Below are 72,089 nucleotides of genomic sequence, written 5' to 3' on the forward strand. Positions count from 1 at the left end.
TCTTCCCCTTCCTTCTTTCCCACAGCCCTACAGAGGTCATTGCTGATCTTTTAGATCCCGGTGACTTTGATTTATTTATTTTAACTGAACTTCAGATTGTAGACCCTTAAAACGCCTACCCCATGAGTCCATCGCTCCCGACTTTAATCCTCCCCATCCCCCTCCCCGCCTTGTCACAACCACCGGGAATCGACACTAAAGTTTACACCGGTCATTCAGATTGTCACCTCGCCCTGAGATCGGTAGCAGGAGTGCCCGTTGCCCCACTTGGATTGAAATTTTAATATACAATAGGTCTAGTTTGGACGCGTTGAGTTCCCCAATATCAGATCCGAGGAATTGACTTGTGTCACACACGGGAATCAATTCATTGCCCCCCACCTCCCCCGCCCCCCCCCCCACCTCCCCCCCCCACCCCCCCCCCCCCCCCCACTTCCCCACCCCGTGACAGTCCAGTTAGTTGCATGTGCTTTTTAAACAAACCAACATCTTGGAATGAGGAATTAATATCAAGGATTTGGGAGGGACATGAAAGTATGGAACAAGTCTCCACCTGCACTGTTAGTGTGTCCAGAGACTCCTGCATAGTCAGTATTTGTTGCCCATTCCTAGTTGCCCCTTGAATTGAGTGGCCATCTCAGATGACAATTAAGAGTCAACCACATTGCTGTGGGTCTGGAGTCACATGTAGACCAGGTAAGGACGGCAGATTTCCTTCCCTATAGGAACTCAATATTAATACGTTACCTATTCCGCCCTTCGAATGGAGGGAAATGAGTGCGGATGGTGTTAAAATTACGGTTCGTTGCTAACGGCGCTAATTTGGCAGTCGTCCAGTAATCGCTAATATCTTAGCTGGGGTTTGTGAGTCCGGCTTCAATCTCGACCGGCGCCAGCATTAATGATCGTGCGCATGTTATATGGAAAGCAGCTTGTTGGAGTATCCAGATGATTCCGTGACACTGTGTGGAGGGCTGGACTCTCTCAATAAACTGGGGAAATGGATGTGGGGACTGGTCGGAGGATCGAAATTCTGGCGACATCGTATTCCCGTGACATGAAGCGCCTGATATTCACAGAATCATAGAATCATATAGTGCAGAAGAGGCCCTTCGTCCCATCGCGTCTGCACGACACGTGAGAAACACCCAATCGGCCATCTGATACCATTTCCCAGCACTTGGCCCATAGCCTTGAATGTTTTGACGTGCCAAGTGCCCCTGGTACTTTTTAAGGATATGGGGCAACCCGCATCTACCATCCTCTACCACCCTCCCAGGCAGCGCATTCCAGACCGTCACCACCCACTGGGTAAAAGAAAATCCTCACATCCTCCCTGAACTTCCTGTCACTCATCCTGAATCTATGTCCCCTCCTAACTGACCCTTCAACTAAGCGGAACAGCTGCTCCCTATCCATTCTATCCATGCCATCCATCATCTTGTACAGCTCGATCAAGTCGCCCCTCGGTCGTCTCTGCTTCAACGAAAATAACTCAAGCCCATCCAACCTCTCTTCATAACTTAAATGTTCAATTCCAGGCAGCATCCTGGTGAATCTCCTCTGCACCCCCTCCAGCGCAATCACTTCCGTCCTATAATGTGGCGACCCAGAACCGCACTCAGTACTCCAGCTGTGGCCTCAACTCCAACATGACTTCCATGCTTTTGTTTTCCCAACATTTTCCCAACGCGGTGTGTAATGGCGGTTCTGAAAGAAAGAACAACAGACAGTGACAGGAGAGAGTGGATCATTCCCAAATCAAACTTGCACACGGTTCTAGGAAAATAATTAGATGGTTAGGAGTTGATGGGAAAATGATCAAGGGAGAAAATGATAGACGTGACGAGCAGTAGAGAAACATCTAAACACATGGGCTGCACCTTGGTATCAAAGAAACCCATAACTTTCCGGCCCCTGGTGGCCACTGAAGGGAGTGGGTGGAAGTAGGGAAGTGAGGGGTTAAGAAGACAATTGGTAATGCACAAAAGTGACTTGAGCTCAGTTGGGTAACCTAAAAACAAAAATACTAGAATACTCTTGAGGGCATGTAGAAGATTCACATAGACTCGGAAGGTTAACTCTGGTCTTCTGTCCACAGATGCTGAGTTTATCCAAATTTGCTGTTTTGATTTCAGATTTCCAGCATCCGCAATACTTTGCTTTTATTGCTTTGCGTTTGTTAGAAGGGTGACTTCGTGGGATAGGGGCTGAGGTTTGGGAAGAAGAGACATGCACCGCTCTCTATAACTGAAAGAGATAAACAGGCACTCAGGAAGCAAAAGGCACAACAGACAATGGAAAGCATTCTGAGGTGGATCTGTGCTGGTTTGGACCTAACACGGTGGCTAGTTGAAGGAGAGTGAGAACAGAAAAGACTGTCGTCCAGCGACGCGGAAGAGTACAGCTGCATTTTAACCGTCTATTAGCCGTATGCAGGACAGGCAAACCATTCTCACCTGTTCCTTGTCTTTTCTGTCGACTAGGTTTGCGTGTCATACCTAAATCGTTGCTTTTTTAAGTAAACTGTTCTGAACCATTTGCGACATCGATCCCCATTTTGGGTAGTCTGTGATTCCCGGATCAAATGTTACAAATATGGGGCAATTGTGGAATTCTGCGGCACCGTAGAAGCCCACTCAACGCCTTGTGAATGTGTGAGTACAGGTTTTTTGAAAGTCCTGCCAATTTAGCCCCGCGCCACAGAGTTTTCGCCAACGCTTCTAATGCGTTCCTTTTCAAGGACATTATCAATTAACTTTCAACATTCTACATGCTTCCACCTTCCAGTAAATGCCTTCAGGATAATGACAAAAAATAATTTATCCTCATTTCCCCTCGAGTTATTTTACAGTATCTTTAAATCTACCTTCATAGGGAGAACAGATTTCCCATTAAAATCTCTTCGTTTTGACTTGCATCTTGCCCACGTTTCTCTGCTCTGGGAGAAGAATGTCAGCTTCTTAAGTCTCTTCAGGTATCTCGACTCTGATGTCATCTTGGCGAGCAGTTTTTCAACGTTCCCAATGCCCATGCCCCCCTCCCCCAAAGCTGTGGTTCGAAGCAGTGCCCCAACTCAGGTACATCCGATGATTTGTAATGCTTTAGCATGACTACCTTATTTCTGTATTCAATTCCCCGATTTACAAGCCCAAGTAAACACAAAGGCCGTCTTAATTATCTTATGAGTGTGCCCTGAAAAGTGCAAAGATTTATGGATATTGCCTCCATGTTCCTTTGTTTTTGCATCACACCCAAACGCAAAAATAGTACCCTTGGATTATACCAGCCTCACCCTGATGGTTCTGCCAAAGAGCCGCACTTCACACTTATTCGCATTAAATTCATATCTCTTTTTGCAATGATGTGGAGATGCCGGCGTTGGACTGGGGTAAACACAGTAAGAAGTCTCACAACACCAGGTTATAAATAAACAAATAAATAATGCAATAAACCTGTTGGACTTTAACCTGGAATAGTGAGACTTCTTACTCTTTTGGCAATGCCAGCATGCATTTCAACGTTTTAATCAACTTATAAAAACATAGAAATGTATAAAACTGTAGCAGGAATAGGCCATTCGACCCTTCCAGCCTGCTCCGCCATTCATTGTCATGGCTGATCATCCAACTCAATAGCCTGATTCGGCATTGCCCCCATATCCTCTAATCCCCGTCACCCCAATAACTCCTTCTTGAAAACATACAATGTCTTGGCCTCAAGAGCTTTCTGTGATAGCGAACTCCATAGGCTTACTGCTCCTGTGAAGAAATGTCACTTCGTCTCAGACATAAAAGGTCTACCCTATGTCCTTAACCAATGACCCCTGGTTCTGGACACCCCCACCACCGGGAACATCCTTCCTGCATCCTTCGACCATCAGGGTTTGGGTATGTGATTCCTTCCCCACACGCCCTCACCTCCCACTGTCCCAGTACCACAGGTTCTTTTTCCTATTCTCTCTGGAAAATTATATGCTTTACATTTATATCGCCTATCCTTATTTTTCAGTCTAAAATGTATCACTTCTCAATTGCCTGCATTACACCGCATCTGCACATTTCATCATACACCAGTATGTCCATCTGTTACTATCCTGCTCAGCATGTGTTGCCATGCTTTGAATCATCTGCAACTTTGGAAATGTCAATCCTTAGAAATGGGTCCCGATCATTTTTACACACCAGGAAAAGCAATGACACTAAAACCGAATGCTTGGGGAGGTCATTGCATACATCCCTCCAGCCAGACCGAAATTTCTCTGCCTCCTATCTCTGAGACGATTACATTCCAATGTTATCACCGTCCCTATAGCACCGATTTTCAGAATCGACCTGCTATGTTGTGCTTTATTACCTGCATTTGAACATTCATATATGCATGTAGCATATGTTGCATTACCTCGACTTTAACTTCACGAAGTAACACAAATGGTACATCGGATACAATTTGCCTTCAAGAAAGACATGATATCTTTTCCTCGGTAACTGTTGCTTCTTCGCGGGGCGTTATTTCAGTGTTGGCAATGTCTTTCGTAGTTTTCACACTATGACCGTTAAACTTGTTCGCTCCTGGTGGCGTCTGAAAACCTGTTATGAATTCTACTCTAAATTGCACTGGTAGTGATTTTGCATTCTTTCCCAGTTCTCTCGCAAAAATCCACTCAATTCCGGAGCATCTTATTTCAGAGTTGCCTAAATTCTCTCGATACAGCGTCAGTCCAGAATAAGTGGAACAAATTGGTTGATTCGAATGAGCTCATTCACGTTTTCTTCTAATATAAACGTGTTAAATAAAATATTGAGGCAGTAAAACATCTCAAAGTAGAAATTCTTATGGATGAATAGGAAAGATTGATCAATAACTTCTAAAGTTTCCGATTGTCATTTGATACGTTTTATTACAAAACAAGAACTAAACAAGTTAAATATTAATATTTCATCTACATCCACAGTTAAAGACAGCATGAAGGTTTGGATTGGCAATTTGTAACGAACTGCGGAAGGCCACTTTGAGATGGGTAACATTGAACCTAAATTTATCTGAAATGTCAACGTGTGGCAATGGACAAGCTGATCCTGAATTGGGATCGGAATAGGAGGTTATGTTCAGGACATCTTGAAGGTTAACAAAAGTAAAAAAAAGGAGTTACGTCACTTCAAGAAGTATTTCCTTTCGTCAACACTGTACAGTCTAGAAAAGAAAAGGATTCTGTTTTTAGATTAAATCAATGGACCTTCTGATTTGCATATATACACAGACAATCTTAGAATCATAGAATCTCTACAGTGCAGATAGAGGCCATTCGCCCCATCCAGTCTGCCTCAACCACAATTCCACCCAGGCCCTATTCCCGTAACCCCACATAGTAGTGAATGTATTCAAGAGGCGGCTAGATATAGCATTTGGGTGAATGGATCAAAGGTTCTGGGGAGAAAGCAGGATTGGGCTACTGAGTTAGATGATCAGCCATGATCGTGATAATGGTGGAGCAGGCTCGATGGGCAAAATGGCCTCCTCCTGCTCCTATCTTCTATGTTTCTATGCTTAAAATCTGTCTAACAGCCTTGGAATAGACTTGCATTGAAAGAAGTTCAAAGAATGTTTGCTAGCTTTATTCCTGGGAAGAAAGTGTAACCTTGTGAGGAAGGGTTGAGTAGGTTGGGTCTAGAAGGCTCATTGGAGAATGAGAGAGAAGAAGCCTGCTGTCTGGGGAAGATAACTCCAAAGATTATTACCATATGAAATAAGAAATTTAAATGTGAGAACCCGCATTTGTAATCTGTGTCCCCCTAGTTCTAGGCTCCCCCCTCGAGGGGTAACATTCTCCCAGCATCGATCCTGTCAAATCCCCTTGGGGTTTTATAATTTACAATAAGATCGCCTCTCATTCTTCTAAACTCCAATGAGCCTTCCAGACCCAACCTACTCAACCCTTCCTCACAAGGTAACACTTTCTTCCCAGAAATAAAGCTAGCAAACATTCTTTGAACTTCTTTCAATGCAAGTCTATTCCTCCTTAGGTACTGAGACCAATCTGAGCACAGTCCTTCAGGTGCGGTCTCACAAATTCCTTTTGTATTGTTGCAAAACGTCCTTACTTTTATACTCCATACCACTTGCAAGATATGGCAACAATCTATTTGTCCTGCTAATTTCTTGATGTAAACTTGCATGCTAACTTTTTATGATTCTTATGTGCTCGGACACCCAAATCCCTCAGTAGCATACTGTCTCACCACTTGGCTTCCCGCCAAACCAGAAAACCTCACAACTTCCCATAGATTCCATTGTCAAATTTGTGCCCACTTACCGAACCAATCTTTATCATTTTGCGCACTCATTGTATCATATTCAAAAGTTTCTTTGCTATGACTTAATTGTCCATAAATTTGGCTATAATACACCGAGTCCCTTCATTGAAGTCATTAATATAGATTGTAAATAGTTAGGCATTCATCCCTGCGGCACTTTTATCATAGAATCATACAGTGCAGAATGAGGCGATTCGACCTACCGAGTCTGCACCGACCACAATCCCACCCAGACCCTATCCCATAGCCCTAGCTAATCCCCCTGGCACCAAGGGGCAATTTAGCATGGCCAATCCACGGAACCCGCACATCCTTGGTTTGGAGGAGGAAACCAGAGCAACCGGAGGAAATCCACATGGAGAATGTGCAAACTCCACATAGACAGTGAGCCAATCTGGGAATCGAACCCGGATCGCTGGTGCTGTGAGGCAGCAGTGCTAACCACTGTGCCACCGTGCTGCCCCATATTACAGTTACAGTTTACTCATTACAGTTTGTCAAGCTGAAAGTGTCTTGACCCTTTGACTCCTGTGAGTTGGCCAATCCTCTATCCAAGATAACTTCCTTGTTTAGTTAGCGATATCTGCCAGCTATTACCAATTGTCGTCCTCATGAGCCCATTGAACATTTACCTTCTGCTCAATGTTTGCCACTGCGAAAATGAAATGATCACTGAACCATTAATGATTTAAATTACATGATTTTATTTACAACTATTTTCATCAATTTCCATGTTCCACAGCCTAAAACTCTATTGCATGGTAGCACAGTGGTTAGCACTGCTGCTTCATCAGCGCTAGGGACCCAGGTTTGAATCCCCGGCTTGGGTCACTGTCTGTGTGGAGTTTGCATATTCTCCCCGTGTCTGCGTGGGTTTCCTCCGGGTGCTCTGGTTTCCTCCCACATTCTGAAAGACGTGCTGGTTAGGTACATGGTGCCGGACTGTGGCGACTAGGGGAATTTCACAGCGACTTCATTGCAGTGTTAATGTAAGCCTTAGTTGTGACTAATAAATAAACCTTACTTTAAACTTTTAATTCAGTCAAAGATGTGAATATTGTATGTTTAAAGTTTCTTCACATTATGGCTTGAAAATCATTGGTAAATATCCCTGTGCATTATTTTTCCTATTTTAAATCGTGGGGGAATAACCATAATGGCAGGCTAGATGTCTGGATTACTGTATCAATTAATTGATTAATCTGATGGATTTATTTTCGATTAGGTTGGATTAGTTGTGTCCTAAACCAGAGTTTAGCACATGCTAGTCGTGATTGTTTTCTTCATAAACTGGATATGAATGTTCTCACTTTTGATGGGTACTCTGAAGATATGCACAATTATTGAGGATTTTCCAAGTTGGAAATGGAATAGATAAAGACCAACATACCAGGGTTGAGAGTGTCTATCACATATCTCCACACTCTGTACTGGGTGGGTCCTTGAAATTCTCCCAGAGTCAGGCTGCCTTCTGCTAATTTTGGCTGATAATCTTCTTCACCACTAATGTAAATATGAAACATTTAACAGTGGAAAATAAAATGAACAATTCAATTTGCAACTGTTAGGTCTTTTTTGCAAGCCTTCCATACCTGCGCGTCTCGTCCATGTTCGCCTGAAACAGACAAGAACACAAATGTTAACACACAGCAGGCAGCCGTGCACCGCACATAAACTAGACAGCGTGATGCCACTGAATGTCTCGGGTGAGTCACAGGAGAGTTGTGGTAGGGATTCTTGCAAACAAGCACAGGGGCAGCAAGAAACAGGAACAAGTGCTGGAGTAAACCAAAGATCGTGGGCGGCACTGTGGCACAGTGATGTGGAGATGCCGGTGTTGCACTGGGATGGACACACTAAGAAGTCGCACAACACCAGGTGAAATTCCAGCAGGTTTCTTTGGAATCATGAACTGAGTCACCTGATGAAGGAGCAGCACTCTGAAAGCTCGTGACTCCAAATAAACCAGTGGGACTTTAACCTGGTGTTGTGAGACTTCTTACTGTGGCACAGTGGTTAGCATTGCTGGTTCAAAACCCGGCTTGGATCACTGTCTGTGCGGAGTCTGCACGTTCTCCCCATGTCTCTGTGGCTTTCCTTCGGGTGCTCCAGTTTCCTCCCACAGTCTGAGAGACGTGCTGGTTAGGTGCATTGGCCGTGTCAAATTTGCCCTCAGTGTACCCGAACAGGAGCCAGAGTGTGGCGAGTAGGGAATTTTCACAGTAGCTTCATTACAGTGTTAAGGTAAGCCTACATGTGACACTAATAAATACACTTAAAACCCAAGAGAACTGAAGATGCCACAAGGAAGAGCTGTAAAGACATTAAAAACGCCTGGGATTGTACAAACATAGGGACAAGAGGACCATTCAGCCAGTGACCATTCGATCAAATTGAGCGCTAACTGCAAATGCAGAAAACCAAAGCATCGGGGAAGAAATTGTTCCAAAACTAGAGAACATCGTCAGGACCAAAATGGAGTCAGGAAAATGCATGAATATTCTGGATGTAGGAAAGTGGTTAGTGAAGAATCCAGGTATGTTGATGTGCTGTTAACCTGGAGATGGACCTATGGGCATAAATGACAAAGGATATTGGATGCGCAGGGAGGGCTAAATGATAAAAGGACTCTGAAAGCTCCCATGCAAGGGATAGTCTGGAAAATCAAGCCACTTTTCATAGAATCTTGACAGTGCCATTCAGCCCATCAAGTCTGCACCGACCACAATCCCATCCGCATGCCATCCCCATAGTCCCTCATATTTACCCTGCTAATCCCCCTCACCCGCACATCTTTGGACTGTGGGAGGAAACCGGAGCACCCGGAGGAAATCCACACAGACACAGGGAGAACGTGCAAACTCCACACAGACAGTGAACGGAAGCCGGAATCGAACCCAGGTCCCTGGTGCTGTGAGGCAGCAGTGTTAATCACTTTGCCACCCCATTTCTTTGTTGTATTTGCGCTCGCAGTGAAAAAGAAATGTTTGCAAGCTAAATCCCAAGACTTCAGTTCCCAAATGAACATAATCATGGGACTTGGATAAGTATATGTTTTCGGCCTTGTGACTTCGAAAAAAATGAGATAACCAAATAGTAACTGCAGACTGTTCGAGAACATTGAAGCATTTAAATTGGACAGGAGCGAGAAGGCGGTGAGGAAACGTGACCTCAAATTACATTGCTTCAATGTGGAAACACAGACAACAGGACGTTGATATACAAGGTGCACATAACATGAATAAAGGGAACCCAGGGTGGAGAGGGATAGGAACATCTACAGTACAGTATATATCTGATTGATAAATCAATTAGAGATAAGCAATCATAAAACACAAGACTACTATGCTACCAGTGAACCACAGAGTTATAAGAATACTGTAAACATTTCTGACTGTACTAAATGGTCACGAGAAACAGGGACATCTTTTCCCGCCTGTCCCAACATGCAGTTAATCCGTGGCTAATTTGAACCTGAGGGCTCTGCATCGTTTGATGCTGTCAACTAACTTAGATCTATTTATCTCAGCCTTGCAAGTCCATAGCATCCCTACAGTGCAAAAGGAGGCCATTCAGTCCATCGAGTCTGTACTCTCTGAAAGAATATCATAAATAGGCCTATTCCTTCACCCTATCCCCATAGCCCCGCGCAGTCACCATGGCTAATCTATCTAACCTACACATCCCTGAAAAGTAAGGGGCAATTTACATGGCTAATCCACCTAATTTACACATGCTTGGAGAATAAGAGGCAATTTAGCAGGCCAATCCACCTAAACCTATATTTAGACTGTTAGGTGTTAGATTAATCTTTGGATTGTTGGTGTTATGTTAATTCCTCCTTTCTTCGTGTCTTTTGTGGGAAAGCATACTGGATTTCCATGACCGTTTGTGTGAATACATTCTAAAAAAAATCAGGATAAGTGGATAGAAAATATGTTATGTGGTCCTACATTTCAAGCACATCCATGCAATCATAGAATCCCTACAGTGCAGAAGGAGGCCATTCGGCCCATAGAGTCTGCACTGACCACAATCCAACCCAGGCCTTATCCCCATAACCCAATCCCCATAACCCAACCTGAGCTAGTCCCCCTGGCATCAAGGGACAATTCAGCATGGTAATCCACCTAATCCGCACATCTTTGGACTGTGGGAAGAAACCGGAGCACCCGGAGGAAACCCACACAGACACGGGGAGAACATGCAATTCCACACAGGCCAAGCCGGGAATCAAATCCAGGTCCCTGGCACTGTGAGGCAGCAGGGCTAACCACTGTGCCACCATGTTCATTCTGTGAGTGCTATAAAGTTGAATGACTGTATCTATAAACGGTTATATTGGAAAAAGAAGGAGGCACTTTCACTGTAAGCAGAGATGAGAGGGGAGTGAGGAAGCAGGTTATGACTGGGAATTGAGTTCAACAATTGTATATCATAGCCTCTGTCCTCATTTTGTTCCATTTGTCTGTGCTTGCTGGCATCTTCCATCATTTCTCTCTTATTCCCTTTACTTTGTGTTGGACACACCAGTTGCTTCCTTAATGATCCCATTAGCACTGCCTTTGAACCCTAGGATCCCTAAAGTGCAGAAGGAGGCCATTGAGCCCATCGAGTCTGCACTGATTCTCAGAAGGAACATCTTACCCATCCCTGCCCTACCCCCTTCCCCTCCCCATCCCTGTAGCTCCATGCATTTTACCTGGCTAATATACCTGCCTACATATCTTTGGACACCATGGGGCAATTTAGAATTGCTAATGTATCTAACCTACACATATTTGGACTCCAATTTAGCATGGCTAACTCACTTAACTTACACAGCTTTGCACACTAAGGGGCAATTTAGCAAAGCCAATCCACTTAGCCTGCACATCTCTGGACTTAGGAGGAAACCGAGCACCTGGAGGAAACACATGCAGACACAGGAAGAACATACAAACACCACAAACACCACACAGGCAGTCACCCAAGGTCGGAATCGAATTCGGGTCCCTAGCGTTAGGAGGCAGTAGTGCCTTGCACTATGACACCTTTATCTCATTTTATCCCTCCTGCCCTCCCACCTCAGCACAGTCTTGCTCTTTTCCCCACCCTCCCTTTCCACGTGCTGAAAGTCTATCACACTTCAATGTCTTTTAGCATCCCCAGACCGGATGAAAGGTCTCAGAACTGAAATCTGAACTCGTGTCCTTTTCTGCCCAAAGATGCTGCCAGACCTGCTGAACACTGATATCGATATCTGCTTTGGTTTCACGTTTCCAGCATCTGCAGTGTTTTACATTTGCGTTCGGGTTCGGTCAATTTCTCCTGCATCATTTAAGTGGGTGGTAGTTCTGAGTCTCGTCTGCTATATGTCAGGCATGACAACTTCATGGCCCATTGCATTAGCGAAGCTAGTGGAAGAGTATCTTTGCTTGATAGTGGCGAGTGATTGATAAGGCCGGGAGCGGAATTAACAGGAAGCCTTGGTGCATGCTCTTTGAGATCATCTACGATTGCGAAATACGTAAGTTTATTTATTCGTCACAAGTAGGCATACATTCACATTGCAATGAAGTTACTGTGAAAAACCCCCAGTCGCCACACTCCGGCGCCTGTTTGGGCACAACTGAGGGAGAATTTAGCATGACCAGTGTACCTAACCTGCACATCTTTGAACTGTGGGAGGAAACCGGAGCACCCGGAGGAAATCCACGCAGACACGGGGAGAAACTCCACACAGACAGTGACCCAAGCCGGGAATCGAACCCGGGTCCCTGGCGCTGTGAGGCAGCAGTGTTAACCACGTGCAACAACGGATGCTATTTCACCCCCCCCCCCACTTCCTTCCTTATACAAACATAAATTCAACGAGAGAAGACTTCATATGACAGAGTTCGCCAATTTACCATGAGTAAAGTCACTCCGTCATCCATGTTCAGCTGCATCTCGATGTCCGATACCTTTTGCTGAGTGTCTTGCGAGTTGCCTTGGATTTCGCGGAGATTCGTTTCCATTCGGCCCAAAATGTCGTCCTTTTCCGCATTCAGGTCGTTGACCAGCTTCCGCTCCTTTTCGTCCAGCAGGGTGCGCAGTTTGGAAAATTCGTAGTCGAAGAGGGTCTGCAATTTATTCGACTGTTCCTGCAGGAGATAAGAGGAGAGGGGGTGAGTTGGGGAGGGGGTGGGGGAGTTGGGGAGGGGGGTGGGGGAGTTGGGGAGGGGGGTGGGGGAGTTGGGGAGGGGGGTGGGGGAGTTGGGGAGGGAGGGGGGAGTTGGGGAGGGGGGGAGTTGGGGAGGGGGGGAGTTGGGGAGGGGGGTGGGGGAGTTGGGGAGGGAGGGGGGAGTTGGGGAGGGGGGGAGTTGGGGAGGGGGGTGGGGGAGTTGGGGAGGGGGGTGGGGGAGTTGGGGAGGGGGGTGGGGGAGTTGGGGAGGGAGGGGGGAGTTGCGGAGGGGGGGGAGTTGGGGAGGGGGGAGTTGGGGAGGGGGGAGTTGGGGAGGGGGAGTTGGGGAGGGGGGAGTTGGGGGTAGAGTTGGGGGTGGAATTGGGGGGGGTAGAGTTAAGGGGGGAGTTGGGGCGAGTTGGGGCGAGTTGGGGGGGAGTTGGGGTGGGTGTTGAGGGGGGAGTTGGGGTGGGTGTTGAGGGGGGGAGTTGAATGGAGGAAATTGGGGGGAGTTGGGGTGGGTGTTGGGGGGGAAGTTGGGGGGGAGTTGAATGGGGGGAGTTGGGGGAAGTTGGGGGGGTGTTGGGGTGGGTGTTGAGGGGGGGAGTTGGGGGGGGAGTTGGGGTGGGTGTTGAGGGGGGGGAGTTGGGGGGGAGTTGAATGGGGGGAGTTGGGGGGAAGTTGGGGGGGAGTTGGGGGGGGGGGGAGTTGGGGGGAGGGGAGACAGAGAGGAAAACGGCTTGTTAAAGGGAGGGACAGAAACTATCCCGGGTCACAAGGGACATGTTGAATCAACGCTTCTGCGAATGCACAGGAATAATTGAGACAACTGGATCTGGGGATGGGTCACACACTCCACCCCGACTGGTGATACAACTCCGCTCTGAGAAATTACCTTGATTTCAGAGATGCTTTCTTGTTGCTTCAGTTCGAAATCTTGGTAAGAGGTTTTCCTTTGCTTCAGAGAAAATACCATCGTGTTGATTTTTTCCTGAAATGGAAATTCAAAGTTGGGGATAAAGTTCGTTCAAGACACCGCGGTCTTTAAGAATCCGCCACGCAGTCTTGTTGCTCGCTTACCCTGTACATGTCTACAGCCTCGTTCAGCAGCATGAAGTTATGAGCCGTGTGGCTTTTCCCGTCCCGCCGGTCCAGGCAATTGACGCAGATCAATTTCCGCTCGGTCTCACAAAACAGCTTCACCTCCTCGTCCTGGTGTTCCTCGCAAAAGGGGCGAGCGCTTTTCTTCCCCTTCTTATCCTCCTGAACGTTGGTGACTTGCACGGCGAGGTCTCCCCCAGGCTCCTTAAGCCTTCTTCGGCCCGTGGCCAGCTTGCATTTCGGACAGATGACCTGCCCGTCACTTTCGCGGTACGGCGCCGCGCACTCCCGGCAGAAGGCGTGCCCGCAATCCAGCGGCACCGCGTCGGTAACGATCTTACCGCAGATGTGGCAATCCAAATCGCCTTTCCGACTCGGACTCGCGTACTGGGAAGTCATGATCCAAACTGTGTTGTCTCTCAGTGGCCGCTCTGCTATCAACAGTAAAGAACTGCGAAGGAAGGGATTGGGGCTTTGTTATCAGTGCGGGTGTATGTCTTCTGCGCATGTGGGACCTCAGGTCGCTGGCTGCCTTTCAGCAAACTGGCTCCTTCTGTTCTATCTTCTGTTCTTCCCATATATGGACTGCCAGTAAACGATTCCTGCCACAACTCCAAGGCGGCCAGTGACATCCCTGGTAAGTGCCCGCTGTAATGGATCTTAAACACAAAGACGTTGAATATCTGCTTAGGGGACGATCCATCTTCATTCAATAGTATCCCTCCCTAGCTCGTACCCCCTCCAGAATGGGCGAGTGGGAAAATCTGACTGTCAGAAAGAATATTTGGCCCATTTCAGAGATAAAATAAACACAGTTCAGAGAGCTTGGGAAAGGAGGGCCCGGTCTGAGCGGGAGATTTGGTGGGAATTTGGGAAAATCCAGAAAAACGGTCTTTTGTATTATTATTCATTTGTGAGTCCTGGGCATCGCTGGCTGGCCAGCATTTATTACCCATCCGTAGTTGCCCTTCAGAGGTGGCGGTGAGCTGCCTTCTTGAATCGCAGCAGTTCCCGTGCAGTGGTTTGACCCACAATGCTGTTAGGGAGGGAATTCCAGGATTTTGACCCAGTGTCTGGGAGGGAAAGGCAATATGGTCAGGATGGTAAGTGGTTGGAAGTGAACTTACAGGTGATGGTGTTCCCATGTATCTGCTGCCCTTGTCTTTCTAGATGGAAGTGGTCGTGGATTTAGGAGGTGCTGTCTTAAAGAGCTTTGGTGAATTGATGCAGTACATCTTGTGGATATCCTTTAGGCGTGCGTCTTACACCTTGTAGCCGTCTGCGCTGCCTTTCCCAATTCTGAAAAACGTCTGATGGAATTTGGGGAAGGGATAGGAGGGAGTCCCTGGGTTATTCACCAATCTTCCCCAAAGTGGGCCTCAGGGATGTATAACAAGTCCCTCTATTGCCACCCCTGTTTCTCTGCTTCTTCTTGTAGCTTCCCCATATGCCCACAGACCCCTCGAAAGGCAGCGTAAAAATCAGTTTCCAGGCCTGTTGCTCCATCGCCAAGGTTTCTGCCCATACCTCCCACCAGTCATGCTGGGAGACCGGGCAGAAATTAAGAAACAATTAGTTCACTGGGATGTTTAATCGAGATTGTAACAGCGGTGTGGTAAGTGGATGGTTTCAGCTAGTTTTTCATTATTCGTTGTTACTTATTGTGGGCGTCGCTGGGTGGGCCAACATTTATTGCACATCTCTCATTACCCTTGAGAAGGTGATGGACAGCCACCTTGTTGAAACAACAGTCCATGTGGTGTAGGTAAACTCACAGTGCTCTTAAGAAGGGAATGTTAAGATTTTTCACCTCGTGGCAGCGAAGGAACGACGATATATTTCCAAGTCGGGATGGTGCGTGGTTTGGAGGGAAACTTTCAAGTGGTGGTGTTCCCATGCGTCTGCCGTCCTTGTCCTTCCAGGAGGTAGAGGCCACCCGTTTGGAAGATGCCATCGAAGGAGCCTTGGTGAGTTGCTGCAGTGCACCTTGTACATGATGCACACTGCTGCCACTGTGCGTAGGTGGGTGGATGGGATACCAATCAAGCAGTCTCTATTTCCTGGATAATGTGGAGGCAAGTGGAGTGTACTCCATCACACTCTTGACTAGTAACTTGCAGATGGCTTTGGAGAGTCAGGAGGTGGCTTACTCTCTGCAAAATTCCCAAGCTCTGACCTGCTCTTGTAACCACAGTGTTTTTTGGCTGGTCCAGTTCAGTTTCTGGTCAATAGAAACTCCCAGGTAATGCCATTAAATGTCACGGGGAAAATGTTAGATACTCTTTTGTTGGAGATGCTCATTGTCTGCCACTTGTGTGGTATTTGTGCGAGTGTTACTTGACACGAATCAGGTCAAGCCAGAATATTGTCCAGGCTGCATATGAACACGGCTGGGATATGTTTGTGAAATATTTGCATGAATACATGCAGTAAATAAATTATACTGAAAATCCGCCATGATATAATAGAACAATCTCCAATTCTGTCCCTACAAGAAAGACACTGCTTCCTTCTATCATTTGACACATCTGCTTACATTATGTTCGCTCATTATTCAGGACTAGTTTAGAGGTTATCTGGAGAAATGTTATTGTCATTTGACTCTTTAATAAATGAAGCATTCCCAAGCTGGAGCTATCATTGAACCACCAGTTCATAGAATCCCGACAGTAGAGAAGGAGGCCATCCGGCCCATTGAATCTGTATCGACCACAATCCCATCCAGGCCCCATTCCTGTAACCCCACACATTTACCCTGCTAATCCCCTGACACTAGGGTCAATTTAGCCTGGCCAATCAACCTAACCCGCACATCTTTGGACTATGGGAGAAAACTGGAGCACCCAGAGGAAACCCACGCAGACACGGGGACAACGTGCAAGCTCCACACATACAGTCACCCGAGGCCAGAATTGAACCTGGGACCCTGGCGCTGTAAGGCAGCAGTGCTAACCTCTGTGCCACCATGCCACCCTCATTGGGAGACACATTCAGTGTCATTTGAACTGTCCTAGGGACCTTCACTCTGTAATGCTTACCTTCTGTCCACCTGTTTTTGTTCGAAAAAAATCAAGCATCATTTCAGATGGATGTTATTGACAGAACAGTTATTGTTGAATGAAAATAAATGCTATTTGATTGAAAATGAATGCTATTTATTATTTCGACCACGTTTTCAATATAATTGCAGGAGTGTATCTCTTTCAGTGAATCAATGCCTTTTCCCTGTCAGCTGAAATTTGCGGAGGTGGAATGAGAGCGGGGTTAGCGGGTGGCTCAGGGGACGGGGGACGGGGGGGGGAGGGGCGGAGGGAGGTGGGAGGACGGTGGGGGGGGGGGGGAGGGTGTGGGAGGCGATAGTTTCCATTGTGCGGTGGGTGGGTTCATGCACTCGCTACATCGGAATGTACTCCCTACCCGCACCACCCACACCACCCCCACCCCCCAAAAGCGCTTCAAACCCTCCCCCACTTCCGACATCCACAACATCCCGTGTCCCAAACCCACCCTTCCCCCGCCGCCCCACCTCCCCTCCGCCATCCCCCATCCCCACCGACACACGCACACAGACACACACACACACACACACACATTGCCTTCACAAATTTTGGAAGTCAAACATTAACTTGCCATCAGTTTCAAAGCGTCCTTGTGGATTTCTAAGTAACAATCTCTGCAACAGAGTTTCAATGTCACACACACGTTCTGTTATAACAAACACTCAGTTACTTCGAGGCAGTGCTGACCTTGCTGACTGCATCAGCCGGGTCGAAACGCGTTTCCGGAGATTGCTCTCTTTTGAAGCAACAATGTAACATGTCTCTGCTGCAGCGACCAAGAATCATGCAAGGGATGAATGAGACCATTCAACCCATCGAAACTATGACGGCTCTTCCAAAGGGTAATCCAATTAGTCCGGATCCCCACCTACCACCCGCACTCCCAACGCTCTTTTCCCATAGGTTCATCTTTTTCCCCCTACAAATATTGTATCAAGTCTCTTTTGAAAGTTATTATTGAATCTGCCACCACCGTCCGTTTAAGTAGTGTTTTCCAGATGATATCAAAAGGCAGTGTCAAATGTATTTTCCTCGACTTTTTTAATTTGTTTATTGAATGTGAGCGTCCCTGGCAACAGCAGCATTTATTGCCCATCCCGAGTTGCCCTTGAGAAGGTGGTGGTGAGTTCTGCAGTCCTTGAGGTGTAGGTACACCCACAGTGCTCTTAGGGAGGGTTTTTCAGGATTTTGATCCCGCGACAATGAAGGAACGGCCAATATATTTCCAAGTCAGGATGGTGAGTGACTTGGAAGGGGAGTTCCAATTGGTAACCTCTGTCCTTTTGCTTATTCCTGAGTCCTCCGGTTACCTGCCCGCATTTATTGTACCAGAAACCTTCATAATTTTCTATCATACGTCCTCTATTAAAAGTCCTAAATACGCATTCCCCAGCTTGTCTTGTTACAGAACTGGCGTCTTGGAGCATCCTTTCAAACTGTCATGTTAATCATAAAGTATTGGAAAGACTCCAGTTATGAAGTTAAAAATCTTCTTTTCCTGGCTTCATTCCCTGTGCAGCGATTGGTAGTTGGTTCAATCGCTAAAATAGCAAAGCATGCAAACTACCTTGAAAAACACGTTGAAAAAAAACCCCACTGGTTGACTAATGTCCTTTGGAGATGAAACTCTTACCTGGTCTGGCGTACATATGACTCTGAATCCACAGTAATGTGGTTGACTCTTAGCTGCCCTCTGAAATGGCCTAGCAAGCCATTCAATTCAAGGGCAATGGGGGACGCAAAACTGCCGTGAAACCAGATTCCCAGTACAGATTAAAAATAAATCTGATTGAACTAGTTTGATGTTGCTGGACCATTCTTAAGACAGTAATGAGAAAATATTAGCCAATACAGTCTCAGATGCTTGGTCTGGTCCATGGGACTCGGGACCAAGTCCATTCTTTTCCATCCCCATGGCCTCCAGGGTACGAATTTCCACCCACAGTAATGATGGCGATACAAGTTTCCAGGGTTTCCAATTCTTGGATCATTGGGACCTCTTCTGGGGCAGGTGGGACCTGTACAAGAGAGACGGGTTACACCTAAACTACAAGGGGACCAATATACTTGCAGGGAGATTTGCTAGTGTTATTGGGGAGCGTTTAAACTAGATTTGCAGCGGGGTGGGAACCAGAGTGCCAGAGCAGATAGTGGAGCAGGGGTAAAAAGACAGGTTAGTTCAAGCAACATCACAAATGGAAGGGTAGAGTGTGGTGGAAATAATTTTTTGAGGTGTGTCTATTTCAATGCCAGGAGTATTGTGGGGAAGGCAGATGAGCTGAAGGCGTGGATAGACACGTGGAAATATGACATTATAGCCATTAGTGAAACTTGGCTACAGGAGGGGCAGGACTGGCAGCTCAATGTTCCAGGGTTCCAATGTTTCAGGCGGGATAGAGGCAGAGGGATAAAAGGTGGGGGGGTGGCATTGTTGGTCAGGGAAAATGTTACAGCGGTACTCAGGCAGGATAGATTAGGGAGCTTGTCTACAGAGGCCCTATGGGTGGAGCTGAGAAACAGGAAAGGTATGACCACATTAATGGGCTTGTATTATAGACCACCCAATAGTCAGCGAGAACTTGAGGAGCAAATCAGCGGAGAGATAGCTGACAACTGCAAGAAACACAAAGTTGTGATAGTAGGGGATTTTAATTTTCCACATATAGATTGGGACTCGCATACTGTTAAAGGTTTAGACGGGGTAGAGTTTGCAAAATGTGTTCAGGAAAATTTTCTACATCAGTATATAGAGGTACCAACTAGAGAGGATGCGATATTGGATCTCCTATTGGGAAATGAGTTAGGGCAGGTGATGGATGTGAGTGTGAGGGAACACTTTGGATCCAGTGATCATAATGCCATTAGTTTCAACCTGATCGTGGATAAGGATAGATCTGGTCCTCGGGTTGAAGTTCTGAACTGGAAAAAGGCCAAATTTGATGAAATGAGAAGGGACCTGGGAAGTGTAGATTGGCACAGGCTGTTCTCTGGTAAGGATGTAAATGGAAAGTGGGAGGCCTTCAAAGGAGAAATTTTGAGAGTGCAGAGTTTGTATGTTCCTGTCAGGATTAAAGGCAAAGTAAATAGGAATAAGGAACCTTGGTTCTCGAGGGAGATTGTAACACTGATTAAGAGGAAGAGAGAGTTGTATGAAATGTACAGGCAGCAAGGAACAGATCAGATGCTCGAGGAGTATAAAAAGTGCAAGAAGCTACTTAAGAGGGAAATCAGGAGGGCTAAAAGAAGACATGAGGTTGCTTTGGCAGACAGAGTGAAGGAAAATCCAAAGAGCTTCTATAGGTATGTTAGGAGCAAAAGGATAGTGAGGGATAAAATTGGCCCTCTTGAAGACCAGAGTGGTACACTGTGTATGGAACCAAAAGAGATGGGGGAGATACTAAATGGTTTTTTTGCATCTGTATTTACTGAGGAAACGGGCATGGAGTCTACGGAAATAGGGCAAACTGGTAGGGAGGCCATGGAACCTTTACAGATTAAAGGGGAGGAGGTGCTCGCTGTCTTGAGGCAAATCAGAGTGGATAAATCCCCAGGACCGGACAGGGTATTCCCACGGACCTTGAGGGAAGCTAGTGTTGAACTTGCAGGGGCCCTGGCAGACATATTTAAAATGTCAGTATTCACGGGGGAGGTGCCGGATGATTGGAGGGTGGCTCATGTTGTTCCGTTGTTTAAAAAAGGTTCCAAAAGAAATCCGGGAAATTATCGGCCAGTAAGTTTGATGTCGGTGGTGGGCAAGTTATTGGAAGGTATGATAAGGGATAGGATCTACAAATATTTGGATAGACAGGGACTTATTAGGGAGAGTCAACATGGCTTTGTGCGTGGTAGGTCATGTTTGACCAATCTATTAGAGTTTTTCGAGGAGGTTAGCAGGAAAGTGGATGAAGGGAAGGCGGTGGATGTTGTCTACTTGGATTTCAGCAAGGCCTTTGACAAGGTCCCTCATGGGAGGTTAGTTAGGAAGGTTCAGTCGCTGGGTATACATGGGGAGGTAGTAAATTGGATAAGACACTGGCTCAATGGAAGAAGCCAGAGAGTGGTTGTGGAGGATTGCTTCTCTGAGTGGAGGCCTGTGACTAGTGGTGTGCCGCAGGGATCGGTGTTGGGTCCATTGTTGTTTGTCATCTATATCAATGATCTGGATGATAATGTGGTCAATTGGATCAGCAAGTTTGCTGATGATACAAAGATTGGAGGTGTAGTGGACAGTGAGGAAGGTTTTCAAAGCTTGCAGAGGGATTTGGACCAACTAGAAAAATGGGCTGAAAAATGGCAAATGGAATTTAACGCAGACAAGTGTGAGATATTGCACTTTGGAAGGACAAACCAAAGAAGAAGGTACAGGGTAAATGGTAGGACTCTGAAGAGTGCAGTTGAACAGAGGGATCTGGGAATACAGGTACAGAGTTCCCTAAAAGTGACGTCACAGGTGGATAGGGTCGTAAAGAGTGCCTTTGGTACATTGGCCTTTATAAATCAGAGTATCGAGTATAAAAGTTGGAGTGTTATGGTAAGGTTGTATAAGGCATTGGTGAGGCCGAATTTGGAGTATTGTGTACAGTTTTCGTCACCTAGTTACAGGAAGGATGTAAATAAGATTGAAAGAGTGCAGAGAAGGTTCACAAGGATGTTGCTGGGACTTGAGAAGCTGAGTTACAGAGAGAGATTGAATAGGTTGCGACTTTATTCCCTGGAGCGTAGAAGATTGAGGGGAGATTTGATAGAGGTGTATAAGATTTTGATGGGTATAGATAGAGTGAATGCGAGCAGGCTTTTTCCGCTGAGGCTAGGGGAGAAAAAAACCAGAGGGCATGGGTTAAGGGTGAAATGAGAAAAGTTTAAAGGGAATATTAGGGGGGGCTTCTTCACGCAGAGAGTGGTGGGAGTGTGGAATGAGCTGCCGGATAAAGTGGTAAATAAAGTGGTAAATAAACATTTAAGAAAAACTTGGACGGGTTCATGGATGAGAGGGGTGTGGAGGGATATGGTCCAAGTGCAGGTCAGTGGGACTAGGCATAAAATGGTTCGGCACAGACAAGAAGGGCCAAAAGGCCTGTTTCTGAGCTGTAATTTTCTATGGTTCTATAAGAGTGGAAACCGTCTAAAACGCTGGGCTATTTCTCACCCGTTGTTTCCGCTGTCAGCCAACGGAGTGGGGGCGAAACCCGGGTCTTGGCAATTCTCATTGATCGCCGAGCGGGATGGGGTGTGAGTGGACGATCCGATATTTAGCTCCATTGCGGTTAATGGAATTGAAATACTGGCGTGGCGCAGAGCAGGAAGTCGGTGGGGTACCGCCCGTTTTGCTGCACTGGCCGAGACCCAGTTGACATTCTTTGTTCGCCCCCCAAACGGGCGTCTGTGATGGCGGGTAAGGGATAGACAAATCTGCCCTTTAAGTTTGTCTCGGTCATCCATCCACTCCCTCATTATCTCCTCCCCTCTCAACAATGCAATCTCCTCGCAAGAACAAAAAACGTTTATGTTAAAGGACCAATAAGGAAAGCTTGAGAGAATCCCTTTCCTGACCCCTCGGGTGATAGCAGTCAGTCCTGGAGAGGACGCTTTCGATGCTTAGTTGCAGCATCTGCCTACCGACCCAGGCAGTGGAAGGCTGCAAACGGGGGAGGGGGGCGGGCGGGGGGGGGGGGGGGGGGGGGGGGAGGGGGGGAAGAAATTGAAGTGAGATAACCTGTCTCGCTGTCATTGCAATAAAGTCCTTGACGCTGCCTAGAATGTACTCGGAGCAAGGACAGCAGGTCAGGAATTGGCATTTTCTTTAGCACATGTCTTAAATTGCCACGGTGAAGTGGGCATGTTGGTGAGAACTCACCAGGAGACTAAATCCGAATGTCATGTCCCAGACAGCTGCAGTGGAATTAATACGTGGGAGTTTCCTTCCCGTCCGCATGATTTGGGCGGACCAGTAGCGGAAAATCGCAAGCAACGGCAGAGCCGAAATATTCGCCTGGAGGAAGTTTACACCTCCAGTCAGCAAAATGCAATACGTTTATCTTTTCATTTTAGGAAATGTTGTAACATTACATATTGTTTCAGTAGAAAGACCTTTGAAGGTTACTCATTGTATATCTGTGTCAAATGAAATTCTTTAAATGTGCTAATTTCCCTGAAATAATGGGATAGCAAATATGCAATGAGGTCTTGTGGCTCAGTGGGCAGCGCTCCTGTCCCTGAACTAATAAACTCTCGCTTCGAATCTCACTTGAGGACTTATTACGCCTTCCAATGCGCTCATGGCAGGCAGTGGGAGCAGGGGTGCTTTGCTTGCTGTGGAGTGGCGACTCTCAAACTATGGCGGACAAGCCGCGGCTACGTCTGAGCAAATCAAGCGCACTTTGGTCTAAATAACGCAGGGGATTCGCACTAACGTCTAGGAAAGTGCAAGAAATAGCTGGCAAGTCACCCAACTTTTGCCACCGACCTTTTTGAACTAACTTTAATGATAATTTTAGACTGAGATTTGGAATTATTGTCACATGTACCGAGATACGTTTGCGTGCTATCCATACAACACATACAATACATAAGCACATAGAGCAGAATGCAGAATGTAGCGGCACAGCTACCGACAAGGTTCAGTATCTGAGAGATCCGTTCAAAAGTCTGATAACAGCAGGAAAGAAGCTGTTTATGCGTCTATTGGGTGCTTTCAAACTTTTGTAACTCCTGCCCGATGGAAGAGGAAGGAAGTGAGTATAACCGGGGTGGGAGGGGTCTTTGATTATGGGGGAATTTCACAGTAACTTCATTGCAGTGTTAACGTGTGACTAATAAATAAACTTTAACTTTATGTTGGCTGCTTTCCCGTGGCAGCGGGAAGTGTAGACGGAGTTCATGGTTGGGAGGCTGGTTTGCGTGATGGACTGCGCTGCGTTCACAACTCTCTGTAATCTTAGCTTGCTGCCTCACTGATTTAGCTGGTTTACCCATTCATTAAGGGGGAAGACCTGCAATTTTTATAGAGGTCTGAATTGGATTGTCTTTGTTTACCTTCCAGCACCTTTCTGAACGCAATTAATAGCAGGGGGATTCCACCCCCTAGCGCCCGGTGCTGGGGAATGGAAAGAAGATAAGTCTCCAGTTGCTTAAAGAACAGGAACTGTTTCCATCACCCCCGCTCCCCTCAACCCCCTCCCCACAACCCCCTCCCCCCACACCCCCCTCCCACCCATCCCTCCACCCCCCCACCCCCACGCCCCACCCACCCCCCCACCCCCCCCCCGCCCCCCACTCCCCTCCCAACCCCCCACATCCCCCTTCCCCCACACCCCCTCCCATCCACCCCAATCCCCCCACCCCCACACCTCCCCACCCCCACATCCCCCCACCCCCACACCCCCCCTTCCCCCACACCCCTCTCTCACCCACCCCATCCCCCTACCCCCCACGCCCCAATTCCCCCCCCCCCTCCCCCACACGCTAGAGAAATCGCGAGATAAGCTCCAGCTCTTCGCCGGCAACCTCGCTGAAAGCTGCAAACTCATTGGGCAGACATCTTATCCAATGCCACCGTCGGGGAGAGCAGCCGGGGCGGCACCGAGCGCATAAGAAAAAGTGAATGTGAAGTTTGGGGCAGGAAGGAGCGAAGACCCGCCATGGCTTCCGGATCTTCAAGTCTAAGCTTGGGCGATGAGCTGAATTGTCCCATTTGTCTCGACATCTTCATTGATCCGGTTATGCCGGAATGCGGCCACGACTTCTGCCGTCAGTGTATCTTGCAGTGCTGGGAGAAAGAGAAGAAAGCTTTCTGCCCGGAGTGCGGGGAGGTGTTCCGAGAAAAGAATCTAAAAGCCAACCGGGCTCTGGGAGTCCTGTCGAACAAAATTCGCAGCTTGAACATCAGACAGACTGTGGAAACTAACAAAGTCTTCAACCCATACTGCGAGGAACATCAGGAGGAACTGAAGCTGTTTTGTGAAACCGACAAGAAATTGATCTGCGTGATGTGTCTCGATAGGAGAGACGGTCGGAGCCACAAATCCCACAACTTTATGCTGATTAACGAGGCGGTGGAAATTTACAAGGTAAAAGAGCGGCTGTTAAGCGGCACTTCGAATTTTAATTCGTCCTTTATTTCTAAATTAACGAATACCCTTTTCCCCCCTCCCTGCTGTTGTGACCATAGGACAAAATGAGGGGGAACCTGCAGGCTCTGAATCAGAAAAAAACGTCCATACAAAACGTGTTACTCAAACAACAGCAAAGCATCTCAGAAATCCAGGTAACTTGCCGCCCTGTGAGACTGCTCGGGTCCGCTTCTCTTGCGTTCCCTTCCCCCCAAGATTGCACGGTCCGCTGCCTTCTTTCTTGTTGCTGTTTTGCCACAGGAGCAGTCGAACATTTTGCAAAAGCACATCTCCGCGGAATTTACCAAACTGCGCACGGTGCTGGAGGAGAAGGAGCGGGCCTTAGCCAAGGAGCTGGGAGACCAGGAGGGGGACATTCTGAAGAAGATGGAGTCCAATCTCAGGGACATTCAGGAGCACCTGAACGACACCGAGGAGAAGTTAGTGAGCGTCCAGTCGCAGTTGAATCAGCAAGATGCCTTCTCCTTGCTCAAGGTAAGTTTTGATGGGAACTGTATGTCACACGCCACAGGAGCACAATAGAGGAAGTCGGGCAGGTATTGAAACGAAGCAACGTGAATATTTTTATGTATTGCTGTCGTTTTAAGTCATTATTTCTCTAATTCCTCCTCTGTTAGCTCACTGATGGCACACCGTGTTTGGAAATATGCAATAAATTAGTCCGACTCTACATTAGGGAGTTATTCGAACTAGACCGTGTCCCAGGACTCTTTCTGCTCCCTATCCTGCTTCGGGTGTATAGGAAATTCTGAGCGAGGGCGGTGGGTTTTATTCATCTCCTCGTCTCCAAATCCCCTTTTCCAAATCTGCAGACATCAAAGGCAGATTGTCCAGCGTCCGGCTTGAAGGTGCAAATTGTTAAAGGCTCCTTTGCTCGTCCCCAGCCCGTTGAGAAAGTCCTTTAGAAATTCCCCAACAATCACCAATCTCCCCTTTCCCACTGAGGCTATCCTCCACGTCCCCGCACCGCCCCCCCCCCCCCTTCACCACGCCCCCCCCCCCCCCACCCCCAACTCTGTAGCGACGACCGATTTTCTTGCTAGCAATCAAGCAATCTTTTCAAACCAGCAATAAAACAATCGTGATCAACCCGGCAGCGAGCTGCCATTTCTTCGAACGCAAGATAGCTTGGAGGGGAAGAATATAGATTTGAAATTCTCATTGTCATCCGCCGTAACTTCGGGGCAGTTCAGCTTCCATCTTCCCACCGACGTTACGGCGAGGAATTGGGCGGACGCTGAGAAAAGCTATACTTCCCTGTCCCCACATTCAATAAACCCTACCCAAGTCCCCAAATCCAATTCGATTGGCTTGTAAACCTTATCTCAGCTTTCCTCAGCTACAATGCTAGTTTTTGTAAGTCGGCCCCCGAGCCGCCACCTGTCTTTTAATACCAGGTTTATCTAGAATCCCTCGCCCTATGAGCGGCAGCCCTGAAATACCTACCACAGCTTTCCTGGGTTTCGGGGGGGGGGGGGGGGGGGGGGTACTTTAATGGCAGGATTTATTTCTCCTCGCATGGCACGGTTTTTTCCGACCCAAAGATGAACCGGAAACCCGGAAGGCCCCCTCCTCACCGAGCTTTCTACCTGTACTTCTTGCGAAATTAAGGCATCAGCTCCCAAGAATTTCCCTATATGTGACCTTGAAGTTCCTCTGCTCGGCTGAATTGGAATTGTATAACAACAGCGCTTTGCCGCAAAGGAAGGCGCCACGACCCATCTATTTGCGTGGTTGGAGTCATGAAGAAGGAACCCCACTCCACTATTCTGACATCTCGGCCCAGTATCTGCCTTAGATTCAAATGACCAGTTTAATGATTATGTTCACTGACCTTTGCTTGGCATAGAAAACGACTTTTAGTATGTTTACAAGGAAATTCATGCATTCATTGTTGTATATATTTGAATAGCCCAAGCAATAATTCTATTCATAGCTTTGAAATTGCTGTTGTAAATAGTGGTTGATGGCCGGTCAACTCAACGATGTACGATTAATCTGTTACTGGGATATATTTTTATCGGTCAATATCTCCTCTTGAATTAGCAGAGGAATGTCATGCCCGCTAATACCAACAGCAATAACAAATTTGAACCAGTTCTGATTGGAATAGATATCCACATATAGTTTGCTTGCATAACTGTGCTTCTATCTCTCTGAGTTGATGGGCGGGTGGTTTTCTCAAACAAAGCTGATAATTTCAATGATGCCCCATGCTCTATTGGGTTGCATGGTGCATCGCCTGCCATGTGTTGCAATCGCTATTGTGTACAAATGCTGCCAACTCCAATCTCTGTTCTCTTTATTTTAGGAGGATCCAGATAAGGGGAAGAGGTATGGATGACCACTTCATTGAATCTGTGTAGAAATTAGCACAGTTCCAAATTTTGCTACTTATTTTTCCGTTGCTAACGTTTCTCATTTCCATTGTTAGTGAAGGGAACTATCTGACGACAGTCACAGAAGGCAAACTCCCTCTGGGGTCGTTTAAAGGACCCATCCAGTACAAAGTGTGGCGAGATGTCATGGAGGTTATCAACCCTGGTAAGAAAATATTGTGTTGCCCATTAAACTGTCAGTGAGTACAATAAATTCAAGCATGATAAATTCAAGCAGACGTGGCAACAGAGATTGAACATGCCATTTTCAAACCTGTATTTTAACTTAATACAGGCAATTAAAGGACCATCGTGCAAGGACTCTCGGTAAGTAGAAGAGCGTAGGACAAAGGGGAAGCAAATGGAGGTGCAGTGGCCAAGTTTAAAGTATAGGAGCCTCTAGATTGCTGCAGACAGAAACACAAAAGGATCTGTGATGACATTTAATTGCACGGACCTTTCCGCAATTGGGAAATAATTAACTAGCTAACACGAAATAAGTATCTCTGCCACAATGCAAATATTGTATTGGCACGGCACAAAAAGAGGCAATTCAACCCATCGTGCCGATGCAGAATCGGTGAAAGATTCATTCAATTGCACTGCCTCGTCCCCCGAGCCCGACAATGTTTCCCCCTCCAATTTCCCTTTGACAATTATTCTTGAACCTGCTTCCATCATGCCTTTATGCAGAGCATTGCAGGTCACAGTAACTCACTCATTTCATTTTTTAAAGTCCCCTCTGGTGTTTTTTGTTCACTAGTTGCAAACAGATTCTCCCCGTTCCCACTTTCAAAATCCTTTCTGATTGTAAGCACCTCCCCCCCCCCCCCGCCCCCCTTCAACTACCCCTGAAATACCTCCACTCGAAAGAGAACAAAATGAACCGTCCTCTTCTCTGTGTAACTGAACTCCTTCATCCCTGGCACTGGATTGCTGGAAATCTCCTATTGGCCCTCCCTAAGGCCTCTTTGCTACAGTGGGCAGTACAGAACAGGACATACTATTCCAACTGGGTGTTTTGTAAAGGTTCAGCACAGCTGCCTTGCTTTGTAATCCATGCCTCTATCTATCAGGCAAAACAGGATATTGCATGTCGTCAACAGCTTGACGTGTCATCTTCAATGATGCCTATATATGCACCTTCCCCCAGATCTCCCTGTCACTGCACCCCCTCTGTAGATCGATGCCACTTCGTTTCTAATGCAGTTCCTATAAAATAACAAATCACTTCACCATGTTCAAATGCACCTTCCCATTTCACCTATGAGTATCACCACCTCTCACCACCCCCCTGCCCAAACTGTTCCACTCCACATTCTCCAAAAACATATCACTATCCCTTGTTAGCTGCACTTCTGAGTTTTCTCTCCATCAGAAGCGCTGACATCAATGCTTGGGGGTAAAACTCATCTTTGTTAATGGAACACAATATCCGGCTGCAATGTAAGACAGGTTGTTGATTCCTTTTCCTTCATTTCGCGTTAGGTCCCAAGGTTAATTTAACCTCAACCTGTACCATGGCATAAAACCATAAGACGTAGGAGTAGAATTAGGCCACTTGGCCCATCGAGTCTGCTCTGCCATTCAATCATGGCTGATATTTTTCTCATCCCCATTCTCCTGCCTTTTCCCCATAACCCCTGATCCCCTTATCAGTCAGGAATCTATATATCCCTGTCTTAAAGACACTCAATGACCTGACCTCCATAGCCTTCTGAGGCAAAGACTTCCACAGATTCACACTCCCTGGCTGAAGAAATTCTTCCTCTGTTCAGAAGGATCATCCCTTTAGCCTGAGGTTGTGCCCTCTAGTTCTAGTTTTTCCTACTAATGGAAACATCCTCTCCAGGTCTACTCTATCCAGGCCTCGCAGTATCCTGTAAGTTTCAATAAGATCTCCCTCATCCTTCTAAATTCCAACGAATACAGACCCAGAGTCCTCAACCATTCCTCATACGACAAGCTCTCCATTCCAGGGATCATTCTTGTGAACTTGCTCTGGACCCTTTCCAAGGCCAGCACATCCTTCCTTAGGTACGGCTTACAATACTCCAAATGGGGTCTGACCAGAGCCTTATACAGCCTCAGAAGTACATCCCTACTCTTGTATTCTAGCCCTCTCGACATGAATGCTAACATTGCATTTGCCTTCCTAACTGCCGCATGAACCTCCATGTTAACCTTAAGGTTAACGATGGCAGAGGAAAGAGTCCGGAAAAAAATGCTTTGTCCCCTCGATGACAGTGGAAAACAATAACGCTGAGAATACGAAAAGGGAATTTGTTAAATCAGCACTTACAAAACAATGGAACACAATTTGATGGTGATCAGGCAACTTGCTCTTCAGAATCTAAGGGCTGATGTCAAGTTCGGCCTCCTGTGAAAAGAGCCATGTGCAAGGGGTTTCCCTTTTTTTGTCACCTAGTATTGGACTCTCCATGCAAATACAACCTTCCAGCACCACCATCACCAACACCCCGCCCCCCCCCTCCCCCACCACCCTTTCCCCTAGTACATAATGTAAATTCGGTTCACTCTTTCCTTAGGCCCCCTCTAAGGTTGCTATTTTCCGATCAAACTTCACCGCGCTATGGGGCAACAAGTTCCACAAATTCACTACCCTCTGCGAGAAGTAGTTCCTCCTCATCAGTTTTTAATCTATCACCTCTCAACCTATACCTGTGACCCCTTGTTCTAGATTGCCCCACAAAAGGAAACATTTGGTCTACATTTACTTTATCAATCCCTTCCAAAATTGTATGTATATACTTCGATCAGAATCCCTCTCATCCTTCTAATCTTCAGCGAGTATAAACCCAAACTGTTTAATCTCTCCTCATACGTCAACCCTTTCATCCCCAGAATCAATCTGGTGAACCTCCTCCGAACTGCCTCCAGTGCCACCACACCCTTCCCCAAATAAGGAGACCAAAAGTGGACACAATAAGCGTAATCTGTTGTTGTCTGTGATACCCCAGCACCTAAATGATTTGGAGATCTACTATTTCCTGTAAGGCCGCCCAGAAAATCGGAGATGTGAGGTAGATTGTTTAAACCATTAGCCTGTCTTAAATGCGAACTTTGTGTCAGAGGTATGTGTTCAATGTCTTCCCAGTTCAGGATAAAGATAGGATTGCATTGTCTGAGGCACGAATTGATTGTTTTCTCAGATGAGATCTTGGACGCGACACGAAAGGTCCAGGGCGTCCTATTTTAACCAACCAAACGGCGCAAATGGGCCCTAAAATAGCTGTGCACGCCTTATTTCTCCTCTGTTTCCATCTGGTGCCATATTTTCTGGGCCCTCCTATCATGAGATGAAGACTTGGCCTGAATCAGTTAGGAACCGCACTCCAGCCTGCAAATGGGCGTCTGCTTGATGTTTTTTTCTCCTTCCTGTCGTTTACTGGACGAAGAATGCGTCCTTTATCCTGTTAAAGGTGCAATGAGGGAAGGCCAAAACTGTGAAAATAGATTTTTTTTAAAAGGTGTGATAAGGAATCCTTCTCAGGGTTCCAGAATAATACAGTGGACCACTGCCAAGTGGAATTCACCCTCTCCCAAACCCCAAACACTGTCTTCCTGCCGGCCGGAAGGCCACAAGCCCAGCTACTGGACTTGTCGCTATACGGCTGGGCTGGAGAGGCGACGTTGCGAGCGGACATTCGCTGGATGTGTGATGAGTGCTTGTGACATGTTGTTGAGGTCAAATGCCAGGATTCTCTCCCGCGCGTATTGGAAACATAGGAACAGGATCGTGCCATTCGGCCCGTTCAGCCTGCTCCGTCTTGCAAGCAGATCATAGTTTCGCAGAACGTCATAGAATCCCGACAGTAGAGTGCTCCATTAAGTCTGCTCCGACAAGAATCCCAATTAGGCCCTATCCCCGTAACCCCACATATTTAACCTGCTAGGCCTTTGACACTAAGGGGGAATTTTAGCATGGCCTATCAACCTAACCTGCACATCTTTGGAGTGTGGGTGCAAAGCAGAGCACTGGGAGAAACCCACGCAGACACGGGGTGAACGTGCAAACTCCACACAGACAGTCAGCCAAGGCCGGAATTGAACCCAGGTCCCTGTGAGGCAGCAGTGCTAACTACGGTGCCTATCTAAATGCCGTTTTCTCACACAGTTCCCATATCCCTAACTGTCTTAAATATCTAGAAATCAATAGATCTCAATCAAATATCCTCAATGGCTGAGACTGCACAGCCCTGCGGAGTAGAGATTTTCAAGGATTCATCCCCCTTGCCACCACTCGCCCCAACTCCTCCCCAACCAGTGAAATCTAAATGTAAATTCTAAACAGCCTCTCCCTTACACTGAGAAGTGTAAAACATTCCACCCATGGTCGGAGATAATATCCACAGCAAGTTGCTATTTTGAGAGAATAAGTAACTGCTTTACTGGACAGGAATCCTCCCTCAACTGATGCCTAAAATAGGAAGGGGCAGACCTCGACTTGTCCAGAAAGCAAATCGGGCGGTATCACATTTACGCCCCTTTCATTTCTCGCTCCGCAGCCTTTATCATTGGCCGCATCATACAATTCCTACAGTAGAGAAGGAAGCTATTCGGCCTGTCGAGTCTGCACTGACCACAATCTCACTCAAGTCCCATTCCCGTAACCCTCATTTACCCTACTAATCCCCCTGACAATAGGGTCAATTTAGCATGATCCGCCTAACCCTTACATCTTGGACTGTGGGAGGAAAACCACAGACACTGGGAGAATGTGAAAAAATCCACACAGTCTCCCAAGGCTGAAATTGAACCCAGGTCCTTGGTGCTGCCAGGCTGCAGTGCTAACCACTTTGCCATCGCGCCACAGTGGTTGGAATTTCCCATTGGGACACGTGATATTGGCCACCCGGCCCTAGAATCCTTTTGTCCCTCTTCCTTGTTATCAACACAGGAACAGTATAAAGTGAATCATTTGTCTCTTAAATAGCCAGAGTCCACTTGCAGAGGCAATAGCGCAGTTGGGGTGTCTGGCTAGCAGAGAATGAAATTGCTATTTGTAGAAAGCAACCATAAGACTGTACATTTACTCTGAGTTACTTTGATTGTGAAACACAGAAACGTTACGGTCATTCAGCCCATCGGGTCTGTATGGGCTAATAAAAAAGAGAAAACAAGAAAGTACTTGCTCATTTTAATCCTTTTTTCCAGCACCTGTACATTTGCAGGTTGTAGCACTTAAGATGCAAATCCAGGGGCCTATAAATGAGCTGAGCATTTTAGTCTTAAACATTAAATGAGGCAGTGAAATCCAGATGCCTATTACCCACTGGGGGAAAAAAATCCTAATGTCCTCTCGAATCGTTCTACCAATCATCTTAAATCTATGCCCTGGTAATTAACCCCTCTGAAAAGGGAAGCATGTCTTTCCTGTCTACATTATCTAACGCCCACATAATTTTATACACCTCAGTTAGGTCACCCTCACCTTCCTCTTTGGTCAGGAAAGCAACCTTCACCTTCATCGCTTTCTTTACAAAACTGCTCCTGAATAATCTATGACACAATGGTTAGCACTGCTGCCCCACAGCTCCAGGGACCCAGGTTCAATTCCAGCATTGGGAGGCTGTGTGGATTTTTCAAATTCTTCCTGTGTCTGTGTGGTTTTCCATCCACAGTCCAAGGATGTGCAGATTCTATGGATTGGCCCTTCGTGCGTAGGTTAGATGGATTAGCCATGGCAAATGTGTGAATTGACAGGGATATGGCGGTGGAGAGGGTCTGCGTAAGGGCATTTAAATGGTCATTGGATAAACATATGGATGATATTGGAATAGTGTAGGCTAGATGGGCTTTAGATTGGTTTCACTGGTCGGCGCAACATCGAGGGCCGAAGGGCCTGTACTGCGCTGTAATGTTCTATGTTCTATGCGTAAGATGCTCTGTCAGAGACTCAGTGTGGACTCAATAGGCCGAATGGCCTCTTCTGCATTGTAAGGATTCTATGATTCTATGGAACATTAAACTCAAGTTCTTTCCATAAAGAAAGGGAAACGTCTTTTGAAGTCATCCACATTGCTTCTGAGCAATGACAGTTTTGGATAGTCAGATAGTCAGGATAACCAGGATGTGTTCCCATGGCCTCCCACTGGAGCCCAGTAAGAAGTCTCACAACACCAGGTTAAAGTCCAACAGGTTTATTTGGTAGCAAATACCATAAGCTTTCGGAGCGCTGCTCCTTCATCAGATGGAGTGGAAATTGTGAGACTTCTTACTGTGTTCACCCCAGTCCAACGCCGGCATCTCCACATCATGACTCCCACTGGAGCAGCATGGAGGCACGGTGGTTCGCATTGCTGCCTCACAGCACCAGGGACCCAGGCTCGATTCACGGCTTGGGTCATTGTCTGTGCGGAGTCTGCACGTTCTCCCGTTTCTGAGTGGCTTTCCTCCGGGTGCTTTGGTTACCTCCCACAGCCTGCAAGACGTGCTGGTTAGGTGCATTGGTCATGCAAAATTCTCCCTCAGTGTACCCGAACAGGCGCCGGAGTCTGGCGACTAGGGGATTTTCACAGTAACTTCATTGCAGTGTTAATGTAAGCCTGCTTGTGACACTAATAAAATAAATAAATGTAGATTGGACAAGGGCGCAAAAAAAATAGAAAGACATTCTACTTAACACAATAAACCTCACTCGATTCTAAATTGTTGACAAACTATTTTCTTTCGTCTTCTCTCAGCACCTGCCGCCCTGACCATGGACCCGAGCACAGCCCATTCCCAGCTCGTTCTGTCCGAGGACAGGACCAGTGTCAAACTCGGAGACAAACAGCGGTCCGTTTCGGATACCTCGGAAGGGGCCGAACGCGAACTGAGTGTCCTGGGATCCGTAGGATTCGCGTCAGGGCGACACTACTGGGAAGTGAACGTGGGGAATAAAACATCGTGGGATGTGGGCGTGGTCAAAGACACCTTCCGCAAACGGGGTTCAAGGTCGGCACAAGAAGCCGGATACTGGATTTTTGGCATGAAAAACGGAAACGAATATTGGGCTTCCACGGCCAATCCCACACGCGTTTCCTTAAATGCGAAACCCAAGAAAGTTGGGGTGTACCTGGACTATGAGGGTGGACAGTTGTCATTCTACAATGCGGGCAACATGTCCACCCTCTTTACTTTCATTGACTCATTTAGTGGCAAAATGTACCCTTACTTCAGCCCTGGTTCGAATGAGGACAGGAAAAACACAGATCCTCTAATAATCAATCAAGTCAAAAATCTTTAACAACCATTGTCGTTATTTTTTACTCCCCAAGGCCGCATTTAGACGCTTTTTAATTTTCAAGTGTTATTTTATTTGGTGTAACAATCTCAATTGTTTCCGGTCGGTGTTGAAGGAATAGGCTGAGCGTGCAGGTCTCCAGGACCACGTTTCAATGTTACCTTTTGTACCATCATGTTAATGGGGTCGATGGACTAAGCATTTCCACACAGCCTCGCACCGATTCACAACAGAACCTGATTTCAACTCATGAGAGACCCCATTCACTTACACAGAGTGCAAATGTGACTATTTTCCTCCTCTATCACCTGTTGACGTTTACTTGCCTACCTGTACCGCTTTGCTCAAGTCTTCCTATTATACATCCTCACGGACGATTCATCCATGCCTTTGGTGGCAATTCTCTCGTTTTTCGACAACCCTTCGTCTGCATTACTCTGTTCTACTGCAACGCCTTGTTTGTTCCTCGTATCTCTACTGGTCTGCCACTCTGTGCATCTCCAATTCCCTTTTTTTCTATGATTATCTCTCGTGCTTTCTTTAACTATGGCGATGGCGTGTGATAGTTCATTTAGGGGGCCTGAGTTACTGCGGGAGGGGGCATTTCTACGACCATCTATGGACAGTGAGAGTAGAAACTCAATCCTTCTTTCCATCACATGGCTCTCCTTACCGCCTGCCATTGGCGCGTGTTGGAGGGCTTAACCTGGTTGTGATTCAACTTCTTCACCGTGTTATGACTGGAAGCAGCAGATTCCGTCTCAGAGATAAGGAGAGCCCCCCTTTGCGCCACGCCCCCCCCCGCCCCCCCGCCCCCCCATTCCTCTGCCTATACACTCTCCCAAACGTGCCCTTTCCCCCCAGTGATCTCCTAAAGGCTTCTCTTGCCACGACCAATTTCACCCAAACCCAACAGGACAATTTCCCGTGACAACTGGAAAACTCTAGACACTGCAGCTGTTTGCAGGGGCTAATGGATAAACTACACATGCTTCGCCTTCCTGCTACAGAAAGCTTCCAATGTTTAATATTACTGAATCATTAAAAAAATATATTATTATTATGAGACATCGAATGCAGGTATTTGCTGAGGTTAAGATGCGATCTCCGAAATTACACAGCCAGATATTAGCGTTGTGACAGTTACTTGACATTTTTCTTCCCAAGATTTTAGCATTGGTGCCAAAGGGATTCTGTATAAATAGGTCAATTGCAGAGACACTAATTTCAGTTCAACTCGAAATTCCAGCCATTTACATCCGGGGCCGATGATTTAGGCCCGCAGCGTTATTGCCATTGTTCAAGACATATTTTAATTTGTCGTTTTTAGTTGTTACAGGGATAGATTTACCTGAATTTCTCTGGTAACTGCGTTCTTAAGTATTGGTAAATATTGATTTTCTCCATATTTGCATAAAAAGGCAAAATATGTTCTTTTAGAGAGAATTGCCATCAAACGGTGCCATGTGGCACTCTGCAAAATATTCAATTGTAAATATTTGTCTAAAATCTGAATGGGTGTGTTTCTGATGATAGAAGCGATCAGAAACATTCTCAAAATTGTCATTTTGAACATTTAAGTGGAACGTCATGTCCATCATACACAGAGGAGATAATGATGGGGGTGGGCAAGTGCATTTTCAAACCTCACTTGTCCATCGTGAATCTAGCGCGATGCACAACGGCGCTGCTTTTCCATCCCGTCTGCTTCGATTCTCCTTTGAAGCCACCGTGCTTTTATAACGGGGAGGGACAGATGCCCTTTGGTCCTTATGCTCCCCCACGTCAAGAAATTGCAAAGAAAATTATTCAGGCATTGCAATAAGGCGGGTTATCAGTTAGCTAGAAAAAGAAAATGGATAAAAGAAAAACTTGACCGCGGAAGTCAGTGAAGGAACCAGACGGAGTGACACGCGTATTTTGTGACCTTTACCTCCTTGGAACTTTCTCAAGGGGAATACAAGTTTGTAGATAATGTGGATACACGCAATATCCCGAAAGACCATAATGCCAGAGTGAGGCAACCCTTGCGTTCTGATTCAGAGATAGATCTATTTGAATTTCTCTGGTAGCAATACTTACTTGATGTTATCTCAAATGAAAGATCGATTTATCATTTAGTTTTATCGTACCTTTAGCTGCTTGTGATTGTATTGAGAACAATAAAAAAAACTCTTATATAACATTATTCAACACAGCTTTTGCAAATATCTGGGGGTTTTTTTAATTGGTCGAGTATGTTTTGGTTTTTATTTCAGATTGAGACACTAAAAACGGTGAACTATTTTCACAAATTAATCTAAGAAATCGATTTGCTCCACAAACCTGTCGCTGAATGCAACAACATTCAGATCTCGGTCAAAATTAAAGGAGGTTAGGACTTTTATTTAACACAAGAGGCCCCTGTGTTTCTCGAAGGTGATGGTGAGCCGCCTTCTTCAACGCCGCAGTCCATGTGGTGTAGGTACACCCACAATGTAGTTCGGGAAGAATTTCCAGGATTTTGCACCAATGATAGCGAAGGAAACCGTCAGGTTTTATTTGTGTAGGCTTCATCGCGGTTTTTATATGATTGAGTGTCTAGCTGGGCCATTTCAGAGGTCAGTTAAAAGTCAACCGCATTGCTGCGGGTCTGGAGTCACATGTTAGGCAAGGTCTTTTGGCTTTTTTCGATCAATTAATGACAAATTCTTGAGAATGGCTTCTAAATCCAGGTGCATTAATTGAATTTAAATTTCACTTGCTTCAGTGGGATTCAACCCGTGGTCCCAAAAGCAGCAACCGGGGACTTCTGGGTTACCAGCCCAGTGTCATTACCAGAACCTATCTATAAGTGGAAGTCGAGGCAGAATTCATCTGTTTAAATGGAAGGATTGATAAAGAAGGAGGTTGCTAATTAGATCACAGCTGAGCAAGGTGACTGGAATTAAATCAGATTTTCCTTATTGACAAAGTAACCACTTTCTGTGCTGTCTATCTCTATGGTGCCGTCTGGGTAAGGCACATTCCAGCATCTATATGTACAATGCATTTTATCGCTTAAAAATACTTTGCATGCATTTCGGGATTTATGCCTGGTTTAGTTTACTCGGGGACTGCAGCGGTTCCAGAAGGCAGCTCACCACCACCTTATGCAGGGCAATTAGCGACGTCCGCATCGTATAAATGACTTTAAAAAACAGGCAATGGGGAATTGGCTGGTTGCGTGTGTCTCTTAGATGTCTGAGGCAGTACCAAGATTCATAGGCTGACTTGCTCCCACTCTGGGTCGAATGATGCATTTTGATGAGTGAAATCTCCCTCTCTCTCTCTCTGAGTAGAAAATCTAGACTTTTGCATTTCTTACAATATTTGAGAGGCCAGGAACAATATGTGTCCGCGCCTCGCCAACTCTCCCGCTGCTTCACGGTAGGTGATCAAATCCCGCCGCGGCAAATTACTTCTATGGGGACGGTTCGCCCTAATGGTAATGTGCTTGCTGCAATACTGTTAACATCATTGCCCTCCACTCGAGATCCATTCCATCAATCCTGCCAATACCAGTTCTTACTTTTCACGGGAATTAACATGGTGGGGAGTGAGGGAGTTGGGGGATGAGTGCTGTTGGGGGGGGAGGGGCGGAGCGGAGAAGCATGCTGCAGTACATGGTATATTGTTTCCGAAGGAGGTGAGGTTTGCAAAGGTCACTTATTTTGCGAGCGTGGCTTCAGAAGACATGGATGTCGAGGGACGTGGGGACAGCAAACGACCAGAATATCCTACGACCTCAAATACCCACTGGAGTATACTGATAGTCATGAACATTCATGTGTTGCTAATAGCCTTGTTCACAGAGAAATTGAGAGGGATACGCCAGAAACAGAATCCTTCCTGCAGTCCTTACAATAACTGTTGCCTAGATTTCTATATCTTGCAGCGGTTCAACCTGTTAACTATTACCTATTGGGCGGCTCGGTGGCATAGTCGTTAGCCACTGCTGCCTTACAGCGCCAGGGTCCCGGGTTCGATTCCTGACTTGTGGAGTCAGTGTGGAGTTTGCACATTCTCCCCCTGTCTGCGTGGGTTTCCTCCGGGTACTCTGGTTTCCTCCCACAGTCCAAAGATCTATTCCAAGCTCTAAGTTCACCTGCCAAAGAACAAAGAAAATTACAGCACAGGAACAGGCCCTTCGGCCCTCCAAACCTGCACCGACCATGCTGTCCGACTTAACTAAAACCTCTATCTTCCGGGGACCACGTCCCTCTATTCCCATCCTATTCATGTATTTGTCAAGATGCCCCTTAAAAGTCACGACCTTATCTGCTTCCACTACCTCCCCTGGCACGAGTTCCAGGCACCCACTACTCTCTGTGTAAAAAATCTGCCTCGTACATCTCCTTTAAACCTTGCCCCTCGCACCTTAAACCTGTGCCCCCTAGTAATTGACTCTTCCACCCTGGGAAAATGATGTGCCGGTTAGGTGGATTGGGCATGCTAAATTGCCCCGTAGTGTCAGGGGGACTAGTTAGGGTAAATGCAAAGGGTTTATAGGGATAAGACGTGGGTGGGATTGTAGTAGGTACAGACTCGATGGACCGAATGGCCTCCTTCTGCACTGTAGGTATTCGATGATTACATGGAATGTGACCTGAAGGAATAATCCTTAGTGGGTTTGTACAGCTATGTATTGAAAATATACTAAATTAGGGATGATATCGGCAATTTGCAACAACAGCCATTCTGTTGGTAGAAAGCCACTCTGGAGATGTATCTTTCCCTTTAAGTGCAGAGTCAACTTAGTGCCACATTGGATAGTGCACCAGCCTCTTATTTTGAAGATAATAGATTCAAATCCCATTCCAGAAATGTGATCAGATAATATAAGCTTATACAACCAGTGTGCAATGTACGTCCAGCTCCTCACTGCCGGGGGGTGCCCTATTTTGGCTCAGAAGTTAAATCGGAGCCCCAGCTGTGCACTCAGGTAGGCCAAAAATGTCCATGACGGCTATTCGAAGAAGAGCAAGGTGGGCTGTTGGGAAGGCATCTCCCCGGTGCCCGAGCAAACATGCAGATTTCAACCAAAATTCGTGGAACGTAGTACGTTTTAGTAGCAATTATTTTGCCATGGATCCATGTGGGATATCCTGAGTTTGCTCTTATGACGCTCTTACAAAATACAGGCCTTGGCTTTGTGACAAGTCAATTGGCCCAAATGTAAGTGTATGTGTAGTTGCAACTAATGGGAAGAATCTTTTCATGCGCTGCCTGCGTCTCTTTAAGCAGCCCTCATTGACTTCATTGAGCCTGAGATATTGGACGGGGGATTAGTCTGAAGCATCACAAATAGTCCAGCTGTGAATCCACCAGCTTGCTCACACTACCAGTGAATGACCAACCTCAAAGTTAACATTTTGTGATCCAGAGCCCATGTAATCGATTTGTAGAACTGTACAATAATGTTTCTTTCTGTGTTTTATCTACTTTCAATTCAATATTGGGAAGTCATTGTTTTTGGCCCCGCGCCAAACTTCATTCCTCCAACTACATATTCCAACCTGGTGAACCAGTTGATCCTAAACTTAGTGTCACATTTGACCCTGAGCTGGACTTCTCAGCTCATACTGGTCCCATCACCAAAACCTTCCAGCTCCGTATCATTGTTTGCCTTGGCTCTATTCATCTGCTACTGAAACACTCACCCATGTTTTTATTTCCTCTGGACAAAGCTCATCCAAGGCAATCCAGGCTCCCTTCCCACATTCCACCCTCTGCAAACTTGAGGTCACCCAAAGTTCTCCTCCCTTCCGTGACTTAACTTGCAGCAAGTCCCATCACCCTACCAAAACATGACGTCCAGTCACATGAGGTGATATTAGGTCAGGTAATCAAAACTTGACCTCAGAGGGAGATTTCAAATAAGTCTCGTTCCGCTATTGTCAATGTTCCCTCTGATGCACATTGACTCCTGGACAAGCAACATTTTAATTTTAAATTTCTCATCCTTACCTCCCTGTCCATGCCATTTCCTCTAGCAGGACAGCCATCCGAGATATCTGCGGACTTCTAATTCTGGCCTCTTATGAATTACTAATTATAATTGCTGCAACATTGGTGGCCATGATTTCAGTTACCTGGGCCGCAAGTGTAATTGGGATTGTCTCTCCCTACACCTCTCCGCCTCTTTACACTGCTTAAGAGACTTATTAAGATCTACCTCTTTGATCAAGCTTTTGGTTACCTGACCTGGCATCTTCTATGTATTCCTGTGAAGAAACACGGTTACGTTTTGTTTTATAATGCTCTAATGAACCTGCGTTGGACGTTTCATTACATTACATGTACCATAGACATAGACCATTTAGTGATGTTGTTGACTACGCATCTGAAGGTTCTGGCTTCAGACCCCCGGTGCAGAGACTTTGGCATGAGAATCGATACTGACACTCCGGTCCAGTACTGGAGGAATAATGCCCTGGTAGAATTTAAATGGAGAGAGAGCAGGGGTATTATCTCGGATGTCCTAGTCAATACGCCCCCCATCCCCCCGCCCCTCCTCCCCCTCCCCTCCCCTGCCACTCCCCCCCTCCAATGAACATCACAAAAATAGATTGTCTGCCCATTTCCACATTTGTGTTTGTTGGAATTTGCTGCCTCGCCCTCTACATTATAACGGTGACTGTACTTCAAAAGCGTAGTGCTTTGACTTCAACAAGGCGCTATAGAAATGCAATTTATTTTTCTCCTTTAATGAAAGCCTGTTGAAATCAGTTAACACCACTGTGGATTCTATGATTCTATAAACCTCCGAGGATGCCTTTTTACGTGACTTAATTAAATTGATCCATACAAGGCAATTTTTAAGGAACAACACTCACTTAGTTGCTCCTCTTTCAAAATCCCACTCTAAGTATATTTTTACATGATATAGTAATTAGATTTTGGTTGCATTTAAAAGAGCAACTAATGAATACAATGAATACGTGGATGACGTTTCCTAATAGCATTTAATGTTACACTTGACAAAAGTGCAGCTTAAACGTTTTTTTAATAACAATGCACAAAACTGATAGCAGCATAAATTTTATCACAGTTCACTAGAGCACATTCAGGGGAGCAATGGTAAAGACAAAGGTTATCTGTATCAATGTAAGCAGTGTCAGTGGAGAATGAATGTGGAAACAGCCAGAAAAGACCATTTGCTTTTCTCTGAACTGCCTGGAAAAGTGAGAATGTGCGCTCTTCTGAGGCATTTCCTTCCTTCACGTCGACCGGACTTCGCATTCGGTATGTCTATTAGTGGATAGATGAATTGACTAAATTTTCTTTCCGTCCAGCTGGTACATTGCACTTATGTTACAAGGACACTCGCTCCTCTCAATGAACAATGTGTCCCCTTTCTGAAAAACCTCAGCAGAAAAGATATTCTGAAAGTACATTTTGACGGTCAGTAACGGCTGGATTACACGTTTACTTATTATCTTCACATTGGCTGCAGAACATTGTTGCGAAATGCTTGCAACACAAGGCTCCAGGCAGCTGCAACATTATCGTTGAACCTTGAGGCTCAGAACATTATTCTGATTAACAAGCAACAATGAGAGGACAACACATCCTTTTCATTCGGATCACTAACTCCTGTATTCCACACACGAACACCCTGTATTCTTCTATTTGTGCAAAACATTTTATGTTTGGAAGTCTCTCGTTCAATTTTGTTCCCTTTTCACTTAAATCATATCAGCTGCGGTCACTTTGCAACTTGGCAAAACAAAAGCTTTTGTGCTTAAATAGGGGGCACGCAAATGGTTCGTTACAGCCCTCTAACATTTCTCTATTCCTCAGCTTTTGGCCTCCAGTGCATCTCACATTTATATGACCTAACATTAATGGCTTTTTTTTCAGCCACCTAGTCCTAAGGTCCAGAATACCCTCAATAAACATTTCTGCCTCCTTGCCTCTTGTCCTGTCTTTACCAGGTTCCCTAAAGCCTAACTACTGTGTTAATCGTTTGGATGCCAGACTCTTAAAGTGGTTTCGTAGCAAATTATGTTTTGTGTGACATTATATGACGTTGAAGGGGCTGTATAAATGTGCGCTGTTCTTGCTGCCACTATTGGGAGCCATAGTTCTGTACCACAGTGCCTAGCGGGCAATTCCACGTTTCCATTAAGGACATAGAATCATGGAAAACTTACAGCGCAGAAGGAGGTCATTCGGCCCATCGAGTCTGCACCGGCAACAATCCCACCGAGGCCCTATACCCGTAACCCCACATATTTACCTCGCTAATCCCTCTAACCTACGCATTCAGGATATTAAGGGGCAATTTAGCATAGGCAATGTACCTAACCCGCATATCTTGACATCCATCACAAGTGGCTGCTACTGTCAGCTACTGGTGTTCTGAGTTGGTTTAATTCAGCAACATGGCTATAACATTAGAAATCGTTCTTTGCAAACCTGCAACCTTACACATTTCAAGCAGCACAAACAATCGAGAAATAGAGGAAGGAATAGAATTCTGGTGCCTCGGCATTGCCATTGCACGATGAAGACTTTGAAACCGCATATGGGCCAAGGTTTAGGTTTCGATTCCATGGTTTATTGATTCTACCTACATTTCGCACCATCCGTTCAATGTTTGCAGAGATAAATCGTCATTAGTCAGCAATGGTTAACTAAGGGTTGTCAGCAATTCTGAAGAAACGCCTGCTCCTGGTTCTTTTCTGAATCTTTTTTTCCTCACAATGAATAAGACTTTTAGTTGAGAATCCCCATTTCCCCAACAGTGATTCTGCACATAGTTCTCCAATAGTAAAAGGGAATCCTTCATAAAACAGGGTGAGAAATTAGCCACCGGCGATAGTGCAAAACCTGCGTTACCATAATTTTCACCCACTATATAACTGGTCATTCAGTTAGAATTATAGAATCCTTACAGTGCAGAAGTAGGCCATTCGGCCCATCAACCCTGCACCGACAACAATCCCACCCAGTACCTCGCAACCCCAGGTATTTACCATCTTAATCCCACACTAAGGGGCACCTTTGGAGTGTGGGAGGAAACCGGGGCATCGGGAGGAAACCTATGCAGGTATGGGGAGAACATGCAAACTCCACACAGTCAACCAAAGCCGGAATTGAACCTGGGTCCCTGAAGCTGTGAGGCAGCAATGCTAATCATTGTGCCAGCAGTTCCCCTCATAAGGGCAGGATGCTCCCATTCTGCGCCATTTCATGATGACTTTGTACCCCCTTAGCGTTTAGCCCGAGTTCCGAAATATTTATTTCTTTAATTTGTATAGTTGGAATAACAGTTTCATATTTGTGAAATTCGAAGGGTGGCTCCGTCAGTTCATCTTCTATAAGCTCCAGTTAAACTAAAGTATCCTTACTGGCGTCACACCCCAATCACCCTTCATCTCTGAGCTCACCTCCAACATTGATTCTACCCTCTACACATTTTGATCTCAATACTCTCACCCTCGACTTCAAATTACCCCATGAACCCCTGTCTCTAAAACTTCCACCATCCCGTCAGCCCCTCTGAGAATTCTGCATTCATCTAAATCAGACATGTTATTATTGTTCCACTTCCTTTGCTCCCCCATTAGCGACCATGCCTCTAGACAGTGAGGCTGGAACCTGTGGAATTCTACCCCCGGCCCTCTCCTCCTCTCGCTATCCTGTTTTAAAACGCACTCCTTATTCAGTCACCTGTCCGAATGTCTCTTTATGTGGTTCATAGAATCATAGATTCCCCACAGTGCAGAAGGAAGCCATTCGGCCCATCGAGTCTGCACTGACAACAATCACACCCCAGACAATATCCCCACAACCCCACACATGTACTCTGCTAATCCCTCTAACCTACACATCCCAGGACACTATGGGCAATTTAACATGGCCAATCATCTCATACCGCATATCTTTGGGCTGTGGGAGAAAACCGGAGCACCCGGAGGAAACCAATGCAGACACGGGGAGAATGTGCAAACTCCACACAGACAATGACCCAAGCCGGGAATCGAACCCAGCTCCCTGAAACTGTGAGGCAGTAGTGCTAACCAGTGTGCCACCGTGCTGCGCGTGCCCCCCCCCCCCCCCCCCAACTAGTTCAGTGTGTAATTTCTGACTTTTCTCCAGTGAAGCGATTTTAGCACTTAACTAGGTTAAAAGTACTACATAACGACCAGAGTTGGTGTGGGTTTTGAGTTGTTCTATTACTACCATCGAACAGCAGAAATATTAGTTTTCGATATGTAGACAAATTATTAATGTGATGATAAAATGTAGTGTCCAGAAAGGAATTAGTTTCTTCTAACTTAGCATTAACTAGTTTTTAGTTAATTTTCTCAATTCATTTTCTCCATTCATGCCATAAATCCAATTCACCTCAGCCACCCGTCCGGTAACAAGGGATACTGCCCTTGCCCTTTTTAGGTCATGTTGATACTTTAAGATTTTCCCATTGAATTCTTTAATGTCGACTGGCCAGACTCTTCCCAGTAAGAAGTCTCACAACACCAGGTTAAAGTCCAACAGGTTTATTTGATAGCACAAGCCACAAGCCACAAGCTTTTGGAGTACTGCCCCTTCATCATCTGATGAAGGGGCAGTGCTCCGAAAGCTTGTGGCTTGTGGCTTGTGGTACCAAATAAACCTGTTGGACTTTAACCTGGTGTTGTGAGACTTCTTACTGTGTTTACCCCAGTCCAACGCCGGCATCTCCACATCAGACTCTTCCCACCAGAGAACATATTTGCGCGTATCTTATGCCATTATCAACTTTAATAGACGATGATAAAACTGATCAATTATCGTTTAATCATCCGCCATTTTCTGAAGGAAATCTCCACGGTCGCGAATACTCAATATGTTGAAGAAAATGTTATCGTTGCATTCAATCAAGTGAAGGAAACCACTCTGTGGTGTATAAAGGGCATTCAATTCCACATGCCCATTAACACGGTTAATTTCAATTGCTGAACAATCTCACGATTTGCACAATTTTGTGATATGGGCTCACAACATAGGAGCTAGGCTTACCCTCAGTAACTTAAAACCATTACTAGCAGAACATGCCCGCCAGAGCTGAAAAAACGCCTGATGTTAAAATATCTGTTAACTTGTTGCCTGTTGAACTCCGATGTAATCTTCAACAGGTTTTGCAGTATCATAATGCACAGGTAACCAATGTGCTACTCAGTACCAAAGAGAAAGGAATGATAAAGAAGAATAAAGACTTAAAAGTTACCAAACACGCGCCAATGGAAATGGAAACGGACAAAGGTGAGGCAATGAAATTAATTAGCATTTCATTCTGTTTCTTCACTTGAGTTGGTCGGGAGTAAAACATCTGATGTAAATGGGACAAATAGATGTGCAAAATTCATGTAAACTGAAAGTCTCGGTAATGGGAAAAATTGTTGCGACGGATACCAGGGGATGCAAGATAATTTTTCAAAAATAATTTTTTATTCATTCATGGGACACGGGGTTCGCTGGCTGGCCAGCATTTATTGCCAATCCCTAGTTGCCCTTGGAGGGCAGTAGAGAGTCAACCACATTGCTATGGCTCTGGAGACATATGTAGGTCAGCCGAGGTAAGGATGGCAGATTTCCTTTCTTAAAGGACATCCTTGGAATACAAAGGTTGTTGACAAGACCAACAGCTCGTGCCCATCGCTAAATGCCACTCAAAAGGCAGTGGTGCGTCGCCATCATGAAGCCCAGCAACTGAATTGTGAACTTAAGTCTAATACATGAAGCCCGATGCTTTGCTTCAATCATAAGAGAGGCAAAATGGTGCAAAATGGTAACTATTCAGTTAGCCCTCCATGAGTGGAAGATTTGGTCAATATTTCCTGTTTAAGCTCATGGCTTTTCCCATAGGAAACGCTTTGTGATACAAAGGAGATGCAAGTGGGCAGCAGGCTTTTGGGTTGGTATTGGTCTTAGGCAGTAAGAGGAAAGGAGATATGAAAGAGGCGCCAAATTCACTGTCGCCAGATTTTCCTTATTATCCAAGACCAACCATAGTCCATAATTGTTCATTTCTTAACCAGTGGTCCTCTATTGAGGGATGCAATGGGCAAACATTTTCACAATGCATCTCTTAGGCCTTCCACAAGTGTTCAGTGTACTAGAGACCCGAGGATAAGCGCTATGTTCCTCGCCATTGTGGCTCTGATTAAAAACAGTAATTTTCACATTTACTGTTAGCTAAAGTTTGGGTGGGAAAGTTGCGGCACCAGGTGTGCACAGCGTCAAATATTGTTATTTCCTCGAATTTCAGTGAGAAATAAAGTCGACCAACATGCTATAAAATCATAGAAACCCTACAGTACAGAAAGAGGCCATTCGGCCCATCGAGTCTGCACCGACAACAATCCCACCCAGGCCCTACCCCCATATCCCTACATATTTTACCCACGAATCCCTCTAATCTATGCATCTCAGGACACTAAGGGCAATTTTAGCATGGCCAATCAACCTGACCCGCACATCTTTAGACTGTGGGAGGAAACCGGAGCACCCGGAGGAAACCCACACAGACACGAGGAGAATGTGCAAACTCCACACACACCGTGACCCAAGCCGGGAATTGAACCCAGGTCCCTGGAGCTGTGCTACCGTGCCGCCCAAAGAGGTTGGTCATGAATATGCTAGTTTCTGGCTCGGCGACCCTGTGCTAAATTTACCTCAAAGCATAAAAAGGGTGCCTGACAGAAGAAATGCACTGCAAATTAGTCTAAACACTGGCATCCTTATTTATGCAACCATATTCACGTCTTCACGCATTTATTCATCATAAGGAATGATGGGCGGATCAAACCTATGTTTATTTATACACTTATTTATAGATGTTTCCAGACACCGGTCAAAAAACACTGTACTCACAATCTATCCTTCACAAATTTCCTCTCAAATTCTTTCGCCTTCCATGCCCAGCGATAACACGGCAATTGCTGACAAACTATTATAGAGACTGAGTAAGTTTCATTTCCAATTCAAGTTGACAGGGAGCCAAGGGAAAGAGAGAAGATAACAACACCAGTTCTGCACCCAACTGGCAATATTGAAATCTACCCTAATGGGTTTAGGAAATATTTAATCTGATTGCTATCTACCGAAATACCCTTTGGGGTATCAGCCATTCAGCAGAAGATCAGCAAAATCCCATGTTTCAAAATGACATCTTAAACATGAAGAAGATTCCCACCATTATTGTCAGCATTCCTGCATCTGGCCTCAATCTGAGGGGGTCGATTTTTAAACTCACTGAGATTTCCCGTTTATTTTTAATTATATTAAAACCCAATTGCGTCAGGGCCAGATGGTGCATTGATTGGGTGCCCAACTAGCAATATGAATTGGGTGGCAAGTTAAAATACTTCACTTCGGTGTTCACAACATGGAGTTTGATATTCCAGTGTAATACTGAAGACATGCCGTTTAGCGAAGGCGATTTGCATTGGACGGGGGCCCGTTGGTCTGGCCTTCAGGTATCTCGCCTGTTTAAAGGGGGGCAGTGGCCTAGTGGTATTGTCACTGAACTAGAGATCCAGGTTCGAATCCCAGCAGGCAGACGGCAAAGTTTCAATTCAATAATAATCTGGATTTAAAAGTCTATCGATGATCATGAAACCATTGTGAGTTGTCATAAAAACCCATCTTGCTCATTACTGTACTTCTAAGGAAGGAAATCTGCCGTCCTTACCCGGTCTGGCCTACATGTGATTCCACACCTGCAGCAATGTGGTTGACTCTCAAATGCCCTCTGAAATGGAAGGCTGTTAGGGATGAGCAATAAATAACAAAAGCAAAAAATGATGGAAAATCTCAGCACGTCTGACAGCATCTGTGGAGAGAGAATAGTTCAAATGTTTCGAGTTTGGATGACTCTTTGTCAGAGACATTGGGCAATAAATGCTGGCCGAGACAGCTACTCCCACATCCCGTAAACAATTTAAAAAAACAAGATCCAATGACATTATGTGCAATGGGGCTGAATATCAGGCGAGATCTGCAAATGGTTGGCCGAAGCGATAGTGTCCATTTTGCATCAATGTCCAAAACTCTTGCCTTCCGTGACATACATGGATAATAGACAACCAGCTGGAAGCGACACTTTTCAATTTCACTTCCTAGCACGTGTCCAATACAATCAGTTAAAAGGAAACTACATTATTGTGTTCACTCTCATAGTCTTTTTATTTAAACCTTTCTGTTACAAATTACATAAATTGTACATCATCCAATCACAAAGAAAATTCAGTTTACAAGGCTGAAGGTGCAACAGTTAAGCCTTCTTCCAGGGTCATCGCTGCGCCACCCGCAGAGTCAGGCTGGTTCATAGGATCTTAAGGCACAATGCTATCCCTCAAAATAGTTAACATTACTGACAGAAGCGTGACTCCGAAGAAATATCGGCGATCTTTCCCAGTGGCCCCGTGGCCACATGCACCACATGGCCTGCTACTAAACTATCCAAAACCAGCCATGAGTCAGTTTGCTAATTCGCAAATATTTTAGCACAAGGGGATATTCAGACTCCCGATTCCTATCCAATGCCTGCTGCCAGAAAGTATATGTGTGAAGAGAGAGTTGGAATTTGCCACAGTGCTGCTATTTCTCAAAGCGAGCCAAACGCCGACAATGAATTGCCTTATTCCAAAGTGCTCCCATCTAAGTATGGCTTTATCGGGAGAATATAAGGAAACCGGGACAGACCTGCCGCGGTTCACCCACCACCTTCTCAGGGACAAGTATGGATAATTAATACCTAGGCTGGCCGAACCACCGATGCCCACACGTCCAGTGGACGAACAATTCAATAGAAAAGTCCTGCTCCTGTGCTAGTGGACTGATTGAGCAAGAAATCCCGGCACACGCCGTTCGAGGAACTTGTCCAATTCCCAATCTGCTCATGTCATAGAATAATCGAATCCTACAGTGCAGGAGGAGACCATTTGGCCCATCGAGTCTGCACCGACCACAATCCTGCCCAGGCCCCATAACCCCATGCATTTACCCTAGCTAGTCCCCCTTACAATTTAACGTGGCCAATCCACCTAACCCACACATCTTTAGACTATGGGAGAAAATCGGAGCACCCGGAGGAAACCCATGCAAACACGGGGAGAATGTGCAAACTCCACACAGTTTAAATAGTAAAAAAAATCACACCGGTTTGTACATCTTCCCGTGTTTTTTTTCCTGCATTAACGATGGTGCTTAGGGGAGACAGTGAACCAAAGCAGCAACTGGAATATCTCCCCCACGAGGAACAGGGAAAATCATGACACGATTTAAGCGAACGTGGATTTTTCCGAGGCTCACAGAACTAACCGTGCAGAATTGAGACAATACGGCCCATCCGGCCCTTGCTGGCTCTCCCTAAAGCAATCCAATATTTCCCCCTCGCCCCCATAGACCAGCCAGCTTATCTCCTTCCAGTGTCTAATTTCCTTTCAACATCATTAACCTTCTTCGCTTACACCACCCTCGTTGGCAACGAATTCCAGGTCCTTGTCGCATTAAAAAAAATCTATCTTACATTCCCCTTGCACTCCTTCTGCAGAATCTTATATCTGTATCCACTCGCGAAAACCGATCGACTGTTATCAACCTCTCCTTTTAATATTCTTGTTCCAAGATTATCAACCTCAGCCTCAGCCTGTAACTAATACTTTCGCCCATTCACCCGCCCCATCTCTGTGACCATTCTGGCAAATCTCTGATCCACCCTCTCAAGGACCCTCACATCCTCTCCTAAGTCTGGTGGTTCTGGACATTTTTGGCCTACAGGAAGCTTTACCCAGGTTCAGCATAACAACCCCATATTTTTTTAAAGGGATCTGGGAAGCCTTGGCAAAACAATAATTCACTGCCCATCCTTAAGCGCCCTTGAGCAGAATGGCTTGCACAGCCATTTTAGAATTGATCACATTGCTGTGGGTCTGGAGTTACATGTGGGCTAGACCAGGTAAGGGTGGCAGGTTTCCTTCCCGAAAAGATCATTAGTGAACCAGATGGCTTTTCATTTGCAAAAATGGGCACCATAGAATCCCTCCAGTGCAGAAGGAGGCCATTCGGCCCACTGAGTCTGCACCAACCACAATCCCACCCAGGCCCTATTCCCGAGTTCGCATTCATTCCATTACTGAGACCAGCTTTTAATTTATAGCGCTCTAGTGGGATTTGAACCCATGTCCTCAGAGAATTAGCCTGCGCCTCTGGATTACTAGCCCAGTGACATTACCACCCCCCTATTGCCTCAGCGCCGCTATTTATGAAGCACAATATCCACATGGTTTGCTGACCACTTTACCAATATGCCCTGCCGCCGTGACAAACTTTTCTTAAGGGCACTATTTCCAGAACAGCGATTGAAACCGCTTTTTGCTGTCCAAACGCAGCAATAGGGAAAGTGGAGGGAACCGGCCAAGTGCGTTTGAAGAGTTTTTCAGTTGCCCATTAAGAAGGGGCGCCGGATACATGCAGACATTCACTCAGTGGATCAGAATATGGAACCTGGTGCATTCACACTGCCGAACCCAGCAACGTGACGCTATGTTGCAGTTAGACACTGATTAGAAACCCCATCTACAATCGAACATAGAGGTTCTTCAGGGGGAAAAAAGAACGAAATAACGCCCGGGTATTTAAGTAACAAAGAGAATCTGGCCCTAAGAAAGACAAATCTTGGAGAAACAAAGAAGATAAACAGTTATATTATTCCTCGTGACATCTGACTGGGAGGATTCTGAGCGCTTCTGAGTTTTCCCCGTCGTCATTAATACCGGGACTGAAGTAAGGAAAAAGTCTCCCAGTGAAAGTGTCAATGAAAGTGTAGAGATGGGACATGTTGTCCACGTTGTAAAAGGACACCTGCCCGCCCTCATAGTCCAGGTACACCCCGATGGCTCCGGGCTTTCGAGGCACGTTCAAGCGCGTACGGGGCACGGTGGTGGCTTTGTACTCGTTGCCGTTCCTCAGCCACACAATCCAGTAGCCGGAGTCCGGTGTCGCCGTGGTGTGGCCTTTCCGGCTGATAGACTCCTTGACCACGCCCAAATCCCACTCTGTCTTGGAGCCCACTTGCACCTCCCAGTAGTGCTTGCCGGAGGTGAACGCCTCGGAGCCCAGGACGCAGACGCAAGTGTCGAACCGCTCGGGGTTGTCCTTGACGTCTTGCTTCACGTCCCCGTAGGTGACGACGGTCAAGTCTTCGGAGAGGAGGAGCCGGGGATGAGCTGTGTTCGCATTCAGGGTCAGATAGGTGGGAACTGGCAAGAGAAACAAAACATAAGGAAACAAACGCCCGATCAGAATAAAAGGGGTCACCTCAAACAATGTTATCAATTTAAGGATAATTTCTAGAATGCTGCATGCGACAATTTAACGTTTTAATTTCATGACGGCTGGAGGAAAGTCTAGAACCCCGAGGTACTGGAGTGAAAAATCCCGCCCAGAGATAAGAGAAAACTACACAGATCCCTTGCTATCTATTACATGAGATTATATCGAGATATAATTTATTACATTTTTTGTCATCCTCTTCGGTGCTATTTTTAATGGAGCGTTTCCTTGGCGTCTCTTCGCTCACATCAGTTCGGAAAGTAGGATTACTGGCTGGTTCAGAGCAGGCTACATATTTATAATCTATAGAATAACGGAGCAAGAAATGAAAAAGAATCACTTTTTATTGCAAAGCACAATTCACGTTTCAAGTCAATATCAGCGGCTCAAATGCAATTCTCCCGCACCCCCCATGCCCCCCCCCCCCCGCCCCCCCCCCCCCCGCTCCCCCCCACACACAAACACAACCACCAACCCACCAAACCCCTTTCCTGTTCCCAACCTAGATTTCTTTTGGAACCTGTGCAATGGACCGGATGTGGAGATGCCGGCGTTGGACTGGGGTAAACACAGTAAGAAGTCTCACAACACCAGGTTAAAGTCCAACAGGTTTATTTGGTAGCAAATCCACTAGCTTTCGGAGCGCTGCCCCTTCGTCAGGTGAATGGGAGTTCTGTTCACAAACAGGGCATATAAAGACACAAACTCAATTTACGAAATAATGATTGGAATGCGAGTCTTTACAGATAATCAAGTCTTAAAGGTACAGACAATGTGAGTGGAGAGAGCGTTAAGCACAGGTTAAGCACAGGTTAAAGCACAGGTTAAAACTCCCACTCACCAGATGAAGGGGCAGCGCTCCGAAAGCTAGTGGATTTTGCTACCAAATAAACCTGTTGGACTTTAACCTGGTGTTGTGAGACTTCTTACAATGGACCGGAGTCATACGTGAGAGCGCGCGGAGCTCACACCCTCAGAGTGCAATGTAACCCCTGACCAGGAAGCGCATTTCTTTTTCTTTGTTTTCAAATTGACTCCATTCTCAAAGTTGAAAAAACCAATTCGCAGAGAGGACAAGGCAGACCCGAATCCATCTCCTTGCCTGAACTAAAAAACACCAAATTCAAATTGAATCCAATTCATGGGTCCTCACTATAGAAACACACAACGTCCAAGCTAACAAGCAAAGACATTGCACCCCTACCTTGGGCTTGATCTGACACTTGATCTTAACCAAAAGGCCAAGAAGCACAACCTTGCCAGGGAGATTAACCTTGACTCTGTGTTTCTTGCTGTAAGATCACAAGGATTGCCAGGGCAGATATATTATATCCTTCGTACTGGGACTGGAGTTCCATAGACACAGTAAAAGGAAAGATGGCCCGGACTGCATACCCGAGATCGTTGCATCTCTTAACTTATTTCCCCCAGAGCAGTCATTCATGCATCCGGCCATTTGCGTATGCCAACAAAAGCCTACATATCAGCAACTAGGGCGCTCCACATCATTTGGAAATCTTAGTGGAATTTTATATATACCGAGGTCCCCAAGGGGAAGCACAGAATTGGTTAAGAAGTATATTTGCATGCATATAGCGCACTAATGCAACGTCTAGGAAATCTGTACATCACTTATGTTGGATAAAAAGACACGCAGCTCATTAACATTCTACAAAATGCCGATCAATCTTACGAAGGGTTAGTTCGAAACGTTAGCTCTATTCCGTCTCCCTGTCAGACCTATTGAGAATTTTCCAGCATTGTCTGTTTTTGGATCAATCTTTACTGTCTGGAGTAGTGACTGATACTTTAAGGTTTCTATCACCCTTACTAGGATGGGGTTTTGGTAGCTGTCGGAGGGCTGAGCAGGCTGCAACCCACCAAAGTAGCTGGAAGTCAAGGGTGAGGGATATTTAAACAATGTTAGAAAATGTCCTATCTCTTCCTCTGGAAGATTTGGTACCCCACTCAAATTACCATTGCTTACTAATGAGCCCATGGATGAATACATTCCCCTGTCCACAGAAAGTCCCCTCTTGATAATAAAGCTAATTTTCTGTCTCCACATCCCAGTGCCATCCAAGTTAATGGCAGCATCCAACAATCATTCTAAATTGAGCTAACGGTGTTTGCAGCCTGGGACTGCAGGGGTTAATATCACACATATTTGAACCGCCGAGAAAAGAACTTAGCATGTTAAAATTGGAATTCGCCGATGCAGGTGATGGTGGGTAATAAAAGGACTCAGACAATCAAGGAGGATAACATGGCACTACAACCTAATTCAGCGACCTGAATAAGGAAGTGTCCAACTGCGCTAGTATTCCACTCCCACCAAAGCTGGAAGCTCATCCCTTGGATTCAAGAGGAGAACTTGTTCCGCAAATAGAAAAAAGTTAGAAGCACCGTGTGTTCCCAAAGTGCGGCCTTCTGGTCATGTGATGGTCCTGCTGCACATTGCTTCCTGGTAAACCAACGCCGCCTTGGAAATAAAAGCAATTTAGTTTTGTGAGTAGAGGAGATTGGCAGAATTGGGATTGACTGCCCTCTTTCAGGTGGTTTGGGGGGTGAAATGAACCAACAAGTAGTTGCCACTGCTTAAGTTGAGCAAATATAGAAATCTACCTCAAAGGATCCTAGAAGTGCAGGCACTCCTCTTAAGCACACACGACTCTGTCATTCCACCTCCTTTACATGAATCTAGCATACATCACCCATGAAATCTGCCATTTCACTTTCAATAAAAAAACACGATTCATTATATAGATACCGAGGCTAACTGCTTCTGCTACACCTCAGGGTCAATTTTACTTTGCCTGCATGTCATTATATATTTACTGTGCTATAAGAATTCTGAATTATCAGTTGAGCCCACTCGTACAGCTATGTGACACAGTTCAGAGAACGTCTCCAGTACCATTGTCAATTGATGGATCCTACACTACATTAGAATGGTGGTGAGGGTACCGTTTTGGAAAGCTGAAGGGGGGATCTCAGAGGGAGGAAGGAGTCCTTCCATCCCCACTGCCCAAGTTCCGAACAATGGTCATAATAAGACCATAAGACGTAGAAACAGAAGTGGCCATTTGGCCCATCGAGTCTGCTTCGCCATTCAATGATGAGATCATGATTGATCCGATATGATAATCCTCAACTCCACTTTCCCGCTTTGTCCTATCCCCCACCGCCCCCGCCCCCCACCCCGCCTTCATTTCCTTGCTGATTAAAATCTGTCTATCAGCTTTGAACATAATTAACGACCCAGCCTCCACAACCCTCTACAGTAAAGATTTCCACGAATCCACTACTACTACTACACTGAGAGAAGAAACTCTTCCTCATGTCTGCCTTAAATGGGCGACCCCTTACTCTGAGATTATGCACTCTGGTCCTAGAATCTCCCAAAAGGGGAAACAAGCTCTCAGCATCTACCATGTCAAGCCCCCTGAGAATCCGATATGTCTCAATGCGGTCATCTCTCTATCTTCCAAATGTCAATGAATAAAGGCCTAACGTATTCAACCTGTCCTCATAAGAAAGCCTTCCATGTTCAGCATCAACCTTCTCTGGACTGCCTCCAATGTCAGCATATATTTCCTTAGATAAGGGGACCATAACGCTTCACAGTATTCCAGTTATGGTCTAACTAGTACCTCGTATAATTTTAGTAAAACTTCACCATTTTTACATTAACTTCCGTTTGAAATAAAAGCCAATATTGCAGTTGCCCCCCGGTGAACCCCAAAATCCCTGTGTGCTGCAGCTTTCTGCAGTCTTGCGCTTTTAAATAATATTCAGTTCCTTCATTCTTCCTACCAAAGTTATTATTTCACATTTTCCTGCATTATATTCCATCTGCCAACTTATTTGTGTACTCATCTAACCTGTCTATGTCCGTCAGTAGATGTGTCATCGCGCAATTGCCTTTTGATGTATCTTTGTGTGATCTGCAAACTTGGCAATAGTACATTCACTTCCTTCGTCGAAGTCATTAATATATGTTGTAAATAATTGTGACCCCAGCACTGATGACTCTGGCAGCACTGATCCCGCTAGTTACAGGTTGCCATCCTAAACATGTCCCTCTTAACCCAACTCTCTGTCTTCTCTCAGTTAACCAATCCTCTATCCATACTAATATACTATGGCAACATAATGAACTCTTATCATATTAAATGACCTTTTGTGTGGTACTTTATCGAACTTTTTTTTTGGAAATCCAAGTATATTACATTCACAGGTTCTCCTATATCTATTCTGTTCATCACCACTTCAAAGAACCCTAATGACTTTGTCAGTCATAATTTCCCTTTCATGGCACTACGCAGGCTATGATTAATTATATTATATACTTCTAAACGTTCTGCTATAACATTCTCTATAATCGACTCTAACATTTTCCCAATGATAGATGTTAAGCTACCAGGCCTATCATTTTCTGTAGTTTTGTCTCCCTCCCTGTTTAAATAAGGATGTTATATGTGGCACTTTTCCAGAATTTAAGGATTCTTGGAAGATTGCTATCAATGCATCCAATATATCTGTAGCTACTTCCTTGAATATCCTGGGATGCAACCCATCAGGTCCAGGGGACCTATCAGCCTTTAACCCCATTAATGTCCCTAGTTCTTTTACGTTGGACTCGAAATCTTAATCCTCTTTCCCCCACAGATGCTGTCAGACCTGCTGCGTTTTCCTGTTTTTATTATATGACAGAGGCCTTTTAGTTGTGGTGGGGAGGGGGGGGGTGGTTTAAACGGGACAATCAACCTTGGGAAAGAACCGGACTGACAATCGAGGGCTTAAGTGAATACATTCACTTCACTCCCCCTCCATATCTTCAACCCAACCCCCTAACCACCATACTCGCTCCCCCTCTCCCTCGCCCCACCCACCAAAGGCACATCAACTCAGAAAAGCAACGCTTAAGAAAAGATGGACAACCATTCACCCTATTTACCATCACCTCTGACTGCCTGGCTCATCTACGTAATTGGCTGCAGAGCGCTGTATAAATGGCAAACCTTTTTTCTGTCCCCAGGAAGTAAAAAGCACATAACTACCGTCAAACAACTGCAACCAGAGAGAAATATGAAAGCTGAAAAGCAGAACTACATGTGGGAAGGATAGAGAAGACAGAAGGCAGGGTTGGGGGATAGTGGCGGTGTGGGGAGTTTGGAGGCTGTGCTTATAGAATCCCTATAGTGCAGAGGGAGGCCATTTGTCCCATCGAGTCTGCACCGACTCTCAGTCAGAGTGCCCTGCGCAGGCCCTACCCCCACATATTTACCCCACTAATCCCCTAACCTATACATTTTGGGCACTAAGGAACAATTCAGTATGTCCGATCCACCTAACCTACACATCTTTGGACCGAAGCACCCGGAAGAACCCCACGCAGACACGGGGAGAACGTGCAGATTCCACTCAGACAGTGACCCAAGGCTAAAACGGAACCCCGGTCCTTGCGGGGAGGTCCACTTTCTATGTACTTTCTTTGAGGAGGATAAACGCATGTACATTTTGTTCTATAATAGTGTAGTGTTTTATAATAGTGCAGGTTATGGTAGCACAGTGGTTAGGGGGCACGGTAGCACAGTGGTTAGGGGGCGGCACGGTAGCACAGTGGTTAGCACTGCTGCTTCACAGCTCCAGGGTCCCGGGTTCGATTCCCGGCTCGGGTCACTGTCTGTGTAGAGTTTGCACATTCTCCTTGTGTCTGCGTGGGTTTCCTCCGGGTGCTCCGGTTTCCTCACACAGTCCAAAGATGTGCGGGTTAGGTTGATTGGCCAGGTTAAAAATTGCCCTTTAGAGTCCTGGGATGCGTAGGTTAGAGGGATTAGCGGGTAAATATGTGGTGGTAGAGCCTGGGTGGGATTGTGGTCGGTGCAGACTCGATGGGCCAAATGGCCTCCTTCTGCACTGTAGGGTTTCTATGAGGTTAGATTGGTTTCACTGGTCGGCGCAACATCGAGGGCCGAAGGGCCTGTACTGCGCTGTAATGTTCTATGTTCTATTACTCCTTTCACTGAGGTACCGCGAGTGATTTAAAGACACCCCTAATTCAAAACTATCAGCGTTCCGATTATGATTACAGAGTTCCCCTTTGCGTAAATGAGTACCCCTGAAATCCCGCTGACAGTGGTAGTGTATCCGGTGAGTGGAATCTCCATCAATTTGGTAGATTGACACCAGAGCCCAATTTATACCGGCTATCCTTTCAGCAAATATAGGAAGGATGTGGAAAAGATTGAAAGGGTGCAGAGGAGATTTACAAGGATGTTGCCTGGATTGAGTGGCATGCCTTATGAGGATAGGCTGAGGGAGCTCGGTCTTTTCTCCTTGGTGAGACGAAGGATGAGAGGAGACCTAATAGAGGTGTATAAGATGTTGAGAGGCATAGATCGGGTGGACTCTCTGAGGCTTTTTCCCAGGGTGGAAATGGCTGCTACGAGAGGACACAGGTTTAAGGTGCTGGCGGGTAGGTACAGGGGAGATGTTAGGGGTAAGTTTTTCACACAGAGGGTGGTGGGCGAGTGGAATCGGCTGCCGCCAGTGGTGGTGGAGGCGAACTCAATAGGGTCTTTTAAGAGACTCCTGGATGAGTACATGGAGCTTAATAGGATGGAGGGTTATAGGTAGGTCTAGAAGGTAGGGATGTGTTCGGCACAACTTGTGGGCCGAAGGGCCTGTTTGTGCTGTCGTTTTTCTATGTTCTATGTTCAAAGGGAAACTGTTCCCTGCACTCTCTCATCGTGTGATGGTGGTTATACTGAAAATGGTTAAGTTAGCCCCCTATTCTCCCACGAATGGAAGGCGAGTTTCACACCCCGCTGGCCTTGATTCCCCACTTAAAACTGTCGTAAACTTGATGCGATATGGTCAGTTAAACTTCCAATCGGTGAACGTTTGTATTTTCAACTCCCTCCAAGCAGCCATAACCAGACTCTTGTAAAATAAGACTTCTTGCTCAGAATCGCAAATGGAAATAAATAAATGCTTTTGTGAGAATCGGCCAGACTTTAGCGCTGCTGAGCGCACAGCCCCATCTCAACCTTCCTTCAATTGACCCCTGCAAGTCTACTATTGGAAAATTAGGAAGTTTCCTCTCAAATATCTGCAGCCTTTTAAAGTTTCCGCAACAGTCAACTCTCCTCGGGCAGCGCAGCAGCACATTAATGAGGGTGGGATTTAGCGCCCCCTACTCTTTCCGCAAGGTAATGAGGTCCTTGGGATCAAAGTTCAGCAGGTGAACGGTGGAGTTAAGTGGCCGGGCTCGAGCCCAAACCCAGCCGCTAACCTGCCACCAGGAAGAGAATTCAGCCAATCAGGTTCTTCAGCGTCTGAAAAGAAAAAAGATAGGTTAAAGTTTTGGGCAGTGACTGGAAGCTCCAAGATAAGGGAACCCTCTAAGGCTGATCACATTTAATCGAGAATGGAGAAGCAAAAGGTTGAGGCCACCAATCACGTTTCCTAGTTGCATTGAGAAGGAGGGTTTACAACCTGCAAACTTAGGCAGTTGGAGAGAAAGAAAAAATGCCATTATTGAGCACTCCTCTCCCGTTCCTTCCCGTCTGGGATGGAGTAGTGGAGGGCGAAATTCAATTTTGGAGTGGATGTGAAGTGTCTTTAGCAGTTCAAGCCCATTTTGTGCCCTGCCCAATGGCCCAATGCATTGACTTGAGGCAGGCTACAGAATGATAGAGTTATTGGCCAAGTTAGTATCGCCAATGTTATGGTTGTACTTGTGTTTTGACCCTATGGTTTTCCCCATTAGTGCACGACCTCTGCCCACCAGATAGATCTGGTACCTTTCATTGGACACGGAAACAAGACCAATAACAGCCCAATCAGCCATTCTCATGTTATTGTCAAGCGGCCAACAACAACGTGCCTTAATTTCACCCGCAGATTCATTGCAGCACAGAGAGGGACTATTCGGCCCATTGATTTCATGCCCGCTTTCTGTAGATCTGCAGTCAGTTCAATTCTCCTGCTCCATTCCGATAGCACTACAAATTTAGTTCGCTCACGTGAAATCCGATTTACTTCCGAAATTCATATTCGCATCGATAGCCATTATCAATCTCTGCCTAAGATTTTCTTATAACCCAAGACCTTAAATCTATATCCCCTAGACCTCGCACCGTCAGACATTAGGTAGGGCCCTTTTGTCTAACTTACCAAAACCCTTAACACCTCTATTAAATCTTCCTTATATCCCCTTTGCTCCAAGGAGAACAACCGAAGCTTCTCCAACTTAATCTTTGCTAATATGATCCGAACCGATTGGCGAAGTTGAAACCAAGACACAGAACTCTTCTTTACCGAGAGTTAATTCATTTGTAAAGTCTCACAGGCCTCCTCGCATTCCCCCAGTGTCCCTGCTATCTCCTGCTTATATGTGCTAACATTCTCTAAGCTATTTGACAGTAACTCTTAGTTGACCATGTTGAGTATGAAAACATCCTATAGTGTGCACATGGTCTTTCTCATTGTCAGTTACTTCACAATGAATCATACAAACTAAAAACAATATAATTAATACCTATATGAGTTTCTCGTAACGTTGGCAATGTGATTGTCATTAACAAACTTAACAATGTATTTGATGCTCATTAAGAAACCTATAGCCAAAATTCCCTTAACCCTGGGAGCATTCAGGAAATCGCTTTCACACCTTCGCAAGGACTGTCAAAAACCATCCTAACATGTGGTGACTCGAACTGGACGCATCGTTTTAGTTGTTGCCTCCCTCGATTTTTATAACGCTTCCATATCACTTCTCTGATTTGACACTCAGTACCTCTATTTACCGAGCCCAATATCACATGTCGTTTGCTGACAACTCGCTTAATATGTCCGACCACCTTCAAGCAGGGGGCAATCTTGCTGCATTCCAGAACACTATGAAGCCTTTCCCGATCCAATTTACCAAAATACAGCACGTCACACTTCACTGAAGTAAATTCCACCTGCTACGTGTCCCACATTTTGCGCTGACACAAAGTCTTTAACAGTAGGCTGGTGTTACCTTCACTCTTTGCTACACCAGTGTTTGGCTATTATTAGCATATTTGGAAAATTTCCTCCGTGTTTCGATATCCTAATTATTCTTTATATCGAAACAGCAGTCTAAGATATTGAACTCCCAGACTAATGTTCTTTTTTCCTCGATACATGGGAATATGTCGTGGACTGGAGGGGACAATTTTAGTTGAAGACAGCAGAAAATTTGTGGTGCTCGTTTTGATGTCCCTTCCTTTCAAGTCAAACTTAATAGGGCAGATTTTTAATTCCTGAGTGGTAGTAAAACTGTTGTTGCTGGTGGGGAATCCTTCTGTCCCCGGAAAGGGTTTGGGCAGCTCAACAGGCAACAGAGCAGTAAAGACCAATTGGCAACCCAGTGGTACATTTAAAATGGATCCCAGCAGAAAGCAGTATGCAGGGAACGTTCAAACTCAAAATAACGATTGTTAACTGACACCCATAACCTCCTTGAAATCGTTCCTGATTATCCTTCCCAAGCGATTCCAAACAACCTTAATACAAACCAACTGAACAGCATTCGATATTCCATATCTCCCCTGATTCGAGTAAACTTCAATCTATTTCATTCCAATTTTATTGCGTACTACTCCCGCGCCCATTTCATTACATGGTCCGAGTCCGCTTGGCCTCCCAATGCTCCCCACACTCTAACCTGCGCACTAAAGGTGAAACCAGCCACAGCCTCCCACGCAAAATAGACGATAGCAACTTGCAGCCATTGGGGAAGAAGTTCAGACGGGGTGCAAATCTGGCGCCAGATTTTCTGTCATCTATTTCTGCTACCATCATAGACCAATTTAACTTCGCAACAATTTTGATCACTCTGTACAATCTTGTATCTTATACCACATATTTTAACTGCCTCCTTGTTAAACTGTTAGCTTTTTATCTGTTGTCCCTACCAATATCCATTTGTTCAGTCTTGCGAAGGACATGCTGATCTTCAACATTCCAGTTATGAAAGATTCTGCGTCCAAAACGTTTCATCTACTGTGGTGCATTTTTAAAAAATACTTTAAGTTCAAATTCCCAAGGCTTGTGTCTTTTTGTAATATATTGATAATCCTTTTCTACTCAGGAAAGTTTACAATCGATCTTTATTATTTTCTTCCTGCGGGAGCTGATAGCATCAGCCACTTCATTGAATGGGCCACTCATTCATGGGTGAACTCAGCCGGTGAGGAATTTGTTCAGTTGTTTGTAACTAAAGAACCAAGCCTAACAGCGTCCGGGAATGGGCAGCGAGCAGTAGTGCCAGCTGAACCTAGTTCCTTTCCGTCCCGTCCTTTCCAAACAAAGAGAGAGGAAGTCACTGTGGCTGCTAGCGTAAAGCGGACGGCCCTTCAGTTCCCCTTCTCACTCTCCGGCCAATATTTTTGACAGAAGGTAAAGGGGATAAAAACAAGTGATCGACCCCACAACCGATAGAACTGATAACGAAGGAACCGAACAGGAAGAACGAAAAATGGATTTTAGATGAAGGAAAGTAACAGGGCAACAAGTCATCAGAGGACAAGCTATAGCCCCAGTGAGGATCTGCGAATTTCGTGTGCGACGTTAGTTTTATGTCCATCCTAATTTTATTTCCTTTCAGAAGGTGGCGGTGAGCTGCCTACTTGAACCGACGCAGTTCCTGAGCTGTAGGTACACCCACAGTACTGTTAGGGAGGGGGTTCCAGGATTTGAACCCTGTGACAGTGAAGGAATGGCGATATATTTCCAAGTCAGGATGGTGAGTGACTTGGAGGGGAACCTCCAGGTGGTGGTGGTCCCATCTGTCTCTGTTATTGTCCTTCTAGGTGGTAGTGGTTGTGGGTTTGAAAGGTGCTGCCTAAGAGGTCTTAGGTGAGTTGCTGCAGTGCATCTTGTAGGTGGAACACAATGCTGCCATTTGTCGGTGGTGGAGGGAATGGATGTTCGTGGATGGGGTATCTATTAGGCGGGTTGTTTTGTCTCGAGATTCTTGAGTGTTGTTGGAACTGCACCATCCAGATAAGGAGAGAGTATTCCATCACACTCCTGACTTTTGCCCTGTAGAAGGCTCTGGGGAGTCAGGAGGTGAGTTTCTTTCTGTGGGATTCCTAGTGTTTGACTTGCTCTGGTATTTACATGGCTAGTTATGATAGCCAAGTTCCGCACACACGAGGAAGGCCTCAACCGGGATATTGGGTTCATGTCACACTATCTGTAACCCCCACAGAGTTTCACTGGCTGTCTTGTCTGGAGACAATACACATCTTTTTAGCCTGTCTTGATGCTCTCTCCACTCACATTGTTTTGTTTCTTAAAGACTTGATTAGTTGTAAGTATTCGCATTCCAACCATTATTCATGTAAATTGAGTCTGTGTCTTTATATGCTCTGTTTGTGAACAGAATTCCCACTCATCTGAAGAAGGGGCTTGCAGCTCCGAAAGCTTGTGTGCCTTTGCTACCAAATAAACCTGTTGGACTTTAACCTGGTGTTGTTAAACTTCTTACTGTATTTACATGGCTAGACAGTTTCTGGTCAACGAACTCCCAGGATGTTGACAGTGGGGCATTCAGCGATGGTATTGCTATTGAATGTCAAGGGACAATGGTTAGATCCTCTCTTGTTAGAGATAGGCATTGCCTGGCACTTGTGTGACGTGAATGTTACTTGCTACTTGTCAGCCCAAGCCTGGCTATTGTCCAGGTCTTGTTGCATTTGGACATGGCCTGCTTCAGTATCTGAGCAGCCGAGAATCATACTGAACACTGTGCAATCAGCAGCAAACACCCTCACTTCTGGCCTTATGGTGGAAGGAAGGTCATTGATGAAGTAGCTGAAGATAATTGGGCCTAGGACACTACCCTCGGGAACTCGTGCAGTGATGTCCTGGAGCTGAGATAATTGACATCCAACTACCACAACCACCTTCCTCGTCACTCATTATACCCCACGCTGATTTTCAATTCCATTACACGCGATGACAAGGAAATTTAGGTGCCGTGGCCAATGACATTTAGTTCAATGTTGCCCCACGGCACCAGCACCCAATGCTGAAGACAGCTCCAGGTAGCAGAGGAGTTGCGTCTTAAATGTTGTCAATTAATAATGTTCTAAGAGATTATTTGCTCCTCCATTCAACCCCCCCCTCCCCGCCCTCTCGCCCCCCACACACATCCTCCTGCCTCCTGTGTCTGTAATTAAATTGGAAAGGACAGTTATTCGGATCTCGCAGAACATGCGCACTTGGCATTATAAATAACTTTCTTTTAAGGGGGTCGTTTACTTTCAGATAGTAATGTAATTTTTGGGAGCGGGGTAATCCCCTCGAAATTTCGAGGCCAGAAACGCTTGTACTTTCTATTCTTGGTCACGTTTTCCCAATGGTTAAGTCAATCGGACAGAACCGATAGCTCCAAATAAGTCATCCGGCAAACGCTTTCATCTGAATGGGATTATTGACCGGTGATATCCGGACCAGTGATAGGCAGGCTTGCGAAGGCCCACTAAGGTTACAGCTCAGCCGCCTTATGTCAATTTCCAGTCTCGGCCTCTCCCCGAGACCCATAAAGTTGTAATTTCAAGGACTGCCGGCAGGAGGTGAAATTCGGCTGACAGAAGCAAGATGCACAGCAGTAATTCACCCAGGCTCCTCTGTCAGCACTTCCCAATCTCAGACCCTGGAGACGAGGGCCACAGAACACCACCTGGTGCGACAATGTGAGACAACTAACAAGCATCGGAGATTTTAGCAGAAGGCTTTCCTCCAGATAATTAAGCGGAACAAATTAATAAACATTTTTGTTGCCGATGAGTTTATACTGGGATTACGCTGACAATTACAGAAGAAAGAGTTTAACCGAAACGCTGAGATACTTTCTGAATCACTTTTGATTCCTATCTTCACCGACACTTTATGGAGAAACAGTTACCCCAGAACAGTGGAACGTGCTTCCTGCCGTTCGGATAGAAAGCAATATCAAGAGGGCGTATTGCATTTGTAGAACAGCGTATCACAGGGGTCCGCTTTCAATCTGGAGCCCACTCATTTGAGAAGAAATGATTTCAGCCCGTGCTTTACACAGCTCATTCGCCCCCTTCCTTTTGCAATCAGCCATTGAAACAACCAAGATTGCCAGCTAACCATTCCTGACTGACAACCTCCTGCTGTGTCTAATTCTTTTCAATCTATGTAGCCGCCTACTCCATTGTTGCAGACCTCCCTTTTACCGTATGCCAATTCCAGATACAAGTTTGCACGCCGTGACCTTAAACCCCATGGGGCTACCACTTACCGCCCACCCTATAGGGACATCAGTTGCCCACTTAGCCCCCTCGGCACTCATTGTGATCATGGCTGACTTGCGACCGAATTCCATATAGCAAGATGCATAGTTTGACTGACATTAGCCCAAGTCAAACGACCGAAACTACAGTTTTCCACATTTTAAGTCCGCTTTCCAACAGAGATTAAGGCGAGAGACTGCTGGTAGCGTGAGGGAATTTCAGAGCTTTATCCATGTTCAAATGTAAACGTCTCAGGTAGCTCAGATGATTATACTTACTGAGAAGTTTTATTGGGTACAAAAAGACTTCCTTACCAGGGCTAATTACGTCTATTACTTGTTTCCAAACTCTATACTGGACAGGCCCTTGGAATATTCCGATAGGCAGATTGCCTTCTGCAATAGTAGGCTGATAATCGTCTCCAGTACTGAAGGAAGTATAAAAGAGTTTAACATTGCAACATGCACAGCAAGTACTTTCAATGTCTTCCTTAATTGTTCTACGGAATTTCTGTGAAGAACGTGCCATACCTCTTCTCGTCGAGCGGGGGTTCCTAAAAGCAAAATAAAATTGGCATTTAAACTCACGGAATAAGGGTGTAGAGTTACATTAAAAAGAAAACACGCGCACAGAAAATAATGTGGTTCGATAGAAAAGTGGTAAACTCTCGTTTCGTTGAAGTAAGCCGGACATTTTGAAATAACCCCAAGTAGATCCTTCCTTGTGCCTGTCTCCATACAATTTAGCCAATCCCACCCAAACAATGAGAGGTAGAAATGAACTCGTTTGGTGCTGTGATGTTGTGAAGGGGAGGCATCATTATTTCTCGACGCACCATATTTGAAGATTGAAAGTGATACTTTTCTGTATATTAAAGACATCAATAGATAAGGGGATGAGTACGGGACAATAGTGATAAGTAGAAGATCAGTCGTTATCTCATTTAATGACCGAGCGGTTCGAAGGGTTGAATGGCCTATCCCGATCTAATTTCTTATATCCTATCAGGTATCCCGCTGACGTTGCGGCGAGATTAGGCTGGAAGGGAGAGTTAGGACAACCACAATGAATTTCAGAGAAGTAAGAGATGGAACTGAGATGAAATTACTTTGGACAATTCTCGGAATTCCGTCAGCCTGTGGAAGTGGCAGAGTTAGAAGGGATGACACCTCTCCCCCCCCCCCATCCCCCCCATCCCTCCCTCCCCCTCTCCCCGCCCCCCCCCCCCCCCCCCAACGCCCATACACATACTAATCTCCCCCTTCCCCACCTCATTTGGACGTTTGGGCAGAATCAACTAACACATTCTTTCTGAAGCCACACTATTGTGCAACATTGGAAATGGGAACAAGCTTGGGTCAATTCACGCCATCCCGGGCTGTTATACCACTCGCCCCCTATCCACTTCCAGACACTTCGATAGAACTGGATACATTGTGCTGATGCGGTCACGGACGTCGCTGGCCAGGACAGCATTTATTGCCCATCCCTAATTGCCCTCGTTAAGGGGCTGGTGAACATCTACCTTCAGGAACCCCCGCAGTCCCTATGGTTCACCCGCAGTTAGGTAGAGAATTCCAGGGTTGTAACCCTTAAATCCGAACCGGCCATTCAGTCCCCACCGCCGCCCCCCTCCCCCCCTCACCCTAACCACCCCCCCCCCCCCCGCCCCCATCCTGTTTCATTTCAACCCAACATGAAGTATGCAGCTTTTAATTCATCTCGGCTCATCCAAAACCCCTTAATAATGGAATTCCAGATCATTGTTCCACAGGTTGACTAATAAATCCATTATACCTGGGGGAGTAAGGCGGCTTAATCAGTCCCGAGGGACCTATTTGCAAACATCTCCGGATTATTTCTTTTTTATTTTTAAAGGCAGCTGTTTTCCTCTCTATCTCCTGAGCTTGCGGCTATGGATTGGATTTCTGCTGCGAGCGAACAGAATTAATCGCACGCGTTTGCAAAAATAAATGGGCCCAAAAATTGCGCCGAGATTCTTGCGATCTGCCTCAAATGTAGCGATATGGAGTTGAGAGGGGAATGGGGCGGAGGGGGGGGGGGGGGGTGGAAGGTGGAGAGGTGGGAGTCGGATAAGCGGTCCGGAGCAATAAGCGGGTCGGCGAGCGAGAAATGGACCTGAATTCTCCCATCCCGTCCGCCACTGGAATTTTAGCGGGCGGGTTGCGGAAAATGTGAAACGCCTTTGACGGTCGGGCGGGAATTTCCGGCTTTTCGGCCAGCGCGGCTGGAGAATTCCGTTCTTGATGGTACTTGAAACCAAGATGTGGAGATGCCGGCGTTGGACTGGGGTAAACACAGTAAGAAGTTTAACAACACCAGGTTAAAGTCCAACACGTTTATTTGGTAGCAAAAGCCACACAAGCTTTCGGAGCTGCAGCTCCGAAAGCTTGTGTGGCTTTTGCTACCAAATAAACGTGTTGGACTTTAACCTGGTGTTGTTGAACTTCTTACTGTATTTGAAACCAAAGCAGAATATGCTGGAAAATCTCAGCAAGTCTGGCAGCATCTGTAAGGAGAGAAAAGAGCTGACGTTTTGCGTCCTGATGACCTTTTGTCCACGCTGAGATTTTCCAGCATTTTCTCTTTTGGTTTCAGATTCCAGCATCCGGCAGTAATTTGCTTTTATCCAGTGAGAAATGGGTATTTTTTTCTTGCAAAGAGCCCTTTGTCGAAGGACTGGCCCTGACACAGGCCGGACAACTCAGCTCACCTTCAACATGGTGTACACGTCTTGATAATCTAACCGTTTCTGCACGTTGAATAACAACTGCTGAGTGCGGTTCAAGTTGTCTTGGATCTTCCGAAGGTTGGTCTCCATCGTGCTTAAGACCTCGCTTTCTTGCGTCGTCAGGTCGGCGAACAAATTCTGCTGTTTCTCGTCTAAGACGCTGCGCATTTTGGAAAACTCGGTGGTGATGTGGGTCTGCAACTTATTGGACTGATCCTTCAACAACAATAACAAACCAATCATAACAAGGGTGACCAGTACAAGCCAATTGGAAGGGACAGGTAGAAAGTCAGCCCAGAGTCAGGCGACATTGAGACATATACCTTGATCTCTGTGATCTTTTCCTGCTGTTTATTTTCGAACTCTTGGTAATAGGATTTCTTCTGCTTCAGGTTATTTAAGATGAGTCTCATTTTCTCCTGCAAGCAAAGTCGACATTCTTAGCGGAATCGTGCATCCGTCACTTAAGCCTTTCAGAAAAATTCACAGTAAAGCGGCCTCGGCTCTTTTTGGGGAGGCACAGTGGCCCTGTGGGGAGTCATGATGTGGAGATGCCGGCGTTGGACTGGGGTAAACACAGTAAGGAGTCTAACAACACCAGGTTAAATTCCAACAGGTTTATTTGGTAGCAAACGCCACGGAGCACAGTGGTCCTGTGGGGAGGCACAGTGGTTAGCACTGCTGCCTCACAGCGCCAGGGACCGGGTTCAAACAGTTACCGGCTTGGGTCACTGTCTGTGTGGAGTTTATGCATTCTCCCCGTGTCTGCGTGGGTTTCCACCCACAGTCCAAAAGATGTGCTGGTTAGATTGATTGGCCATGCTGAATTGCCCCTTAGTGTCAGGGGGACTAGATAGGGTAAATGCATGGGGTTATGGGAATAGGGGCTGGGGTGGGATTGTGGTCGGTGCAGATTCGATGGGCCGAATGTAGGATTCTATGATTCTATGATCTCTCCATCCGCCCCCCCCCCTCCCCCCGCCCTCCCGCTGCCCGCTTACCTTGTAAATCTCAACCGCTTCGTTTATCAACATGAAGTTGTGGGCTTTGTGGCTCCGTCCGTCCCTCCTGTCCAGGCACATCACGCAGATCAATTTCTTGTCGGTTTCACAGAACAGTTTCAGCTCCTCCTCGTGCTCGCTGCAGAAAGGTTTGTTCCCCTTCAGTTTCAAATTCAGCGAATGATTCCGACTTCTTTTGACCAGTTTGCCCAGCGCCCGGTTGGCCTTCAAGTTCCTGTCCTGGAAGACCTGGCCGCACTCTGGGCAGACCACACGGTTCTCATTGTCCCAGTGCTTCAGGATGCACTGCCGGCAGAAATCATGGCCGCAGTCCAGGATTACCGGATCCGAGAAGAGTTGGAGGCAGAGGGGGCAGTTCAGTTCATCTTCCAAATTCAGGGTGGTATGACCAGAAGCCATTCTGGGCGCCGCTGGCTCCTGCTTCAGGGCACATGCAGTCCCTCTGGATGCGCAATTTTGCATCCGCAGTTCCCGGAGGCGGTATCAGAAGTAATAGCTGTTGGCGGAGGGATCAAGGCGTGTGCCATTCATTATCATTGTCAGGGGAGAAAAATCGCGCGATTGTCCCTAGCGTTCCCTAGCAGAAAGCAACTGGTATTCTTTAAGCTACCAGCGACTCTCGCTGTGCCCATATATGGTATGCGAAAATAGTCTCTCCAACGCCTGTATATCCGGGGCGGAGCGGGATGTGTATATTTATATATATCCATACAAATATATATACAGCAGGTTGGATTATACCTGGTCCCATATTCTCTCCTTTATGCTCGCCAGCTTGTGGTTTGACGACTACCAAAGCCGGTTGGTCAGGGTGGAGTGGAAGGCTCGGGAGAATGAGGGGATGGCAGCTCGGGGAATAGAGGGGCAAAGGTGAACTGAGAGCTGGAAAATCGGAGAATCGAGAGGTGGAAATGGCAGGCTATGATTCCGCAGCGCTAGCACCGAACACCCGCCGTTAGTTTTCAGGGAAGCGATGAAGAAAGCCGACTGCATCGCTTTTGCTTCGAAGGGATTTCACTGATCCTGTGCTACCGGAACAGATCGGGAGGAGTCCCGTGGAATTTTAGTGATATCCAACATCTGCTGGATTTAAGATGGGAGAACCCCCCTCTCCCCTCCTTACAACCAGCCCACCAACCTCAACCCCTCCCTCCAGCATTAGCTCCACCTCTCTCCCCATACACACACGCACACACACAGACCGAGACACAGACACGCACACACACGCACACACACTGACACTCGGACACACACAGGCACACACACATATACAGACGCACACACATGTATAAACATACATACACACACACAGGAACACAGACAGACACAGGTTTACATAAACACATGCATGTACACAGGGGCACAGACAGACACACAGCCACACTCAGACAACACCCCCATCCAAATACACACACACTCACAAAATATCCCCACACACATAAACTCACTCAACACCCCACAGCTGCCTCTCAATCGCCCTATTGTCTTCATTTGATGAACACTTGACCCAGTTTCACCCTCCGGCACAGGTTGGGCTCTGCCTCAGACACTCCTTGTGGCACTGTACCAGAACAATTGTCTGAGCGAAGACATTTTGGTTAGCATCTTTGAGAACGTTACACGGAGCACCCAGCTCACCGAATCTCCACACTGTGCAAATGATTTTCCGCTATTCAAATGATCAAATCCTTCATTTTACAATGGGATGTTAAATCTCCCTAGCATTCATTGCTTCGGTGGGAACAATCCCAGTAAGCTTATAACAGCTCAACTGACCTGATGAATTCAAGCAGTTCATTCTCCAGTGCGTTTAACATGCAATCTAGAATGAGAAAAAGTAAAAAGATTATCTAATAGTCACAAGAAGGCTTACATTCACACTGCAAGTTACTGTGAAAATCCCTTAGCCGCCACACTCCGGCGCCTGTTCAGGTACACTGAGGCAGAACTTGCATGCATTTACATACAATTTACATGAGAATGCACCTAACCAGCACACCTTTCGGACTCTGGGAGGAAACCGAAGCACCCAAAGGAAACCCATGCAGACATGGGGAGAACATGCAAAGTCCACACGGACAGTCACCCAAGCCGGACAGTCACCCAAGCTGGGAATCAAACACAGGTCCCTGGAGCTGTGAGACAGCAGTGATAACCACTGTGCCACCATGCAAGATGATCACAGAGCATTTTTCTGTATCTTTGGTATAAATCCCTCATAGTTCATCATTTCATTGTTAAGATCTATCAATAGACCTATAAAGCTTTTATTATTGTGAATTGCTTCTGGGATGCTTTTTCGGAGGGTCGGTGCAGACTTGATGGGCAGAATGGCCTCTTTCTGCACTATAGGGATTCAGTGATTCTATGGAATTCAGATTTGAAGTTAATTATGTTTTCGAAGCTCCTGCCCTCATACTCCATAGGCAAGTATTTACATTTTCCCGTTGAGAGTGCATACTCAGATTGCTCATTCTTCTTCTCAAATTCCCCTACTCACGCCCTGACCAATTCAGTCACAACTGCTGATCACTTGTCTATTCCATTCACAGAATCATAGAATCCCCATAGTGCAGAAGGAGGCCATTCAGCCCATCGAGTCTGTGCCAACCACAATCCCTACCCGTAACACCACATATTTACCCTGCTAATCCCCCCGACATTAGAATCAATTTATCATGGCCAATCAATATAACCCGCACATCTTTGGACTGTGGGAGGAAACCGGAGATCCTGGAAGAAACCCACGCAGACATGGGCAGAATGTGCAAAATCCACACAGACAGTGACGTGAGGCCGGAATTGAACCCAGGTCCCTGGCACTGTGAGGCAGCAGTGCTAATCACTGTGCCACCGTGCCACCCATTTCCTGGGCCTGTGTCACCCCAATAGTGTTTTAGTCAAACCCACGCTTCCTTCCAAACCGTCCTGACCTCGGTGTGGTCGATCAGATGGAGAACACAAAGTTAGCACTCGGATAAGATTCGGTTGTACTTCAAATGGGCTGGCCTTAGCAGAATGGCACGAATGACACATCGAGATGTTCTGTTCTATCCAACTCTCAGCCAGCTGCACACGTGGAGAGCGGAAATAAAGCGAACACAACTGTTTCCAACCCAACACACTGCACAACTCAATGGGGGGAACCTTCAATTTTGTATCCCCCAACCAATTTCCTGGCATGGATTGGATGGGCCGAATGTTCCCCTGCTCGGGCCTTAAATGATTGCATGAATCTCTCTTAGTCCCGCTTCAGGGAGTCCGGTGACACTGTAAGGTCCGCC

At 46.1% G+C, this 72,089-nt stretch overlaps 2 protein-coding genes and 1 long non-coding RNA gene across 3 annotated transcripts; 1 reads left to right on the top strand and 2 right to left on the bottom strand.

Moving 5' to 3' along the window:
- Positions 1-7,710: 7,710 nt before the first annotated feature.
- On the bottom strand, positions 7,711-12,306 carry LOC144496816 (uncharacterized). The gene is made up of 3 exons (XR_013498434.1): positions 12,206-12,306; positions 7,907-7,929; positions 7,711-7,817 (listed from the first exon to the last, which is right to left on the bottom strand). It is a non-coding gene; the product is annotated as an uncharacterized LOC144496816 (long non-coding RNA).
- An 11,950-nt stretch (positions 12,307-24,256) lies between these two features.
- LOC144497636 (zinc-binding protein A33-like) lies at positions 24,257-34,378 on the top strand. Its single transcript, XM_078219078.1, has 7 exons — positions 24,257-24,685; positions 24,787-24,882; positions 24,989-25,222; positions 27,060-27,082; positions 27,183-27,292; positions 30,641-30,805; positions 33,834-34,378. The coding sequence occupies exons 1-7, from the start codon at positions 24,257-24,259 to the stop codon at positions 34,376-34,378; spliced, it is 1,602 nt and encodes a 533-aa protein (XP_078075204.1).
- Positions 34,379-51,097: 16,719 nt separating this feature from the next.
- LOC144497637 (zinc-binding protein A33-like) lies at positions 51,098-69,204 on the bottom strand. The gene is made up of 7 exons (XM_078219079.1): positions 68,785-69,204; positions 68,107-68,202; positions 67,766-67,999; positions 65,562-65,584; positions 65,346-65,458; positions 51,908-52,027; positions 51,098-51,651 (listed from the first exon to the last, which is right to left on the bottom strand). Exons 1-7 carry the CDS (start codon positions 69,202-69,204, stop codon positions 51,098-51,100), a joined length of 1,560 nt encoding a protein of 519 aa, XP_078075205.1.
- Positions 69,205-72,089: the final 2,885 nt, after the last annotated feature.

Source organism: Mustelus asterias, chromosome 8 (genome assembly GCF_964213995.1).
Source record: "Mustelus asterias chromosome 8, sMusAst1.hap1.1, whole genome shotgun sequence".
NCBI classification, from domain to species: domain Eukaryota; kingdom Metazoa; phylum Chordata; class Chondrichthyes; order Carcharhiniformes; family Triakidae; genus Mustelus; species Mustelus asterias.

What these genes read in the sequence shown, in the direction of transcription:
- LOC144497636 (XM_078219078.1), top strand. Translation starts at nt 24,257, where the DNA reads ATGGCTTCCGGATCTTCAAGTCTAAGCTTGGGCGATGAGCTGAATTGT. An exon ending in GATCCAGATAAGGGGAAGAG is followed by an intron (nt 27,083 to 27,182) that starts GTATGGATGACC and finishes TTCCATTGTTAG; the next exon opens with TGAAGGGAACTATCTGACGA. An exon ending in AGCGGACATTCGCTGGATGT is followed by an intron (nt 30,806 to 33,833) that starts GTGATGAGTGCT and finishes GTCTTCTCTCAG; the next exon opens with CACCTGCCGCCCTGACCATG.
- LOC144497637 (XM_078219079.1), bottom strand. Translation starts at nt 69,204, where the DNA reads ATGGCTTCTGGTCATACCACCCTGAATTTGGAAGATGAACTGAACTGC. An exon ending in AAGCGGTTGAGATTTACAAG is followed by an intron (nt 68,203 to 68,784) that starts GTAAGCGGGCAG and finishes CTTTGCTTGCAG; the next exon opens with GAGAAAATGAGACTCATCTT. An exon ending in CCCCCGCTCGACGAGAAGAG is followed by an intron (nt 65,459 to 65,561) that starts GTATGGCACGTT and finishes TACTTCCTTCAG; the next exon opens with TACTGGAGACGATTATCAGC.